The following is a 72,089-nucleotide window of genomic DNA, read 5'->3' as shown; positions in this document are numbered from 1 at the left end:
CAGTACTTACCAAGCATCTGAAAGTATATGGATGAATTATTTTGTATGTTTTTCATATTTTCAGGATATTTTTAGCTTGATTAAGATTTCAAAAGAACGATGTCGTCGTTTAAGAAATTGAGAGAAAGTATACTTGAAAAAAAATTATCTCCAGAAGAGCAGCAGATCAAGGTACTACCAGACATTAATTTGTTAGGAAATGAATACATTTCAATGATTGATTGATTTCCTTTGTTCTTTTCAGATCGGAGAAGTCAAAAAGATAATCGGTCCAATTGCTGATAAGTTCCCGACAATATGTTCGGATGCATCAGTGCTAAGGTTTCTTAAAGCAAGAAACTATAATACTATAAAGGCTGCTAGGATGTTGAGAGGCACCATTAAATGGAGGCTGGAGTTCAAGCCTGATAAGATTCGATGGGTGCAAATCAAATATTAATTTTTTTTTATCTGTTTAAATTTTGATGAGTTACTTGTTGAGATTCTTAAATTTATATCACCAGGATGATGTAGCTCGAGAAGCTTTGATCGGAAGGCTGTATAAAGCTGATTACTTGGACAAGCAAGGAAGGATTGTTTTTGTTATGAAAGCTGGAATTCAGGTAATATATATACTTGATCCTTCTTGTTTTGTAGATGTCATTGTTAATATAATTGATGATTCAATCTTTTAACTAAGACCTTAGTGATCCAATATAGAGTACAAGTGCGTCAATCGTACAGATCAAGTACCTCGTTTACTGTTTGGAGAATGCCATATTGAATATTAGTTCCTCCACACAAGAACAGATGGTTTGGCTAATTGATTTTCAAGGGTGGAGCGCATCGTGTGTATCATCAAAGGTCACCCGAGATACTGCTCAAGTCCTGCAGAATCATTACCCTGAAAGATTGGGCCTTGCAGTCTTTTACAATCCGCCAAAATTGTTCCAGTCATTTTGGACGGTACGATATCATAATATCTCCTATCTTTATTGTATGAGACTTATGTGCGTGATGAATTTCGCTTACTGATGAATGTGTGATTCTGACATTGCTTGGCTATTTTCTGAAGTTTACATTGTTGCTGCTATAAAAATGAAGATTTTACGCGTAATTTATTATGCGAAAGTGGACACAAAAATATATGCTTGATGATATATACTTCATATAAGTATCTTCTTAGTTGTATAATGTATATCTCAGTTGTAAATAATTTTTTTAAAATTTTGAGTGAATGTTAAACAATACTAGTTCCGAGCGAGCCGTGGAGGGTATGATGAGAGTTCTATGATTTATATCATTTGTATTTGACACTTTTTACTTTCTAGCATAAGAGTCCAGAGGCTATACGTGGATCTTCTGAAAAGAGTTCAAAGGGTTAGCAATGTTGTGTCCCTTAGGTCTATGAATGTAGTTTTTCGAAGGATTGGTTTTGCTATATAGAAAGGTTTAGCGGCGCAGCTTGTTGCCTGTTTACCTTTCGTTCATGTATATATTATTTTTTTATCAATCTGTTTTCTGTGTTTGATAAGTGTGCATTCTTTGGAACAGATGGTGAAACCATTTCTTGAACCAAAGACTTACAGAAAAGTGACATTTGTTTACCCTGACAACCCGAAAAGCCGAGTGATGATGGAAGAACTCTTTGACATGGACAAGCTAGAATCCTGTTTTGGTGGAAAGAATACAGCTAAAGTGAACTTTGAAGCTTATGGTCAAAATATGAGAGAAGATGACAAAAGGATGACTGCTTTCATTGATTCTGGCTGTTCAACTCCTAGCTTTTATAGCTCAGAAGTTAATGAAGCACTTCAATCAAGGAATGATTCTGAGGATGAATCATCTGGTAATGAAGCAGTTTATTCAAACTTGGAGGAAGATGATGAGGTTCATCATGACAGAAATGAATGAAGAACTGAACCAAAAGAACACTAACAGTGTCAATTATGTTATTCAAAATTTATCAAACCAATAAGCCATGTAATGTTTGGTTTTAAAGTGATTTCTGCATTCTTGCTTTTACCAATAGTTGATAGGAGTAATTGATAAAATCTACTACCTCTGCTCTAAATATATGATCTCTTTTGAGTAAATTAAGGAGATTAAGAAAGTTGATTGTGATATTAAATTTGTTGACAATTGATATTATTTTTACAATTTTATCCTTGAAGAGAGATAATGAGTTAATTAATGTTTTCTTTATAGTATTTATTACAAAATTGTACAAAAAAATGCATTATAATTAGGGGTATGTTGGTAAAGAAATAATTAATGTCGTTGAAAATTTGAAAGCAATCTTAGAGCATCCACAATGGAGATACTCATTTTTGAGTACTTAACTGGACTGGACCTCACGTGTACACATCACTTATTTATAATTTTTTAATAATAGTACCTAATAAGTATTCAATCCCTCCAACCCAAATCTCTAAAAAAAAATTTAAATGGGTCCCACCAATAACACATTCCACCAAAAACTATACATTATTATAAATGAGACCCACAAAAACAAAATAGGTATCACTTCTTATTGAAGAACCAATACCTATTAGATACTCTTAGGGGTGCTCGCGGTTCGGTTTGGATTGGTTTTGAGGCAAAAATTCATCCGATCCAAAAATAAATTCATTTGCGGTTTGGTTCGGTTTTGGATGACAAATAAAAAAAATCCGATCCAATATTATGCGGTTTAATTTGGATCGGTTTTTGGATATCCAAATTATAAATTGTAATTTTTTTTAATAAATATAAATATTATAAAAAACGCTACAAAATAATAGTTTGACATTTTTGACAAAATAAATATTAAGTTTGATGTAAAATATAACATATAATATATTGAAAATTAATATTTTGGAATGACAATTACCAATTATATTCGAAACATATAAAAAATTTAAAAAAAATAGATTAAATTAAACTAACATATAGTATTAACAAAATTTAAAATGAAAAAAAAAGGTTAATGCAATATATATTTATATTAATAAAAAGATAAATAAATATTAAAATATATGTATGCGGTTTGGTTCGGTTTGGATCGGTTTTAAGAAATCAATCTGAAATCCGATCCAGCGGTTTTCACAAAAGAACATCCAAACACATCCAAAAAAACTTCGGTTTTTTGCGGTTTTCGGTTTTTTTGGATCGATTTTCGGTTTTTATTTGGATTGGTTTGGATTTGAGCACCCCTAGATACTCTTTGTGTTTTGCTCCAATGGGGTACCTATTAGGTACTAGTACTTAAAAAAATAAGTACCCACCATTGGAGATTGAAAGGGACCCAAAAAAAATTTTCAATTGGATCTTATATTTCGGGACAAATGTAGTAATAAATAAAAAATTTAAAATAAGTACGATTTTGTCACAAAGATAATTTTTGTAATTTAAATAATCTAAAAAATTTAAAACCTATTAATTTTTTTTAATAAAAAAACCTTTTAAAATTAGAATATTTAAAATAAAATAATTATTATAAATTGCAAAATATTGTGGGAACAAAATGAATTTGTACAATACCCTAGAGTTTTGATGATAACAAGGTAAGTAAAAAAATCTATTAAAATTAGAATATTTAGGAAGGCTACATTTAATTATTTGGAGTTGTTTATTGGGGGTAATCCTAAAAGACTATACTTTTGAAAATTGGTGATTAACCTTGTCCCGTCTATCATCCTGGAAATGTCGTAACCTTTCAATGGGGTCTCTTGAATTTAGGAGTCTACAAGTCCATTTCTTGAAGATTAAAGATTGCTTCAAAACTATTTGGTTGGCGATGATTTGAATGATTTGGAAAGCTTGAAATGATTGTGTTTTTTAATCAGAAAGTTTTTGAAGCGGATTCCATGAATCATAGTATTAAACTTCAGGTTTGGTGGTGGTTTAAAGTGAATTCAAGGATTTTAATTGAAATTTTAATATATGGTACACAAACCTATTAATTTGTTTGGGGGCTACTTGTTGATGTGTTCTCTTTTAGCATTGTAGTCGACGTGCGATATTGCTGTCAACTGAGTTAAACTCAAGGGAACAAAATATATTTTTTTCTACCACATCAAATAATATGTTAAATAAAACTACAAAAATTATTCTTTGTAAGATTTAATTTTTATTTTGAATGAAAAAAAAAATTAATTTTTGTTTTTTTACATTGTCATTATTATTTTCTTTACAAGTATCTCTTACAAAATCTTTCTTTTCTACCCTAACAAAATAAATTACCGTTATAAAAAATCTACAATAATTATAACGAACAGCTAGCGTAATACATTGATAAATCATTAGGGTTTATTTATGGGTAAATAGGATTTTACCCCCCTGCAAAATAGGTCAGTTTTGGGTTACCCCCTGCAAAAAAAAAATTGTGATTACCCCCCTATAAAATGAAGATTCCATCATTTACCCCCCTCAGTCGACAACATGGATGTTGACTGGACAAAATTGATGACGTGGGATGCATGTGTGGCTTTTTATTCATTTTTTATTAAAGTTTTTGTGCCACGTAGATAAATAACTTTAATTATTAATTTTTCGAAAAGAAAAAGAAATTAAAAAAAATTGTTAATAGAATTTACTATCGTTTTTTTCTTCTTTTTTTTTAGTTTTTTTTAAATTAAAAAAATAATAATACATTAATTAATGAATTGACAATAAAAAAATAAATATAAAATAAATTAATTCCACTTGTACGTGCCACGTCATCAATTTTGTCCAGTTAGCATCCATGTTATCGACTGAGGGGGGGTAAATGATGGAATCTTCATTTTACAAGGGGGTAATCACAAAAAAAAAAATTGCAGGGGGTAACGCAAAACTGACCTATTTTGCAGGGGGGTAAAACCCTATTTACCCTTTATTTATTGTTCTAACAACTGGTGTAATACTTGGTATATATATATATATATATATATATATATATATATATATATATATATATATATATATATATATATATGTATGTATGTGAATGTGATATCAATCTTTCAACATTTACTTGAGACACAAACATACATAGTTCACCCGCGGCTAATGTATTTGTTTTTCTTTTTGCAATTGCAATGGCACATCTTCAACAATTTTCAACCAATATATTAGGGTTCTTGTGATTGATCATGATATCAATCTTCTCAATGCTATTGAGAAAGTATGTTGTCAATTCAATTACTCAGGTTTGTACACTAATACATCTTAAAATGTTATCTTGTTCCTTTCTAAATTAGTATATCAATCTTCTCAAACTTTTTGTTTTTTTGTAATGTTGTTTTCTTTTTTCCTTTTTCAGTCAAGACATGCTCCAAGGTTTCGGATGCTTTGAATCTTTTGTTGGGAAAAAAATATATTTTTGATTTGGTGCTAATTGAAGCTAAAATGGCTAATATGATATGGATTTTTGCAACATGTTACACAATAAATCAACATCCATGTTATTAGTAAGCACATATTTATAATTAATTGTACTTTATTTTTTTAATAATTATATCACTTGATTAATTAATAATTAATGTGACATTGCAATGTCATTATTATTTTCTTTACAAATATCTCTTACAAAATCTTTCTTTTCTACCCTAACAAAATAAATTACCGTTAAAAAAAAATCTACAATAGTTATTACAAACACCTGACGTAATACATTGATAAATTATTAGGGTTTATTTATTGTTCTAACAGCTGGCGTAATACTCGGAAGCTATATATATATATATATATATATATATATATATATATATATATATATATATATATATATATATATATATATATATATATATAGTGTGTGTGTGTGTGTGTGTCTGAATGTAATCTCAATCTTTTAACATTTACTTGAGACACAAACATACATAGTTCACCAGTGACTAATATATTTGTTTTTCTTTTTGCAATTGCAATGACACATCCTCAACAATTTTCAACCAATATTATGGTTCTTGTGATTGATCATGATATCAATCTTCTCAATGCTATTGAGAAAGTTTTTTTTTTTGGTACAATACTATTGAGAAAGTATGCTACCAATTCAATTACTCAGGTTTGTAAACTATTACATATTAAAATGTTACATTCTTCCTTTCTAAATTAGTATATCAATCTTCTCAAATTTTTTGTGTTGTTTTCTTTTTTCCTTTTTCAGTCAAGACATGCTCCAAAGTTTCAGATGCTTTGATCTTTTGTTGAATCTTTTGCGACATGTTACACAACAAATCAACATCCTTGTTTTTAGTAAGTACATATTTATAATTAATTGTACTTTATTTTTTATTTTTTATATAATTATATCACTTGATTAATTAATAATTAATGTGACATTGTTATTTTTATTTAGTGATGTGTGTTGATGGCTCAAGAAGTGTTGTTATGTAGGCTATTGATGATGAAGCTTGTGATTATTGGATCAAACCTTTGACTGAGAGTCTAATTATGAACATGTGGCAACATGTTGCAAAGAAACTTTGGAAGGAAAATAAAAACCTAGAATTAATGAGTGAAAAATTGTCGTTATCGAAAGATAGAAGGAGTGATCAACACTAGTGTGAAAAAAGAGAGTGTTGAAAAGAATAATGACAAACCTGAATCATCAACAAAGAACACACGTCTTAAATGATCACTTGAGTTGGAAAGAAAGTATGTTAGTATCGTGGTGGAACTCAACATTGATAGTATAATTCTTTTACAATTCTTTTTTTTTCTTTGATATATTTACTTTTTAACCCTTTCTTGACAATTATTAATTTCTTTCTTTGTAAATTTTTTCAGAGGCAACACCCAAAAAAATTCTTGCAAGGATGAATGAAATTGGATTGACAAGAGAGCATGTAGCTAGTAAATTGCAGGTATTTATATTTTTTTCTTCAACTCTTATTTTGAAACATAGATAACAATCTTGTTTTCATTAATTATAAAACCAAAACAGAAAAATTGTACACTATTTAATACAGTTGCATTTAATTTGTACCTTTGATCTATAATTTATATTGTTACATATGTTTTTTTTTATCCAATTGTTACATATGTTTGATTTTCAGAAACATAGAAAAAAATCGAAGATAGGAGAGACAAAAAAACAAAGAAAACATAACATAACTGCAAAAGCTACTACAGAATCAAAGATTTCAAATGAATCTTCAGAGTTTGATTTTCAAGCTTATGATGCTTTTACTCTTCATGTTGTTCCCAATAATTTCATGCCAACAAATTTTACTAATCAGCGCAACAATTTTCCTCATCGGCCTAACAATTTTCCTTACCAGCCCAACAATTTCATACCTCCTGAACCTATAGTTAATGCAATTCCAGTTAAGTTTTATCAAACTGATTATGAGGAAGAAACAAGTTCATCAGCTTCTATAAACCAGCAGCCGAATTGCAATGGATTTTGAGACTAATTATATTATTAATCCAACATTTATAAATACTCTTAATGCACATTTTCCAAACGCGCAAGTTCGGAATGTTTTCTTAGCCTGGCATCACCCCTCACCAAATTCTAATGATTTAACCTCTTCCAATGATCTTTGAAAATTCGATATCTTCGTGTGCAGGAGCCATAATCTATCTATGCTTCAACAAAGAATGATTGTTTCTCTTGATTTTATTTGTTAATTAGTTTCTTAAGGTGTCATGATGAGGTTGTAATCCAAAGTTATTATATTATGCTCTATACTAGTTCTTTTTTCTTGTAACTTTTAGTATTGGATCCTTATTTTCGATGGTTGTTACATAATTTTTATTTTGTTACATAATAATGATTGTCAAAGAAGACTATAAATTGATGCCTTATAGATAACATGTATAACATAAACATAGATTTTAAAAACTTCATATAGAAGCCTATATAGATGGCGGCCAGAGACATATAGTATAATTAAATGACTACTTATTTTTAAAAGTTCAAAAGAAAATAAATAAATTTTTTATTTATTTTTGTATTCATTTTTACGTCTGACTTCTGATTTTTAAATATTTCATGTACTATTTTTTTTTGTCCTCTTATTTTTACGTTTAAAACTAATAAAAATTTATAATTAATACTTTGCAAAAAAATATATTTGTCTGCATATTTCCAACAAAATTCTAAATACTTATTAACTACATCTAATTTTTTTTTTGGACAAACTACATCTAAATTTAAAAAAACATTTGCTTCCAATTTTGATTATCAAACTATAACTTAAAAAAATATCGTCGTAAGGGTCTATTACTAGTTATAATAAAAACTATTTTTGTTTTGGCTAAATTGTATTTTTGGCCCCCTAATTTTTACAAACTTTTATAACATCACTTTTGACCCCTAACTTTAGCATCTTTTGCAAAATGATAAGTCAATTGATTTTGACCAAATCAACACAGTTGCATTTAATTGTACACTATTTAATACAGTTGCATTTAATTTGTGTCTTTGATCTATAATTTATATTGTTACATATGTTTGATTTGCAGAAATATAGAAACAAATCGAAGAGAGGAGAGACAAAGAAACAAAGAAAACATAACAGAACTGCAGAAGCTACTACAGAATCAAAGATTTCAAATGAATCTTCAGAGTTTGATTTTCAAGCTTATGATGCTTCTACTCTTCATGTTGTTCCCAATAATTTCATTCCTACAAATTTTACTCATCAGCACAACAATTTTCCTCATCAGCCTAACAATTTTCCTTACCAGCCAAACAATTTAATACCTCCTGAACCTATAGTTAATGCAATTCAGCTTCTATAAACCAGCAGCCGAATTGCAATGGATTTTGAGACTAATTATATTATTAATCCAACATTTATAAATACTCTTAATGAACATTTTCCAAACGCGCAAGTTTGGAATGTTTTCTTAGCTTGACATTACCCCTCAGCAAATTCAAATGATTTAACCTCGTCCAATGATCTTTGAAAATTCGTTATCTTCGTGTGCAGGAGTCATAATCTATCTATGCTTCAACAAAGAATGATTGTTTCTCTTGATTTTATTTGTTAATTAGTTTCTTAAGGTGTCATGATGAGGTTGTAATCCAAATTTATTATATTATGCTCTATACTAGTTCTTTTTTCTTGTAACTTTTAGTATTGGATCCTTATTTTCAATGGTTGTTACATAATTTTTGTCAAAGAAGACTACAAATTGATGCCTTATAGATAACATGTATAACATAAACATAGATTTTAAAAACTTCATATAGAAGCCTATATATATGGAAGCCAGAGACATATAGTATAATTAAATGAAAAAACTACTTATTTTAAATAGTTCATAAGAAAATAAATATATTTTTTTATTTATTTATTTTTGTATTCATATTTACGTCTAACTTCTGATTTTTAAATATTTCATGTACTATTTATTTTTGTCCTCTTATTTTTACCTTTAAAACTAATCAAAATTTATAATTAACACTTTGCAAAAAAAAAATATTTGTCTGCATATTTTCAACAAAATTTTAAATACTTATTAACTACATCTAATTTTTTTTTTTTGACAAACTACATCTAATTTTAAAAAAACATTTGCTACCAATTTTAATTATCAAACTATAACTTAAAAAAATATCGTCTTAACGCTACGACTCGTGTGATAGCACGGGTCTATTACTAGTTATAATAAAAACTATTTTTGTTTTGGCTAAATTGTATTTTTAACCTCCTAAGTTTTACAAACTTTTATAACAGCAATTTTGACCCATAACTTTAGCATCTTTTGCAAAATGATAAGCCAATTGATTTTGACCAAATCAACACAGTTGCATTTAATTGTACACTATTTATTACAGTTGCATTTAATTTGTGCCTTTGATCTATAATTTATATTGTTACATATGTTTGATTTGCAGAAATATAGAAAAAAATTGAAAAGAGGGGAGACAAAGAAACAAATAAAACTGAACAGAACTGCAGAAGCTACTACAGAATCAAAGATTTCAAATGAATCTTCAGAGTTTGATTTTCAAGCTTATGATGCTTCTACTCTTCATGTTGTTCCCAATAATTTCATTCCTACAAATTTTACTCATCAGCACAACAATTTTCCTCATCAGCCTAACAATTTTCCTTACCAGCCAAACAATTTAATACCTCCTGAACCTATAGTTAATGCAATTCAGCTTCTATAAACCAGCAGCCGAATTGCAATGGATTTTGAGACTAATTATATTATTAATCCAACATTTATAAATACTCTTAATGAACATTTTCCAAACGCGCAAGTTCGGAATGTTTTCTTAGCTTGACATTACCCCTCAGCAAATTCAAATGATTTAACCTCGTCCAATGATCTTTGAAAATTCGTTATCTTCGTGTGCAGGAGTCATAATCTATCTATGCTTCAACAAAGAATGATTGTTTCTCTTGATTTTATTTGTTAATTAGTTTCTTAAGGTGTCATGATGAGGTTGTAATCCAAATTTATTATATTATGCTCTATATTAGTTCTTTTTTCTTGTAACTTTTAGTATTGGATCCTTATTTTCAATGGTTGTTACATAATTTTTATTTTGTTACATAATTTTTGTCAAAGAAGACTGCAAATTGATGCCTTATAGATAACATGTATAACATAAACATAGATTTTAAAAACTTCATATAGAAGCCTATATATATGGAAGCCAGAGACATATAGTATAATTAAATGAAAAAACTACTTATTTTAAATAGTTCATAAGAAAATAAATATATTTTTTTATTTATTTTTGTATTCATATTTACGTATAACTTATGATTTTTAAATATTTCATGTACTATTTATTTTTGTCCTCTTATTTTTACCTTTAAAACTAATCAAAATTTATAATTAACACTTTGCAAAAAAAATATATTTGTCTGCATATTTTCAACAAAATTTTAAATACTTATTAACTACATCTAATTTTTTTTTTGACAAACTACATCTAATTTTAAAAAAACATTTGCTACCAATTTTAATTATCAAACTGTAACTTAAAAAAATATCGTCTTAACGCTATGACTCGTGCGATAGCACGGGTCTATTACTAGTTATAATAAAAACTATTTTTGTTTTGGCTAAATTGTATTTTTAACCTCCTAAGTTTTACAAACTTTTATAACAGCAATTTTGACCCATAACTTTAGCATCTTTTGCAAAATGATAAGCCAATTGATTTTGACCAAATCAACACAGTTGCATTTAATTGTACACTATTTATTACAGTTGCATTTAATTTGTGCCTTTGATCTATAATTTATATTGTTACATATGTTTGATTTGCAGAAATATAGAAAAAAATTGAAAAGAGGGGAGACAAAGAAACAAATAAAACTGAACAGAACTGCAGAAGCTACTACAGAATCAAAGATTTCAAATGAATCTTCAGAGTTTGATTTTCAAGCTTATGATGCTTCTACTCTTCATGTTGTTCCCAATAATTTCATGCCAACAAATTTTACTCATCAGCACAACAATTTTACTCATCAGCCTAACAATTTTCCTTACGAACCCAACAATTTCATACGTCATGAACCTATAGTTAATGCAATTCCAATTTAGTTTTATCAAACTGATTATGAGGAAGAAACAAGTTCATCAGCTTCTATAAACCAGCAGCCGACTTGCAATGGATTTTGAGACTAATTCTATTATTAATCCTGCATTTATAAATACTCTTAATGCACATTTTTCAAACGCGCAAGTTCGGAATGTTTTCTTTGCCTGGCATCATCCCTCACCAAATTCTAATGATTTAACCTCATCCAATGATCTTTGAAAATTCGTTATCTTCGTGTGCAGGAGTCATAATCTATCTATGCTTCAACAAAGAATGATTGTTTCTCTTGATTTTATTTGTTAATTAGTTTCTTAAGGTGTCATGATGAGATCGTAATCCAAATTTATTATATTATGCTCTATACTAGTTCTTTTTTCTTGTAACTTTTAGTATTGGGTCCTTATTTTCAGTGGTTGTTACATAATTTTTATTTTGTTACATAATGTTTGTCAAAGAATACTACAAATTGATGCCTTATAGATAACATGTATAACATAAACATAGATTTTAAAAACTTCATATAGAAGCCTAGAGACATATAGTATAATTAATTGAAAAAACTACTTATTTTAAAAAGTTCATAAGAAAATAAATATATTTTTTATTTATTTTTGTATTCATTTTTACGTCTGACTTTTAATTTTTAAATATTTCATGTACTATTTTTTTGTCCTCTTATTTTTACCTTTAAAACTAATCAAAATTTATAATTAACACTTTGCAAAAAAATATATTTGTCTGCATATTTCCAACAAAATTATAAATACTTATTAACTACATCTAATTTTTCTTTTTTGACAAACTACATCTAAATTTTAAAAAAATATTTATCCTTATTTTCAGTGGTTGTTACATCATTTTTATTTTGTTACATAATGTTTGTCAAAGAAGACTACAAATTGATGCCTTATAGATAACATGTATAACATAAACATAGATTTTAAAAACTTCATATAGAAGCCTAGAGACATATAGTATAATTAATTGAAAAAACTACTTATTTTAAAAAGTTCATAAGAAAATAAATATATTTTTTATTTATTTTTGTATTCATTTTTACGTCTGACTTTTAATTTTTAAATATTTCATGTACTATTTTTTTTTGTCCTCTTATTTTTACCTTTAAAACTAATCAAAATTTATAATTAACACTTTGCAAAAAAATATATTTGTCTGCATATTTCCAACAAAATTATAAATACTTATTAACTACATCTAATTTTTCTTTTTTGACAAACTACATCTAAATTTAAAAAAATTATTTGCTTCCAATTTTGATTATCAAACTATAACTTAAAAAAATATCGTCGTAACGTTACGACTTGTGCGATAGCACGTGTCTATTGCTAGTTATAATAAAAACTATTTTTGTTTTGGCTAAATTGTATTTTTGCCCTCCTAATTTTTACAAACTTTTATAACAACACTTTTGACCCCTAACTTTAGCAGCTTTTGCAAAATGATAAGCCAATTGATTTTGATCAAATCAACGCATACGCGGCAAGTGACTCACACGCCACGTGTACGTTGACTTATCAAAATCAGTGGAGACAATATTTTTTTATAAAATGGGCTAAAATTAGGAAATCAAAGTACTAATATGAAAGTTAGAAGACGAAAACTATAATTTAATCTTTTCTTTTTTTTATAGCCTGCAAGGCTGGAATAACAAAACATATATGACATGTTTTATGGAATAAATAATAAAAAATGGCAGAAAAGGAAGCAATGATCATGACCAACCTCCATCTTTATTCATTCTTTCATAAATTATAAAAAAATGTCATAAACTAAGACATTATTGAAGTATTTTTAAGCATATAAATCCCAAAAATATATTAAAAAATGAATTTTTATAGTTCACCAAAGAATTAAAGGAGTTGAAGGTGCATTAATTATATTAAATAAATTAGGGATGTCAAAACGATCAAACCCGCCTAAGAAGGGGTGGAGCGGGGCGAGTTAACTAGTGGTGGTGGGTTGAAAATCTCACCCCACTCCTTTTCGTGGTGGATTTTGAATTGGCAGGAGTAACCTGCCAATAATTGTTTTTCTAAAAAAAAATCAATAAATTTGCAAAAATATCATACAAATTTGTAAAAAAATAAAATAAAATAAAATATCATTTAAGGATATCATACTTTATTCTAGTGAATTCATTTCCGACTATGAGTACCTGTACAATTCATTACTAAATCTAGTGAAAACATTTTTGTTTACTAAATCTAGTGAAAGTACTTGCACAATTCATTATCAGTGTGTTCTTCTTAAGGTCTCAACCTCTCTCAAGTTCAATTTTCACTAGTGTTAATTTCGGTGGGCTAATCCATAAAAAAAACTTTAAATGGGCCCTTACAAGTGGGCGGTGTAATAAGATTGTTGTGGCAAGTGTGAGTGGTTAAGTCTCACATTGGTTAGAAAAGTGGAGGTTGAACACTTTATAAGTGAGATGACCCATAAACCTAACACCTTTAAGGTTTTGGGTAAGAGTGTGGTGTCCAACTCACTTGTAGAGTTGTTCTTAAACCCAATGTAGTATTTTCGGATTAGTCGATCCTTAGGTCGGATATCGAAATTTAAAAAATAAAAACAAAAATTTATCCACGGAAACACACACATAGTAGAATAATGGTGTTTACGAATTTGGATGGTCCTTTTAATCTAATGATCCAAAATCCAAATTCCAAATCAACATCGTAGAATAATGGTGTTTAAGTCCAAGTAAAATATGAACTACATCGTTCAAATGCAAAATGGTTTGCTTCGAGCAAAAAATATTATGATTTCAAGTCCATGAACTCGAAAAAAAAAGGTGATTTTCTTAATATGGTTTGAAAAATTAAAATGTTTTTTTTAAAGTATTTCAATTTAATTGAACATTCTTAAAATTTTAAATTCTAATTTAAAAAAAAAACGGAATCAAATTACACCGGTGTAACATTTGAGTAATGTTACACCACTCACTTTAACGAATACAAGTTTTATAAAATTTACCGTTTGATTGAAAATTTATATTACATGGATCAAATTACATCGGTATAACGATTTTAGATTTAAAAGGAATGAAAAAATTGTACCAAAAAAAAGGGAGTAACGAAACATGAGTTGATACAAATGATAAGAGATTCGATCATCGACTTTTGAAATGGAAGAACTTACTCTGTGTCCCACAAATATTTTTGACATAAATTAGTAATTTTTTGACGTGTTTGAAATCTCCTACCAATATTACAAGAAAAAAATAAACAATTAAAAGAATGAAGAAAAGAAACAACCAATATTCAATGAATTTAGCGCTGTCAACGTTGCAGATCCGGAGACGCGACTATTATGAACATTTAAATTTTGTCATATAAATTGCAGACTTAATCATACACATTAAATCATTTTATGTTATTAACTCAGATATTGTGAGCTTATTCGCATATTCATCATTTTTAGTTTTTAACGAATGATTTCATTTCGATTAATGTAGTCTACTGATTTTAATGAATGAATTTTTTAGTAAAAAAAATGAAAGAAACAAAAAAACAAGCAAGGTGACTTAGGAACACTATAGTCATGAATTAAATTGAAAATTGTGAATGAAACTGTTGAATCCCTAAACCAAACCAAAATTACCATGACATGTCCCACAACATAGATCTCACGACAAGCCAACATGAGAGCATGACAGAGTAAAAGGTTTCTTTCCAGACAGCAACAATGAAAATAAGAAGAATTAGAATATAGTTTTAATAATGTGATCATTATACTATTCTATCATTTTCTCTTTCTCTTCTTTTCGTGCCGCCCCACACTCTCTTTTTTGTCAAAAACCATCAAAAGATCAAACATCCAATGTCATAACACACACATTCAGCTCCTTTTACCAATGTTTTGTCTCATAAACATACAAAAAAACAGAGGATTTTCACATACCCTTTGATTTATCTTGGTTCCACAATCATAACTGGTGAGTCATTTATCTCAAAAATTTCATTTTTTTTTCTTCATATTCGTTCACCCTTTATCTCATAATTGATTATACTGTGATCAATTCATCTTTTTTTCCATAAAAATTAAATCTTTTTTGTTTTTGTTTTCAGGGATTGGATTTATCATTGTGGGTCTGTGTGATTGATTCATTGGTGGTGAGGTAAGTTTAAGCTTAATTTATTGATAAATTTCAAAACTTTCTTATTTTAGCTTTTCTTACTTTTGATCACGGATCACTGGATCTTATTTAGGGTACCCTTTTGTTTGTTTATGGTTGATGAATCAGGTTTTAACTAGGAGAGAGTTATCAAAAGTGAGGGAGATGGGATCAATGATTGAAATTGGAATCAAAATTAGGAAAGTTGTTTTCATTTCAATCAGAGGGGTTTACAGATCAGCTTGCAATCATCCATTTCTTTTAGGTTTTTTAGGTTTCTTGCTGTTTTTGTACAGATATTTTCCTGTTCTGTTTTCTGTTTTGGTTTCTGCATCTCCTGTTTTGGTTTGCACTGCTCTTTTGCTCGGGACCCTTCTTAGTTTTGGTCAGTCAAATGTGCCTGAGTTTGAAAAGGAAGAGAGAGTTACTCGTGACATTTCGTCTTACCAAGCTGGATTTTCGGAGGGTGAAACTGTTGTTTCTGATAGAGATGAGAGCTATTTTGTGAGAGGGTATTCGGAGCATAGGAGTGACGTTGAAGAGAGTGGCATTGAAGAAGCCAGTTTGGCGGGTGAGAAAGATGATAGGACTGAGGAGGATCGTGGTTTGAGTTATGACTCTGCGTTGGATGACGAAATCTTGCAGGAAAATCAACCTGAGAATCAAGTAAAAGAGGATGTGGAAAGGGAATTCCCTAGTATTGAGTTGGGAAAGAGCACAGAAGTTCATGACGGGAACCTCGCATCTGAAGTTGTTTCAAGTGATGATGAGGAAGCTATTGAGAAACAGTATGTCATGGTTCAAAAAGATGATGATGATAATTTTGAAATTGAGAATGGGAAAGTTCCGGGAGGCGGGTATACTTCTCTTAAGGAAGGTGATGCGGATTGTTCGCCCAGTTCATCTTGGAAACATGTGGAGAAGGAGAACAGCTCTGATGAGGACAACTCTGAGGATTCAGGGTCTTCTAGGGCAGAGAGTTCTTCGCCAGATGCTTCCATGGCTGACATCATTCCGATGCTTGATGAGCTCCACCCACTTTTAGACCTAGATGCCCCACAACCTGCTCATTTATCCCGTGATGGTTCTCATGCTGCATCTGAGAAATCTCAGAAAAGTAGTGACGACGACGATGACGATGATGACAGTGTCGAATCAGATGAAGATATTGAAAACCATGGTGAAGCGGACGAGGATGGTGTTGACGAAGAGGAAGAAGAAATGGTGGGTAGCAAAGAGGATGAAAGTAAATCTGCTATCAAGTGGACAGAGGATGACCAAAAGAATCTTACAGATCTGGGAACTTTGGAGCTTGAAAGGAACCGACGATTGGAAAATCTTATTGCTAGGAGAATGGCAAGGAGATTCATGACCGAAAAGAATCTAATAGACTTAGATAGTACCGATGTTCCCAGTAATGTTGCGCCTATTTCTGTTAGACGCAACAACCCTTTTGATTTCCCTGATGAATCCTATGCGGGCATGGGATTACCACCCATTCCTGGATCCGCTCCATCAATTCTACAGCCTAGACGAAACCCTTTTGACATTCCATATGATCCAAATGAAGAAAAACCTGATCTTAAAGGGGACAGTTTTCAACAAGAGTTCACACATTATAATCAAAAAGAAGCATTTTTTCGGAGGCATGAAAGTTTCAACGTTGGACCATCATTATTTGGGATATCCAGGCAAGAGAGGCATAATATTAATTGGAAGCCTGTCTTTATATCTGAAAGGATGGCTTCGGAAGGTACAAGCTATTTCCAGAGGCAATCTAGTGATGTAAGTGATTCAAAGTTGAGTTCTGTTCCAGATACTGAATCGGCGAGTTCAGGTGATCAGGATGAGAGGAAATTCAGTGAACAAGAGTTGTCTCCAGAGACTGAATTAGTATCTAATGTGGATCACATTTCTGATGAGGCTGATCATAGAAGCCTATCCTCTGAAGAAAATGAATCCGTGGAGATGATAGAGGCTGAGGAGAGCAATGTTTGCCGTAATGAAGATGAAATAGTGCTCGGAGGGGTAGAAAATCCTTCTGCGATGGAATTTTATGCAACAAGAGAGCTTGAAATTGACGAGCAATTCCATGATGGGGAAACAAGTTTGAGAAGAGAACCAAGTGTTGAGGTGAGCAGCAGCAGCAGATCGAGCCAGTCTTATCAATCAGAAGTGATTGACGACATGCCTGGCGACGAACCCAAAAAAACTGCAAATTTGCAGCATGAAGATGGTCACCTCCCAGAATCGAGAATTTCAACCCAAACTTCAGTGGAGGAATCGAGAATTTCAACCCAATCTTCAGTGGAGGAATCAAGCTTCCGGCATATGCATAGTGAGGTGGAAGACACCCGACTAGTAGAAGTAGAACCAGTTTATGATTCTAGTCCACCGGCAGCAGAAAAGCTCATATCTTTTTCTTCTGTGTCTTCTGATTCAGCAGAAGAGTTCTCCAAGACGGCAGTGCCTACTGTTTCAGTCGATACTACTGTTGATGTAGCTGATAAAGAGTCTGAGGCACACAATGACAGACTGGAGGATAATTCTTCTGGTCACGAGAAAACTCAATCAGCCTCTTCCGAACTGCGTGTGGAAGTCAAAAATGAAACGGGGTCCGAGAAATCTGAAGATATAGATCAGCACAATGTTACCGCAGAGGAGTTACCTGCAGTTATACCAAATTTTGCTGATCAAAATGGACCGACAATAGCCGAGTTTCCTGTCAATCCAAACTTTTCTCCGGATATTGGATCAGAAAAGGGTGTAACCGGTTCAGGCTTGATTCATGAACGGGATATAGGAAACCACATACTTGCTGATTCTGAAATGCTTCATCAAGACAATGTAGAGTCTCCAGATTCAAATTATCAACTGGCTTCTGAAGATACACTGCCCAATGAAGCATCTAGATTAGATAATGAAGATATGTCTGTTTCAGTCCAAGGTGAAGATGATAATGTCTTGTTATCAAGTTCCATGGAGCAAGGTAACACCAATATCCATCAAGATTTGGACAAGAATATGGTTTCTATCACTTCTGATAACCAACATGAAACTGATGTCAAGTCTCCCTCCGACATGGAGAATCATCTGTCAAGCTCTGATAAAATGGTGGATGCACAATCTTCCAGCGATCATAATGAAAACCAGGTAGTCAAATAATTCATCCCTTGGAACTTCTTTTGCTTTATGTTTCCACATGTTTACACACACACACACACACGTTAAATGTTTGCCTAGAGAAAATTATTTTCCTATTCAATTTTAACAGATAAACATTGTAGTTTTTCCTCCTATTGATAGTATTCTTGTTTAAGTTATGAGTTTTAGATAACAGAAAGAGAAGAATACGAAAAAAAAAGAAAATATATAATTATGGGAAATATGATTAATACTAACTTGATACAGAAGGCTAAACTCTAACCTCTAATTATAATTCGAAACAAGACTCTAATAGATAGGAATTTAGGAATTTAGGAAATAAAGCATGATAATGATTGAGTAATATGGAAACTAATCCTATGAGATACTCTAAGATTAGAAACTGGTCTTAGTAGATAAACTAAGATATTCCAACAATTCTTGATACTGATGAAATCAATATGGGATCTGGCAGGCATGCTATTTATCGTACTTGCAATTAAAACTGTCACTGTCAAAACTCTTGTACTTTCAAAAACAGGTCTACTGTATAGTTCCATACAGGTCTATTTTTATCCATCATATCTCATCCAAACAATTCTTTTCATGAGTTTAATTTCTATACACTTTCGGTGTGAAATCATTTTACACGTGCATCCAATCATATGTTGCCGCATCATCTAATGAATATGATAAGTCGTGTGTTTGTAAACACGTGATTGGATGCATGTATAAAATAATTTTCCACTGACAGTGCATACAAATTAAATCCTTTTTTCTTTCCATGTTCCTTCAGATTCTCCATTATAGGGGGAGAAAAATAAAGATCTTACCCACTGACTTATATTCAGAACCTGTACCTGCATGTCCCATACATTTCCTGTGATAATGATGTCAACTTACCATTCTTTGTTTCCTTTTCTATGATACTCAAAAAACAAAAAAAAATATTCCTCCAATTTTTATTGGTTCATAGGATACTTCAGATTTTGATTTTCAACGAACCCGTATTTTTTCAAGACCTTTCTTTTTCCTGATCTTTTTTCATATTATTATCGTAAAAATCTCAAATACTATCTCCTACTGAGACTGTTAAGTGCCAATCCTTGAATTTGGTATACTAAAGAAGAATCTTCTATAAGAACTTCACTGAAAGATGAATTAAGTGCCAACCCTCCTACATCACAAACACAGGATACTTAGCTTAGCATATGACAATTTCACATGTATTGCACAAGTGGATAGATCATAGAATCGTTGCTTATAAAGAAGTAATTGTTCAAAATTGTTTTCTTTGTGATTATTTCTACATGCACATGATTGATATGAATGAATAATTTGTTTTGTCGTTTTGATATGTTTTCATCTAATGCTCATAATAGCTCTGCTGGCATTGCATTTGTTTGGTGTAAAGGGAGGTTATTGGTTTAATACTCTAAATAACCTTAAAAAACTGACATAAATTCTTTGTCACTCTGCAGAGTTCTGATGATATTAAGGTAGAACATTCACAGGATGCTGGCACTTCCAAAGATGAAATTGGAGAGTTGCATGACACCTTATTTCAAACTCCTGGTATTATCTCTTCTGTGACTTCTGAATATTTTGACACCCCTGAATTACGTTCACCAACTGGTGAAGTGGATTTGGAAATTTATAAGCGTCGTGTGGAAGTTGCGAATGAAGACCAAAATGAAGCACGCCAAAACTTAGTTCCTTCAGCAGAGGGCTTCATGTCTCCGGACTCTGAAGAACATTTCAATGAATTTGAATATGTTAATGAAATTGACGAGGAATTCTTGTCAGAATTGGATACAGTTGGGGATTTTAGTGTTGGTGATGCTGGTGTATCACATCATACTGACATTGTCCACAATGAAACTAGAGATGCTCAACTTAGTTCACTGCATGAGGATGTAAAGACAGCAGAGGTTGAGCAGGACAATGACATACCAGTTCTTGAAGAAAGATCACTTGAAGATATTGACACAGGTTTTAAGCAACTTCGAGAAGGAGATGATGTTAGTGATGTCATCCTTCCGAGTACAATTAAGGATCAGCTTGTTGGTGAAGAATCTAAAGATCATGTGGAAGTTAATGAAGCCAGATCCCTGGAATATACTGATGTTGCTTCAGGGAAAATCTTGAAAGATAATCAAGGGGAGCTGCCAGATAAATTGGATACAGAAGGTGCTTCAGTCAAAATAGAAGAAAGCAAAGTTGTCCCGGCAAAGTTGAATGAATCCTTTGATGTATCAACCAGTGTTGAAGAAGTGAGCAGATCTTCAGTTGATAAACCGGAAACTGTATCCAGTAGCAAAATCTCACAGTAGGAAATCTAGTTCTAGTTCCAGTTCGAGCTCTATCAATTCTGATTGATACCAAGAGAGGTCATTTTGAGCGAGACGAAAAAGTTGTAAGTTTTTTATTTATGTTGTTTTACGGTTTTTGTCTTTGGCAATGGGAATTTGAGTTTGTAGCCTCGGCAGCGACATGTCTTGGCTAATGGTAGTTAGGTCGGATTTCTATAATTTTGATGGATTGGTTTCTTCAAGAATGAGTTTTGGTTTTATTTCTTGAAGCTTGCAGCTTTTTGGTTAAATTTTACCCTTCGGTGTGGCCAATTTGGTATATATATAGGGTGAGAGGTTATTTTCAACAGTGTTGCCCCTTGTGTAATCCAAAAGAAAATGGATTTTTGTACATTACAATTTGATTGTAGAAATGGTGATTGAATTTGTTTCTATGTATATACCAAACAGTTGTTTCCGGGCTCTTTTACTGACTTCTTGTTTGTCATCTTTACAAAATAATAACTGCTTATATTGAACGCCAGAAAACGTAGTTATGGTCCTTAATTTTGGCCGTGCGCCTCTATTGACCAACTCAATTACTGCAGTCATATTAATTTGGACACTAATTAGTGAATGGTGATGAATTTTCTGATTTATGGTGCATATGAAGGAGTTTATATGGGTTTGGAAGAGTTTATTTACAACTTATTTAGATTTATCTAGCTCACATAAGCACTTGTGTAACATAATTTAGAAGAGCTTAGATTATGACATTCATAACCTATTGTTTAGCTTATTTTAGTAAGCTTTTCAATATATTTTTGTAAATACTAGCTTATAATAACTTATACAAGGTGCTTATATGAAAAGTATTAGTTATTTAAGCATTAGTTAATCAGTTTGCGCAAAATATCCTTAATTTGGCTTGTTTATAAAGACTTAAATTTTCTGGCTAAACCATAATATCCTTAATTTGGCTTGTTTATAAAGACTTAAATTTTCTGGCTAAACCATGTTATGTTAGTTAGACTCTCAAAGGCAGCTGATGGAACGTTGGATTGACGCCTCTTTGTAGCAAACTTTCACTGGTTTTCTGTTACCCAAATTTTGGAGTTTTAGATTATTAAAACCGATTTTTAGAGATTGAGCTCATACCAAAATCAAAATTTTCCTTAGGATTGCTTTCCATAATCTGAACCAGTTTGCATCTTTTAGAATTTAGAGTTTTCTATACAGTAAACACATCTTCACTTGTACACAAATCTTAAGAAAGAGAATCTGTTTACAACAAGCAGGGAGTTTACTCAATGGCATCCATAAAATAAAATGCCATTACAAGATGTTCTCTTTTACTAGCTCTATTTTTTGGTGTCGTTGTCTAAAAGTATGAGATACTATCTTATTAAGTATTCCTAACTTATGAGCCAATTACAAGAAAACAAGTTACTGCTTTTGTTTCTTGGTTGCTAGCCGGGAAGAAGTCGGCACCTGCATGTAAACACATACGTGAATGACACAAATAAATACAGTAATATACTAATATACACTGTTTTCTGAAAAGCATAAAGAACAAAACCTCAAATAATTCATGTAATTTCCCTTTCCCTGGATTTTTTTCTTACTAATATGCTGAGAGGAAAAATCAATCAAGTTTATGTATTAAAAATTATGGGGGGACCGAAATTTATGCCAACTCTGAAATTATGAAAAGTGTGAAGTTATCATTTTTTCACTTACCATCAAGTTAGTTCATTAGTTATATCAACTACACTGGACCAATAATGAAGGTCTCCAGTGGTCCTATAACTTTCAACATCCATCCATCATTGGATAGAATTACTAATCTCTTCCTATATCTTTTATATTATAAGCTTGTATACACAAGCAAACCTTAAACCCTAATTTATTTTTCATGTTTTCCCTCCATTTTATCTTGCAATTTTTATTAAAAAATAATACAATTTTGTCTTGACTAGGATTCGAACCCACAACGCTTCAATGTAAGGCAATATTACCAACCACTATGGCAAGTATACCAATTATGATTAAAATTATGTACAATAATTGATAAACACCATCAATTTTAAAAGTATATCATATCAAAATTATTGTTGACTATATTATTCATCACGAAATATTTTTATGTCTTTCCTGATCAATGGTTTTTTTTTACCGGATCATAAATTTAGAGAATAATTATCATGTGAGATTTGGAAAGTTATTATCACGTGTAATTTGGAAAGTTATTATCAAACTCAATTCTGCTAAATCAATTTTTTTTTTTTGCAATACAACCAAACACAACCATAGTTATGTCACTAATCACATTCATTATTTTGATTTTAACATTGCAGATTTAATATTAACCGATGACCGATTGATACAATATGCACTAGCAAACCCATTGTGATTTAAATCATGTCCACAAAGTGTTAAGCTCCATCAACTTTTATAGGAAAGATTTCATACGACAATTAAGCACCATCAATTTTCATTGCACAATTTAAACAATTAAAAACCGATAATCTCTTATCTCTTATATTATAAGCTTGCTAACATAAACTAACCCTAAACCAAATTTTTCCCCCTCTCATTTTCTCTTTCTTTTTATTGCAGCTTTATATTCAAAAAAATACAGATTTGTCTACGATGAGAATCGAACCTGCATCCCTTACTTACAATAAAACATTTCAACCGTTAAAACATGTGCTTCAATTATGAAAGAATTTAGGAATCCTAATATGTTAACTCTGTTTTCAATAAATTTGAACTGCGAAATTAATCACAATTTTTATTTATTTATGGATGTCTACTTAAGTTTATGTTCTTGATTGTGTCTTTAATTTTTTTTTAACCATTAATTATCATCAATTTCTTAACCTTTAGTTATCAACAATCTTTTATATTATAAGCTTGTATACACAAGCAAACCCTAAACCCTAATTTGTTTTTCCTGTTTTCCCTCCATTTTATCTTGCAATTTTTATTAAAAAATAATACAATGTTGTCTTGATTAGGATTCGAACCCGCAACCCTTCAATGCAAGGCAATACTTCCAACCACTATGGCAAGTATACCAATTGTGATTAAAATTATGTGCAATAATTGATAAGCATCAACAATTTTAAAAGTATATCATATCAAAATTATTGTTGATTATATTATTCACCACGAAATATTTTTATGTCTTTCCCGATCAATGATTTTTTTTCTACCGGATCATAAATTTAGAGAATAATATTATCATGTGAAATTTGGAAAGTTATTATCAAACTCAATTCTGCTAAATCAATTTTTTTTTGCAATACAATCAAACACAACCATAGTCATGTCATTAATTAATATTGATCATCTGACGTGAGAATTCCTTTTAAATTTCAACAGAGACAATTTCCTATAATGATTTCTTTTGCGATGACTATTAATAAGAGTCAGAGACAATCTTTAAAGCATGTTGGGATATATCTTTTGTTGCCGGTGTTTTCACATGGTCAGTTGTATGTTGCAATTTCAAGAGTTACTTCTTGAAAAGGATTAAAAATATTGATCATCGATGATAACAGTGAAGACACGACTAAGAATTCGAATGTGGTCTATAAGGAAGTCTTCCGTAATATAACATAATTTTCTTTGTATGAATATTTATCCAAAATTATTGTTGAACTATCGTTTAATGTTACTCAACTTTTTTCATATATCTTATGTTATCGAAATTATCGCATCTTATTTAATCATTATATATCTTACGACTAATCAGACCCGTGCAGTACGGGTCGATGTTCTAGTTTTTTTTAAAAAGTAAACAAAATGATGGGGTTCCAAAATTATTTAAACAATATATAAAATATAAAATAAGCACATAAACAAATATAGAATAATTAGTCCATGAAATTCACTATACTACTCTTATTGAAAATGCTCTTAGAATTTTTGTATTTTATTTTTTATTATTACATATTACAGTTAATTAGACCCATGCATCGCATGGGTCAAAGTTCTAGTTATTGACAAATCAATTTCAAAAAATTTGTTTATAATTGGCAGGTAATTTGGCAAACATATAAAAAGTGATAGGTTACTCAGCATCTTCATTTAATCATTTATTATTAGCAAATTGCCAATTTGTCCCAGTATTTAATGGAGTTATCTGCATTTCCTTTTTATTATCAGATCTCATAATTAACTCTTCGATTCAGAGCAAACAAGTTTTCGTATCAGAAAATAATAATTTATATTGTTCCTCATTTCAATTTTTTTCAACAATATACTTTTGATAAACACCGATAATTTAGGGTGTATGTTCCAATTCATAATCATAAATCATAATCTTGATAAATATAAAAGATTGTCTTACAGCCCTTAGTTGTTCACTGATGTATGTCATGGATCTCAGCATAGCCTCAAGTGTATCCCTTGTAACCTGAAACTTAACCTCTGTTTCGCCTAATGGAGATTTGCTATAATCATGCAGCTATAAAAGAAAACATATATTACAAGGACATCCTTTCTTACTATAACAACATTACAATGCTATACCACAGCACCACCAATAAAATTATTTCAACATTACAATACTTCTACATGCATACCTTAAGGCTGATTATTGCTACTCTATCTGCAGGGGATGAGCCACGGTTCTCCATTGTCCAAGTCATTGATTTGAGGGAAGGAAAGTTTTCCTGCGAGTTTTTATTTATTATTTAGTATAAGTTATCAAAGAAAGAAATATAAAATAGAATGAAAAACTACTTTCTGAAATATGCCAGACACACATGTTATTTGCATGTCCACATTTTAAATCTGTCCAAGAGAAATTGTCAGGCATATTTAATCAATTTTTACAACTAAGCACCATCTAGACAACCAAAGTTGATGCTCAACTAAATCTTCCCTTTCACAGCAACTTATATTAACCGAGTTTTTTTGGTTCCTTTCCAATTCCCCTTCATTTATCTTCCACATACGCTGATCGGATGGGGAAGGACTTTTGTTTAACTTAAAGACTGACCGCTAGAATGAAAAGAGGCTTGCTCAGGACTTGAGGACAAGGAATGCCGTATCCTTTCTAAAACTTCTTCCAACTTGCCTAGCACCAGATTTTTTGAAACTCTTCTAATTCAAAGCATTGTGGCAATTGATGCAGTTGAATGAAACTCGCCGTACAATACAAAATGTCAAACCATTTTCATATGACCCTTGAGCCTAATGCAATCCTATACATCTACCTCTATAATCCATACTTTAGCAAAATTCAAGTAACTACAAGAAAAAATTGGGTAATGTACTTTGGAAAATTTGATGCTGTAGCAAAAATTAACAGTGGAAGGAGAAGATATGCAGCTAATGCACATAAGAAGACGTTGCAAAATCAATGCACCTCAAGAACCAAGTTCTCAGAAGATTGGAAGCATGCAGGCAGCCCCGAGACATTAACATCAGCAACAAGTGGTGTTGGTAATCCCAAATTACCGCAGTTCATCTGGGCAAGAGAATCGCCGTCTTGACGTGGCCACAGAGATGTTGACATTGAGGAAGAAGGTGCGGAGGAAAAAGATGGGGGGACATTTGCTGTGACCTGATAAGAAACACTTGTCCTTGACAACAAATCCTGAACACATAAAAACAAGAGATAAAGATGAGAGCTGGCAAGAGAAGAATAATACTATCCAACTCCAATTATTAAGGGTCAGTTTGAATAACTCAAACTTGTCCAAAAATACTTGTAGAGAAAGAAATACCAAAAGCACCTTGCTATAGTTATGACTTTTTAAACAGTGGTTTCTCCTATAAGTTGGAATTAACTCATACATCTAGATAATTTTTTAGAAGCTCTCATTTAACTTCTCTATAAACACCATAAGTTACAAGACTTTATTTCTAAGAGAATATCCATAAACTTATTGAATTTAGATGTTTTTAAAGACAGAAACTAATCTACACTTGCCCTAAGACTAGGATGAGGTTAAGATTTAAGAATGCATAGCCAGGGCTTAAAAAGCTAAAGTCATTGCATTGTTTTTCAGCTTTTTTATTGAAATATCACCTCTAAAGAGTTATGTAGTAGTTGTTTAAGTTAGAGAAAAAAAAATCACATTCATGATTATTTTGAAAATATCCTTAAAGTAGCTTTTAAAAATATATGCAATTTTAACCGGAGTCCGTGATTGTAAATCACAATTGTAGTCACAACATCAAGGTTTTTAGTTACCTCATTACTGTAATCTATGTAGAACCGACGTTTCACATTGAAAGCGAGTAGTCTAGTGTTCAATACTGACATGAGTCACAAGACACCGACTCAAGTAGTTACATCTAATCATTTCATTTTCTCAAGTTATTACTGTATCAATTTTTGTTAGTGTTGCAACCAGTGTCTGTGTCATTATCAGCGTTCAAGTTCATAGACTAACGCAACCACAACAATGTGTGGTTGCATTAATCAAGTTTAACCGCACCGCAGTTGTATACCGTGAAAAGTCACAACGATTTAGGGCCCATTTGGATTAGTTTATTTTTGAGCTTATGCAAATAGCTTATGCAATTTTTATGTATTATTATAAGTTTGTCAAGGTAGTTTATGATAAAATAGCTTATAAAAAATACAATTTTTACTAGTGTACTTATAAAATAGCATAAAACCTAATTTATATTGCATAAATTGTTTGCATAGACTCAAAAACAAGCTAATCCAAACGGGCCCTTGAAACCTAAATAATGATTTAATTTAAATAAAATGATTTTTTTTATAATTGTAAATCCCTTATCTTTCAAGTTTTACATGAAATTTCTATAAAAGAAACTGAAAATCACATTACTATAAAAATGATAATTATAACAAAATGAATATAGTAAATGAAATGTTGAGTAGTAAGCATGAAAATAGTTACCTGTTGTGAAGATAAATCTTGCTTCCAACAATCTCGATTTTTCTGGAAAGAACGTAAAAGAATGGTTTGCAAGTGTAACGAAAGATCACGAGGAAACAATTTGAGAAGTTGATCATCGTTCAAATTTTGATAAACATATCTTCTTATAAGCCATCGAAGACACGCCAAAACCTATTTCATGTGAAATGAAATGCAACGAGTATTGAATTAACATGATTTTCATTTCATTTCAATCAATTTGAATTTGGATGAATGAAAAAGAAAAGAACACTAGAGTATAGTACAGGATCGAGTGCAGTTTGTGAAGTTGTAATTTCAGTTCTTGCTTCATTCCACCGTTATCCTCCATTTTCAATCGGAAATGGAGTTCTGTTGCTTTTTTTGTTTCTTTTCTCGGCAACGGCAAGGGTTTCTCCAGTAGAATAACAGAGGAGGTTTTAGTTCGTATATTAAAATGGGAAATTCAATGTTAGAGCACCAATAAAAATAAATTATATTAAATTATGTTGAAATTATATTAAAATTTGTACATTTAATATTATGTAAAAAGAATTATTTTTTTTTTAATAATCGTTAGTTGGTCCGGTGGTGATTGGCGCTGAACTTGGTAGAGAGGACCACAATTCGATTCCGCAACTGCGATCGGGAGCTAAAACCACTTGATGTTAGAAGAACCGACTCCCGAACCAGATTAGGCGGTGCAATGAGCCGGATACTTGTGGTGAAAACAAAACAAAAAAAATCATTTTCAACATTTTTTTATATGCTTAATAACCGCACCATTACATTACCTTTCTTTTATTCTTCTATTACTATTACTAATATATTAAAATCAATTACTACTGAAGTTTCTCGTATATATCCTTATTACTTTTAACCACGTTACATGTTTTATATCTTTTATTTTAATTTCACTAAAATAAAAATATAGAAAAAATATAGAAAGATGATATGCTTAAAAATATGAACAAATAGATTATAGATGAGAACAAAACATAACAATTTATACATAAAAATAGAAAAAAAATTAATAATAATATAATAAAGTTAATCAGTATCAAACTTATTAAATTACCCTAAATATCCCTAATAAAATTGCTAATTTTTTATTAAAAATATACATGGGACAATTATTTGTCACTAAAACATAAAAAATTGAATAAGTTTACAATAAATAATTAACACAATAATTCCATTATATTTTAACAATATTGTATACCAATTTTTTAAATATTTAATTTAAAATAATTTTTCTACATTAATATAATGACAAACTCAAATATAGAATAAAAATCAGTGGACCCGTGCGACTTTAAACATGTAAAAGTTTATGCTAGTAGTGTGTCGGTGATACTATTTTGTACTAGTATTTTTTTTATAAGAAAAAGAATTCTCCTAGATTTTTTAAAGAAGATTATAATGATAATGATTTCTAAGATTTTTATAATAAGGGCATAATAGGTAGCTCAGCTGGTTAAACTAATATAACTGAATAAGAATTGTAATATTTATATAAATAATAAACATAATGTAATATGTCACGACTTGTTGCACTTCTTTGTAGCCCAATGTAGTTGCTGTGGTCCTCAATGTGTCGAGGAATGAATAATAGTAAAAGCAAAAAGGGGAGATGACATGTGACTATAAAGTGGAAGTTTCAGTTGTAAAGACCTTTGGTAAGAAGGTTGACGTATATATTGTCGCCGTAAGTTGAACACGGTTTTGATCAACATCAACGGGTATGAATGATGTTGTGATAGTATGAGTATTTTGTCCATTGCATTTGCCTAGTTAGTGTGCTCCTTTGATGAGAAAAATGTCGATACAAATTGGGTTAAAATTTGAAAAAACATAAATGTGAGAGCGAGTTTGTAGCTTTCTTTGGTTGGTGAAGCATAATCATATGTTAGTCAATACTAGTAAAAAGAATAAGTTGCAGCTTAATGATGAGCCATGATGTAAGCATTGTGTAGATGAGAGATGTATATGTCTTGCACGTTTTGAAAAATTGCCCCGTTGGCCAATGTTATTTAGTGTAATGTTTTGAAGATTGAAGTGAGGGCTCAATTTTTCAACGTGAATTTGGAGAATGAGTTGGGGAGTGTCACACATCTATTGTGGTCAGGTTTTGGGCCATGAGTTGTCATATGTTGTGGAAATGGAGAAATGGGGAAGAACACAATAGTGAGTATAGGAGACCAATTCTTCCATGGAGGAACTGGGTGCATTATTATAGGCAAGCTATGAGTAATAGGGTGATGAACAACATGGTGCAAAAAACACAAAGTGTTACTTGCTTGGCGGAAGCCGATGAAAGATTGAGTTGTTCTTAATACAGATGGTGCTTATAAGGGTGACCAAGTTGTCGGGTGTGGAAGTCTCATTCGAGGAGAGAATGGAAATTGTTCGAAACATCTTAGGTGTCGACCTGGATCCTCTGCTGCGGGACTGCCTGCTGCAGTTCCTGCTGCGGCATCCTGACCATTGATTTAATCTATCATATGCATATAGAAAACGCCCACCGCATGTAATAACTGTTACGCTGACGAACTATGTAATAATAAGAGAATTTACGCCTATTATTATGCAGGTTTCTATTATACATTTATACCCACTTTATTATTATGATTATGATATATATTCATGTGCCGCTTTCTTTGTTTTATGTGTTCATGCAAAGCCTTCCCTACATTGGTATTTGAGGCACAAAAGCTTTATTATTGTAGGGAAGGCTTTGCAGGAACACATAAAACAAAGAAAGCGGCGCATAAATGTATATCATAATCATAATAATAAAGTGGGTATAAATGTATAATGGAAACCTGCATAATAATAGGCGTAAATTCTCTTATTATTACATGGTTCGTCAGCGTAACAGTTATTACATGCGGCGAACGTTTTCTATATGCATATGATAGATTAAATCAATGGTCAGGATGCCGCAGCATGAACTGCAGCAGACAGTCCCGCAGCAGAGGATCCAGGTCGCTTAGGTGTTGTTGCACTCCGTAGGCAGCCGAGATTTTAATATTGATAGGAGCATGGTTTTAGGGGAGTCAAGTTGCATGCGGACTTTAATATAGTGGTGCAAAACTTTGAAGAGCAACAACATGGAGAGTGTGTGTGGGTGGTTGGAGGCTAGTCCACCGTATTCAAAGTCTTTTATTTGCAAGAAAGCTAAAAAGAAAGAAAGCTTTTTTAGTTTTTATTTTATTTTATTTGCAAGAAAGCTAAAAAAAAAAGAAAAAATAAAAATAAAAACTATTCACAAGGAAAGGAATGTTCCTATTCACGAACGTCTTCTGGAAGATAAACATGAGTCAACAAGTCGGCATCTGAGGAGGCTCAAAGTTAGTGAAGAAATTTGCATATTGATTCTACTCTCTATCTTGGATCAATACAACATGAATATGATACTTAACTTAGAGACGTTTGATGGAGTCGACACAGTGTAAACTATAAAGAATCAATGTAGAAAACAAGTTCATCAATACTCATGTCTTTGACTAGCAAGATGTCTTGTATTAAAGTGAATGTTATTTGATATTTGATTGTTTTTTTTTCTTTCTTGGTTTTGACTAGGGCTGTCAAAATGGGTCGGGCTACCGGGCCGGCCCATTAGGCCTATATATTTTCACGGGTCGGGCTTCATAAATAGCGGGCCGGGTCTTATCGGGTCAGACCTTATCGGACCAGGCCTTTCATGGGCCGGCCCACGGGCTTTTGGGCCGGCCCCTTAAAGAATTTTAAAAAAAATGTAAAAAAAAAAAACAAACTGAAATTTTGATTTTGAAACAAAAAGATTTTTTTTTTTTTAAGAAGAAACAAAAAAAAAAGATATTTTGGCCCCTTAAGTTTGTTATTAGTAGGATAATTATCTTTTAAATTGAAAATAAGTTAGTTTTTATCTTTTTTAAATTTATTTTTCTATTGTAAGCTTATTTAAAGGCAAACATATTTAGAGTAAATTCAAGTTATAGTTTATCATAAAATTTTGACTAAACTCAAACGAATCCTCCATTATTTTTTTGAACTAGTCTAATCCTCCATTGTTAAATCATAAATTTCAATTGAAGGATTGTTTCCATTGTTGAAGACTTGAAGGTAAATTTCATCCTTCTCTTTATTTTTTTGTTGTTGATTCCTTACATTCCCAATTTGAAGGATTTTTTAGTTGTTGTATGATCTTTAAATTCTTTTTCGGTTTGGATGGTATCAAAAGTAATATTTTATGTGTGGATATATTGGATACTCTTTAGGTAGTTTCAATCATGGACTCATGGTTAAAAAATAGTAAATTAATAGAGAATAACATAGCCGATTGTCCGTAGAGACAACCAAAGAGCAATATTTTATAAAAAGTAGTAAATTAATTTTAAGTTAAGAGCAAATAAATAATGTTGATTTCAGAATCTAAGTAACACAACTTGCTAATTTTCTCGGTAATAATATTAATAGTACACCCTTTTGATCCTAGAAAACTGAGCTAACGGTAATAACTGTAAAAATCATGAATCCTTTTGACTATATATTATATATAGCTAGCTAGGAACATGTTTTAATTAATTTTACAAATAGCCACATTTGAATTGAACCTTTCATGCATATCAATTGTCATGTGTTGATTTATAATTTGTGCTATTTTACTTTTAAATTGATGATGCAAAACGAACTTGGGACGTGTAACTATATGTTAGTGGCATGTATGAAGTTAAGCAAGTATAGTCAAGCCTAATCCTTTAAAAAGTCAAATGTGACTCTTGCCAAAAAGATACCTAAGCTAGCTAAGTCATGTATTCAAAGTAAAGATGTTAATCTTTGGATGTAACGAATAAAGTGGACTCTAAGACGAACCGATAAAATTCAAATCTCAAGAGCATGGATTCTAATGAACCTGTTGTTTCTTTCTTGTGTATAACTTATAAGTACTTCTCGTTCTTACCTTTTATAATATAATAATCTTAATGATCAATTTATTTTTATTGTGTTTGTAATGTAGTCATGGATGATTTTGATACAACTTTCCAAGCTATTGACGAAGATGATTTGGTAATGTTAGAATCTCCTCTAGTTGCTAATACGAAAAATGTAATTGAGGGAGACTCTGTTGAAATAAAAAATAAGAAAAAAAGGGCAAGGCGATCTCCAGTTTGGAAACATTTTACAAGGATCGGTAAAGTTGATGGGGGAGAAAAATGTACATGTAATAGTTGTCATGTTATGTATACATGTGGTGGTGGCACTGGTCACTTAAAGCGCCATATTCTTGCTTGTCATAAAGTTCCAGACAATCATGATGAGGGACTCAAGTTGGATGACGAAGAAACATTATTGAAGAAGTGGCAATTTGATAATAAGGCTTACAGAGATTCACTTGCTAGAAGCATCATAAGACATGATCTTCCATTTAGCTACGTCGAGTATGATGCAGTTTTGGTTACAAATAAGATATTGAATCCTGATTTTGTTCTCATTTGTAGAAACACTGCAAAAACCGATTGCATGAGTGTGTTTTCAAGTGAAAAGGAAAGGCTAAAGAGTGTGTTAGCATCCATTCCAGGTAGAGTTTGTCTAACTTCTGATGTATGGACAGCTGTAACAACACAAGGTTATATGACTGTCACTGCTCATTATGTTGATCAAGATTGGAAGTTAAATAGTAAATTGCTTTCATTTTGTCACTTGGATAGTGCACATACAGGGGTTGAATTATCTGGAAAATTGTTTGGTGCTCTTAAGGATTGGGGAATAGATCATAAAATATTTTTACTCACATTGGACAATGCATCTTCAAATGATAGCATGATAAAAATTTTGAAACAGAGGCTTAATTTGCAAGATGCATTGTTATGTCAAAAAAAAAAATCTGCTAAAAAATAAAATAAAATTAATGGGCCGGCCCATCGGGCCATGTAGACTTTTGTTTATCGGGCCGGACATAACGGGCCGGGCCATAATGTTAACGGGCCGGGCCAGGCCCTTTAAATGTCCGGGGCCCCCCGAGCCGGGCTAGACCAGGCCGGCCCATTTGACAGCTCTAGTTTTGACAAAAGATTTTTTTTTTTGTTTACAATGAGTTGTGAATCAAACCTAAGACCTATAAAATACTACTTAAATTCCTCATGACTAGAGCTGTCAAATGGGCCGGCCTGGTCCCGCCCGGCCCGGCTCGGGGGGGCCCGGACATTTAAAGGGTCTGGCCTGGCCCCGCCCGTTATGTCCGGCCCGATAAATAAAAGCCTACATGGCCCGATGGGCCGGCCCATTAATTTTATTTTATTTTTTAGCAGATTTTTTTTTTTGACATAACAATGCATCTTGCAAATTAAGCCTCTGTTTCAAAATTTTTATCATGCTATCATTTGAAGATGCATTGTCCAATGTGAGTGAAAATATTTTATGATCTATTCCCCAATCCTTAAGAGCACCAAACAATTTTCCAGATAATTCAACCCCTGTATGTGCACTATCCAAGTGACAAAATGAAAGCAATTTACTATTTAACTTCCAATCTTGATCAACATAATGAGCAGTGACAATCATATAACCTTGTGTTGTTACAGCTGTCCATACATCAGAAGTTAGACAAACTCTACCTGGAATGGATGCTAACACACTCTTTAGCCTTTCCTTTTCACTTGAAAACACACTCATGCAATCGGTTTTTGCAGTGTTTCTACAAATGAGAACAAAATCAGGATTCAATATCTTGTTTGTAACCAAAACCGCATCATACTCGGCGTAGCTAAATGGAAGATCATGTCTTATGATGCTTCTAGCAAGTGAATCTCTGTAGGCCTTATTATCAAATTGCCACTTCTTCAATAATGTTTCTTCGTCATCCAACTTGAGTCCCTCATCATGATTGTCTGGAACTTTATGACAAGCAAGAATATGGCACTTTAAGTGACCAGTGCCACCACCACATGTATACATACCATGACAAATATTACATGTACATTTTTCTCCCCCATCAACTTTACCGATCCTTGTAAAATGTTTCCAAACTGGAGATCGCCTTGCCCTTTTTTTCTTATTTTTTATTTCAAAAGAGTCTCCCTCAATTACATTTTTCGTATTAGCAACTAGAGGAGATTCTAACATTACCAAATCATCTTCGTCAATAGCTTGGAAAGTTGTATCAAAATCATCCATGACTACATTACAAACACAATAAAAATAAATTGATCATTAAGATTATTATATTATAAAAGGTAAGAACGAGAAGTACTTATAAGTTATACACAAGAAAGAAACAACAGGTTCATTAGAATCCATGCTCTTGAGATTTGAATTTTATCGGTTCGTTTTAGAGTCCACTTTATTCGTTACATCCAAAGATTAACATCTTTACTTTGAATACATGACTTAGCTAGCTTAGGTATCTTTTTGGCAAGAGTCACATTTGACTTTTTAAAGGATTAGGCTTGACTATACTTGCTTAACTTCATACATGCCACTAACATATAGTTACACGTCCCAAGTTCGTTTTGCATCATCAATTTAAAAGTAAAAAAGCACAAATTATAAATCAACACATGACAATTGATATGCATGAAAGGTTCAATTCAAATGTGGCTATTTGTAAAATTAATTAAAACATGTTCCTAGCTAGCTATAATATATAGTCAAAAGGATTCATGATTTTTACAGTTATTACCGTTAGCTCAGTTTTCTAGGATCAAAAGGGTGTACTATTAATATTATTACCGAGAAAATTAGCAAATTGTGTTACTTAGATTCTGAAATCAACATTATTTATTTGCTCTTAACTTAAAATTAATTTACAACTTTTTATAAAATATTGCTCTTTGGTTGTCTCTACGGACAATCGGCTATGTTATTCTCTATTAATTTACTATTTTTTAACCATGAGTCCATGATTGCAACTACCTAAAGAGTATCCAATATATCCACACATAAAATATTATTTTTGATACCATCCAAACTGAAAAAGAATTTAAAGATCATACAACAACTAAAAAATCCTTCAAATTGGGAATGTAAGGAATCAACAACAAAAAAATAAAGAGAAGGATGAAATTTACCTTCAAGTCTTCAACAATGGAAACAATCCTTCAATTGAGATTTATGATTTAACAATGGAGGATTAGACTAGTTCAAAAAAATAATGGAGGATTCGTTTGAGTTTAGTCAAAATTTTATGATAAACTATAACTTGAATTTACTCTAAATATGTTTGCCTTTAAATAAGCTTACAATAGGAAAATAAATTTAAAAAAGATAAAAACTAACTTATTTTAAATTTAAAAGATAATTATCCTACTAATAACAAACTTAAGGGGTCAAAATATCTTTTTTTTGTTTCTTCTTAAAAAAAATATATCTTTTTGTTTCAAAATCAAAATATCAGTTTGTTTTTTTTATACATTTTTTTTAAAATTTTTTAAGGGGCCGACCCAAAAGCCCGTGGGCCGGCCCATGAAAAAGTCTGGTCCGATAAGGCCTGACCCGATAAGGCCCAGCCCGCTATTTATGAAGCTCGGCCCGTGAAAATATATAGGCCTAATGGGCCGGCCCGATAGCCCGACCCATTTTGACAGCCCTACTGATGACTAGACCAAAACGAGTGGATTTTATGAAAGATATTTGATTGGATCGAAATACATTAAATTGTTACGAGTATTATTTTTAATAGTTTTTTAGTTTTTATTTTTTATTTTGACCAAACATCTTTATTTTTTAATTAAAAAAACGGATATTAAAAAGAAAAAAATTCTACACCCCACTTCGGGAAAAAAAAAATTGGGAAGCTCATCTCTCTGCTACGGCGACGGAGGCCGTGCACCGTGGTGGTTCACCTTCTCCGATCCCTCCGATCACCTCGTAAGTATTTCGATCCATCGACGCACCAGTAAACTCTCCGCCTCAATTATTTTCCCTTCAATTTTTCCCCACAAACGATTTCATTTCATTTTCTTCATCGTTATTCGGAATTTGGATATTGAGCTTACAATAATCCGATACCCTAATAAGTTTAATTGCTTTCGTTTTAATAATTTCTTTTAACAACTAAATAGTATTGCATTCTGAAATGGAGATGGTGTTTTTGACATATGCAACTCTATAGTAAGGGATCAATTGAATTTAGATTTGTTGGTATTTTATTAATTTAATAATATTTTAAGCTATAGTTGTTGATGTGAGTTTTTTCTATGATTTGTTGAGTGTTGTGAGATTGAGATTGGAGGAGGTTGTTTGTGGCATCTTACTTGCAGTTTGTTGTTGAATTGATGACAAAATTGATGTTAGATGTTTTTTTAACATCTTGATTTTGATTTTTTATGTACCTAGATTTTAACTTCTGTGATCACGTAGTGAATCTCTGTTTAGTTTTTTTTGACGGCAAATCTCTGTTTAGTTATTCTTTCGACACATTGCTCATATTGGAATGGGCTGTAGCACCGACACTTCTGATCGAAGATGTGTCTTGTGTTCGACACGACACCGACACATGTGATTATGTTCAATTAATTCATTTTTTCAAATTTTTACCGGTGTGAGGTGTCAACGTGTCCTTGTCCGTGTCAGTACTTCATAAGTTGAGATGCTAAAGAAATCATCATGACAATTAGTTTGACTCTTTGTTGAAGCATCTCTCCAGGATGTCTTTCTCTTTATACAATGAGTATCTCTTAGGTAATTACTGGAACATCATGATTCTCATGCTAGAATGCTATTGTTCGGATAATCATTGGAGAGGAAGCAATTTTTCCTTTTCTTTCTAAAGGCATTTCTTGGCACTGAGGTTGATGATACCAAATGGTTTTAGAGTGGAAAGTGGGATGGATCTTCTCTGTCTTTTATACTCCCTCTAGCATGAAACAACATTTCGTATATGTATTTCAACTTCGGTTTTTCTGAATTAAAATACTAGTTTTAGAGGACTGTGCCTATTTGTTTTGATATGATGTACATCATAAACTAGAAAGCATAGAAGTTAGTCACTGTGAAAGGGTAATAATCTATTTATTTATGCAAAACAACTTTTGTTGAGTTCTTGAGTTTGCTACTAAATTAAACAGAATGCTGCTTCACTTTGTTCTACTCTTGTTCTTTCTTTAAAAAGTTACGATTACCTGGTATGCTTATGGAATTTTGTTGAAACCCTGGAGATAGAACATAATCAAAATTATATTTATTTTATGTTTTAATAAATTTGTTAGATTTTGTTTTTACTTTTCTTTATAATGTTCTAGTAATATTTTATTTCCTTCTATCCTTACTTCATGCACTTTTTTTTTTTGTAATATATCAAAACTATTGTTAAACGGATGGATGAAATGTACGAAGTTGACGGGCTTTCCTTTACGGTTGATATACTTGATTTTAATACAGTTTTGTTTCAAGCCATGGATCAAATTCCCTATTTAATTAATGTCTCATTCATGTGAATTATAGGAAAAATCCATGATATATAAACTTGTCAAAAAGCAGTATGAGCGACGACATATTTGACGGACAAATATTGGCAGAGAAGTTGTTGAAACTCAACAATTCACAACAAAGCATTGAATGTATCCATCACTAATCCTTTTTTTAAGTTGTTTCTGTTTTCATTGATAATTATCCTTTTGGTTATTTCTGCATTATCAGGATGCCAACAGCACCAACAGATCATTCATGTGAATGAAACTTTCTATGGCACGATTCATTTATTATTCAATTGTAGCAACATTTTTTGTCAATTTGATAAAGATTTTTTCCCTTCCTTCAAATTTGCTACGGTGGGATACAAATTTTTTTAAGCTACTGTTTATTGCTCTCACTCAGCATATGTCTGTTTCTACTCCCCCCACCCCCCCCACCCCAACTCCCATGTAGGCTTTTGGTCCACTATTTTAAAATTTGAATTGTTTTTCTTCTGTTCAAAATATCATTTGTCGTAGGTAGTATTTTGTATGAGAATCACCCTGGTTGTTATTTTGGTACCAGAATCGTCAATAAGATAGTTGCATTTTATAATGTTGTCAAATGAAAGTGGTATTTTACTCGATGTTCTTCATGGTCGAATAATTTTTAAAGGAGTTATATTTTTTGCTTTGAACAATGTGCAATACATTCAGCTGGTTAGATGTGATTTTATTTTATATTACTTTCTTCACATTGTTCCTCCCTCCCTCGTTTTGGTTACTTAGCAATGAAATGGGTTTTTTGCAATATGTATTTCTTAAGTACTCATTTAGCATTGTCCCGTTGGTGCATTCCTCACCAGAAGAGAGCAAAGGATATCGTTGAAATATGGGATAAATTGTTCAATGAATCCCAGAAAGAGCAGCGTGTCTCTTTTTTAAACCTGGCCAATGACATCTTGCAAAATAGCAGGCGGAAAGGTAGTGAGTTTGTCAATGAATTTTGGAAAGTTCTTCCAGCAGCTCTCAGGTGTGTTTATGAAAGTGGTGATGTACATGGAAGGAAAGCAGTGAACAGACTTGTAAGTCGTATATTTGCTTGTTATAAATTTGTTTTATCAAGTTTAATGCAACTAGTGTAGTCAATTTCTTCATGCTATGCTTATACTAATGCTTTAGCATTGTGAGTGCCTGACTTGGGTGATATCTCTTTTTCTCTGTTTCTGTTTTGGACATTTCTGCCTTTTATTAGAATAGTTCACAGCACAAAACTAGTATGATTGAAAGAAGTATAAATTTCATGGTTAACTTTTCTACGTCTCTATATTGTGCTTTGTTTTAATGATTTTATTATCGGCATAGATTACATGCGCATCATACATTAAGCAAAAGCCTTTCTTGGCATGGAAATGTTTTGCTGGAACCATTTTTTCTTGAAGTTCCATTAGTAATAATTATCATAATTCATAATATAATATTAATTTGTATTAATAATAAAAACTTCATCATCATCATAATCATGTTTATTTTATTCAACTTCTTATATTAAAATTTGAGAGAATACTGGTATAAATGTGACGCGTCACCCGTTAGTTTGTGTGAAGGTGGCACTGACATGTAGTATATAATATGATCCACCATCTTATTCTATGTGGCCTTACAACAAAAGGACCTTTTTACAAAGAAATGTGGAGCGAAAAACATCAATGAAGGAATTATTGTGTGTAGCTGAGATGGCACCAAACACTTCACTTGGGAACTCTTAATTTGAGGTTCCGGGTTCGAATATTGAGTAGGTGAACAAAAAACCAAGAATAGAACCCATAAAAAGAGCGGGGGAGGAACCTTGTAAGTTGTAACAATACCTTAGCAATATTCCCAGAATCTGTCAAAAGAGTTTACCACTTGTAACAATACCTTATGGCTGTGACATGCATTGACCTTAGTGTATCAAGAGTAGTTAGCTTCACACCCAATCTTTCATGGTGAGATGGCCTACGCCAAAGTTTGGTGTTGGACGTCCAGGCACATATCATAATTGTTGCCATCCAACTTGTCAATTGAGAGCGATGATTTGGCCAATACGAGTTTTAATGGATTTCTGTGGCTTCTATTTTTTGTGTTTTCTTGCTTGAATCACTTTTGCAGCGAACTTCATTTAGTTGGATAAGGCTTGACTGGTTTGTAGATAATTCTTTTTTATCAGCCACAGCCATATGTTAATATTGTTTGTGCTTTATGAGCTATTTTATCGTATGCCATTGGTCTTACTAATTAATTTTTTTATCCTGATATTTTCTTTTTCTTTCCTTCTGGGTGGATTTTTTTTGGGGTTGGGGTGTTTGATTGGATTGGTAACGGTCGCTTTGTTGACTTGTCCAGATTGACATATGGGAGGAGAGGAAGGTTTTTGGGTCGCGAAGTCAGGGTCTTAAGGATGAACTGATGAGTAAGAATCCCCTTCCTTGCTCTGCAAGCAATGGAAAAGGTTCCGATTCTATCAAGATAGTGAAGAGGGATGCCCACTCAGTGAGAATAGTAAGCAAGTTGCAGCGCAGTATTGTCTGATGTTGATCTGTTGCCTTGTTTTGATATGTCTGATTTTGAGGCGTGTCCTTTCTTGGTCATCTTCATTGCAGAAACTGGCTGTTGGGTGTTTGCCAGAAAAAATACTAACAGCATTTCACTCTGTTCTCGATGGACATCTTGATGAGGAAGCTGCCTTGAATAAGTGTAATGCTGGTGTACATGATGTGGTTAAACTCTTGGAAGATGTCGACAAAACATTGGCTCAAGGTAAGATGATTGCTGGAAAGACTTGATCTATTCTTCCTGTTACTTACTTGACAGATGCAAACATTTTGTTTTGATTATGGAATAGCATCGATTATATTATGGAAAATCTTTTCTAGGTTGTTTTAGTTACGTGAATTGGTGGGATGATCATCATAACTGAAACAGTAATTTTTAAATATAAAATGTTAGTCAGAAAATTATCGGAAAAGATATTCCTGGGCATGATTGATTCTCGTGAAAGGAACACGTCTATGTTTTGCTTGGTTTTTGTTCTCATGATTACTTGTGGGTATCTTACTGTTGTAAATATGTAACTGGCACCAATCAGGGATAGATATTGTTTGTACATATTTCATTTGTATATGTAATTATTGAGACAGATTATATTCCCATTTAACCTAATTTAACCTAATTATGTGTTATTAGGTTTAGACTATATAATCTAGGCTTAACTACACATTTGGTCCCTTACGTTTATTTTAGGTTTCAATTTGGTCCCTTACGTTTCTATTGTTTGCATTAGTTAGTCCTTTCTGTCAGTTTTGTCACATGTGGTAGACAGGTTGCATATGTGGACACACTGACACGTGTATACTTCAAACGGTGTTAGTGACAAAACTAACGGAAAGGACTAACTAATGCAAATGGTGGAAACGTAAGGGACCAAATTGATACTTTTTAAACGTAAGGGGCCAAATTGAAACCTAAAATAAACGTAAGGGACCAAATGTATAGTTAAGCCTATAATCTATTAGTGATTTTACTTTTCAATTTAATCACCAATGTTCAGTTTTTATCTAATTTTATTCCCTTTTTCCTATATCTCTCATACCGGGTCTCTATCATTCATTGCAATTTGCAGCCATCTTAGTTAGCCTTCATTGCTACTTTGCTTCTTCATTGTGCACGTAACTAGCTCTGTTTGCATTTGTCTGGAAACCGCCTCTATCTTCTGTGCATTCGTTGCTATCATCTGATGCATTATCCTGGCTAACCCACAGCCAGTTGTAGTGTTATCTGCTGGTCTACCTAGACACAAAACATTGGGCCCATCCGATCTTTCACTCACCCATACTGTAGCCGCCTTTCTCTGTGGCGTGTAAACCATGTGCCGCCTTCCCATACCTTGTTCTCAATGTCGTTTGGACAGACTTCTTCTTTTAGGCATGTCTGATATATCAACTCACTTGAAGCAGTCATAAGCGGAACACAAAGAGAAGCTGAAAATTTAACTTTCCTCCACAAATTTAGGGACAAAAGACACCTTTAAAGATTGAAGTTTTCCATTCCTAAAGGTGCACCAAAGAACGGCATAAATTACTCAGCCAAAAAAATAAAGTCTCCCTGGTTCTTTTACAATTCTTTATATTAGACCATCTAAAACTGCACTAGAGTAGTGGAACATACTCATTGCTTAGTGATAACTGTGAAAAGATTGTTCCAAAGAAAAGTTTCTCACTTACCGTGCAGAAATAAGTTTACTACTGTCTCTAAGCTAGATTTGCACATAATAACTTGCCAGTAGAGGAGTGATGCCTACATATAAGAACAAACAAAAGAACTCCGAGTCCTCATTGTTACCATCTTAATTAATTCTTAACAAGTGAAAATTCCAGCTTCTCGTTCACTATATTTTTCCCCATCATTTTCCATGATTTGTATCACGCTACCCTGGCAGATATTAAAGCTCAGCTATCTACAACCTGCATACTTCAGTTTTGGTATACCTTCCGGATGTGCTAACATTTAAAGCTGTATGGTTGTAGGCCCAAAGCAACAGACACAGCTAAAATGAACTATCAAGATTCACGAGTCAAGACTTGTTAACTGGTGTTGGACTACGTTTGGATAAAGCAGTAGCATGGATTGCATAACAGCTGGCTGTGACGAGATACTTTTTTATCCTTTAATGTATGTTGCCTTCGTTTTATCTGCCTGACCTTTAGGAGTTGGGGTTTGTCTGCTTTTGTCGTGGATGGACCACTCTTGAGCCAAACTGGGTGATGTAGAAGCACACGTCTCATATGGGCTGGTGTAAAATATTGAATTCCCATTTAAAGTAGACTACCTGATAGTGTGGTTTTTTGGAGCATCAATCAGTGATTTTAAACTGTTATTCTCTCGAGGAATTGACAGTGGGAAGCAATGGATTATGATTATGGATTTGCTCCTGGGTGTGTTGTCAATGTCATTATTCCCAACCAAAAGCTACTTGCACTCCCCTTATTTTTAGGGCATTTGAAGACATGCATGGCCAATTCCTCTTGCTAACTCTTCTCTATTTCGACCAATGCAGCATAATTTTTATCTATTTCTATTGCCATAGCTAAGTAATTAATGAATGATTTTAGTGACATTTGTTACTCTGACATTGGTTGGATTGACATCAGGGAACCAGCTGGGATCCACTTTGGTGAATGACTTGCAAGAGCGGGAAAAGGAGCTTAAGCAATATATGGAGCAACTCGAAAATGCCGATGCTGCCAGGACTTCTTTGCTTTCTCAGCTTAAAGATGCACTGCAGGAACAAGTACAGTTTTTTTTTTTTTTTTTTCTTTCTTGGAAATGAAGTACAGTTGTTTCTACAAATATACTTGTTAAAAAGATGAAATTGCTAACTGTGTACTAATCTAAAACTTTTCAGGAATCAAAGCAAGAGCTTGTTCGTGCTCAGTTACTAGTAAGTAGAATCTCTGTCCCTGTTCTCTCTCCATTGATGTAATATTGTTCCTTTTTCATAATTATAACGTGATTAAGGGTTTCGTGCCTCTTACTATGGTATGATTATCCTTAAAAATGCCATCTTGATTGACTAGTACAACAGTGCATGCTTTTTTCACCCTTCCAATTATCTTGCTTTTCTTCCGAACATTTTGCTCACAAAGCTGCAAAAAGGTGAAGCAATTTTTTGCCCAAAATAAGTGTGTTCCAGAAATGAGAATGTTAAGATGAACAAGTAGTCACAAAAAACATGGTATGATCAGGAATACAATCATTAGAGAGAAAATTTGGGTAGCTCCATCCCATCCTAGAAAGTATTATCTTAGGTGGTTTGAAATGGATTCGCTTGTAGCATACCATATTTCAATGGATTGGCGTCATGTAATGAGGAAACCATAGAAACATTAGTAAGGAAGGTTGATTAGATAGAGGACAGACCAGTAATTAAAGCTTGATACAAACTAAATAACTAAGAAATTTAGAGGTAGATGGTCTATTTGTAAACTAATTCGTGTATCTAATTCTACTTGTTGAAATAATTGGATGTTGTGTTTTTTGTTTTGTCAATTTAATTTCGCTTACCACTAAATATAAAAAATGTTTGTTAGAATATATGAAAGATATCATATCTTTGATATTGTATTAGAATATATTATATTATCTCCTATGGTCAATTTATAATCTTACAGTATTTCCTAGGGTGAGTTTGCATATTATTCGGTTATCATCATGGTTCCCCCCCCCACCCGATTTCCCTATTTATTTAGGATTGCGAGTCTTGTATCAAGTTAGTATCAAACTATTGTCAATAATATTCAAAGTTTTTATTTTTTCTCTTCTCCTTTAATTAAAACCCTATAACTTAAACATGATACTAATCTATTATCTAGACTCTAGAGCCTAGTTGAGGATCCATGCTTTGCCACACCACTACTTTGCTGCTAAGTTCCCAAAATTTTGGGAATGTAATATTATATTCTGTAGAAAATAATAAGTGAATACTGTTGTGTGTTATTCCTCAGCTCAAGGCTGGTTTAAATAGGAAGAGTACAAACATAAAAGGAAATAATAGATAAGCTTAGAATCTTCTAGAAATAACAAACTAGGAAACTAAATATTTTCCAACACCCCCCCTCAAGTTGGTGCATAGATATCTATCATGCCCAACTTGCCGATCAAATGCTCAAAGGTGGGTCTTGCTAAGCTTTTGGTCAAGATATCTGCAGTTTGCTGACTCGAAGTTACAAAAGGTAGACATATGATTCCGGCATCCAACTTCTCTTTTATGAAATGTCGGTCGATCTCAATATGCTTGGTTCTGTCATGTTGAACTGGGTTATGAGCTATGCTAATAGCGGCTTTACTGTCAGAGTATAATTTCAATGGAAGCTCAATTTTCATCTTAAGCTCTTCTAGGACTCTGTGGATCCATAATCCTTCACAAATACCTTGAGTCATAGCTATAAACTCAGCTTCTGCACTACTTCTTGCTACAACTCCTTGTTTCTTGCTCCTCCATGTCACAAGATTACCCCAAACATAGGTACAATATCCGGAGGTTGATCTTCTGTAAGTGACTGAACCTGCCCAATCAACATTGGTAAAGATAGACACATTTCTTTCACTTGTCTTCTTAAACAATAATCCCTTTCCCGGATTTGCTTTTCAATATCGCAGTATCCTATAGACTGCCTCAAGATGTTCCTCAAAAGGAGAATGCATAAACTGACTTACTACACTAACCGAGAAAGCAATGTCAGGTCAGTGTGTGACAAATAAATCAGTTTCCCAACCAATCTCTGGTACCTTCCAGTATCAACAGGAACACTACCTTCTTCCCAAAGTTTTGCATTAGGATCCATGGGAGTATCTGCTGGTCGACATCCACTCATTCTTGTTTCTTTCAATAAATCTAGAATGTATTTTTGCTGGGAAACTACAATACCATCTTTTGATCGAGCAACCTCCATACCAAGAAAATATCTCATGGATCCCAAGTCCTTGATTTCAAAGTCTAATGCTAATTTCTCTTTTACTCTTGCCATTTCAACTATATCATCTCCAGTAAGGATGATATCATCAACATAAACAATTAGGACAACAATTTTTCCATCTTGGGAGAACTTTGTGAACAAGGTGTGGTCAGCTTGTCCTTGAATGTACCCTTGTTTCTTCATGGAATAAGTGAACTTTTCAAACCAAGCTCTAGGAGACTGCTTTAATCCATACAAAGACTTATTTAGTTTGCATACATTTGATCCAAACTTGTCTTCAAAGCCAGGAGGAATGTCCATATATACTTCTTCTTCTAAATCACCATTGAGAAAAGCATTCTTAACATCCAACTGATGTAGGGGCCAATCTAAGTTAGCAGCCAGAGACAAGAGAATTCTGACAGTGTTCAATTTTGCAACAGGAGCAAAAGTCTTTGAGTAGTCTATACCATAGGTTTGAGTAAAACCCTTAGCCACCAATCGAGCCTTGTACCTTTCGATTGACCCATCTGAATTATACTTCACAGTAAACACCCATTTGCATCCAATCGTCTTCTTGCCATCCGGTAGTGTCATAACACTCCAGGTTTTGTTCTTTTCAAGAGCTTTCATCTCCTCAAGTACAGCTTCCCTCCACTTTGGAACTTCTAGAGCAACCTGCACATTTTTTGGAATCACTACACTAGACAATTTTGAGGTAAAGGCAAAAAAAGACGAAGACAAATTTGAATATGATATAAAATTGGACAATGAGTATTTAGTGCAAGATCTAACAGGTTTTCTAACAGCCACAGGATCATCGATATCAGGATACAAAATACGACTCTTAGAAACAGAGATAGACTTACCTTTTCTTTTTTTAGGAAGTTGATCATCCCCCGGTTCAGATTCATGACAATGTTGAGATGTGAACTCATCACTTTCTTTGTGATTCTTTCTCACAAAAACCTTTCCTTTCCAAGTCTTGTTTCCTGCTTCAAACCTATTATCTTTATATGACTCATTATTTTGTGGCATTTCAATTAGATCATCATTATCATTGTTTTCAAGATTCTCATTGTTTTCTTCTTGAGAAAATGTAGGCTCGGATTCACCAAGCTCACTACTCATAACAGGAGTATGATTAGATAAAGAATCATGACCATTTTTCGTTGGTGCAGAAGTATAAGTCTTAGAACTTTGTGATACCGGCAAAGATAAATTATTAAAAAAACTCATGTCCTCAGTTTGAAACGAGTTAAAAAAACTCATGTCCTCAGTTTGAGACGAATCTTTATTTAAATTTCCCGCTGAAGATGCATGTCAAAAAAAGGTTTGTTTTCAAAGAATGTAACATCCATGGTGACAAACATTTTCTGGTTTTTTGGATCAAAACATTTATATCCCTTCTGGGTTGGAGAATACCCAACAAAAACACATTTTATAGCACGCGGTTCGAGTTTGCTAATATTCTTATGTTCATGAACAAATGCAGTGCAACCAAAGATTTTTAAGGTCAAATCGTTTGAAACACGATCATTAGGAAAACATTCTTTGAAAATATGAATTGGAGTTTTAAAATTAAGAACTTTGGAGGGCACTCTGTTAATAAAGTATGCAGCAGTTAAAACTGCTTCACCCCACAAATAATTTGGTACTTTACTTGCGAAAAGTAAAGCTCTAGCCACCTTCAACAAGTGCCTATTTTTTCTTTCTGCAACTCCATTTTGTTGGGGAGTGTTAGGACATGAACTTTGATGCACAATTCCATTTTCACGAAAAAAATCACTCAACATTGTGTTAAAATATTCTTTGCCGTTATCACTTCTAAACACTTGAATATTTGTTTGAAATTGATTTTGCACCATCTTAACAAAATCTTTTACGGCCTGACAAACGTCAGATTTCCCCTTTAACAAGTACACCCAACAAACTCTTGAGTGATCATCTATAAATGTGATAAACCATTTTTTATGAGAAAGTGTACTCGTTCGGTTAAGGCCCCAAACATCACTGTGAATAACAGAAAAAGGTTTTGATGGTTTGTAGGGCTGTAATGGAAAATGAGAACGATGATGTTTTGCAAATTCACATGCTTCACATTTAAACAAAGATAAATCCTTATTACGAAATAACTCAGGAAATAAGTGTTTTAAATAAGGAAAACTAGGATGATCTAATCGTGAATGCCATAACATAACATCATCATTATTATTATTCAGAACTAAAAAAGATTCAAAGCATGAACTTATTGGTTTGGAAGGTAGTTGTGATTCAGGTTCAATGTCGAAGTAGTAGAGTCCTCCACTCTCCTTAGCACTACCAATCATCTTCCCCGAGTTCAAATCCTGAAAAACGCAATGAGTACGGAAAAAATTAGTTTGACAATTTCTATCTTGGGCTAATTTACTGACAGACATGAGACTACAAGATAGATTTGGGACATGAAGAACATCTTTAAGGGTTAGACTTGGAGACAACACAACCGAACTTTTACCCGCAATGGCTGAAAAGGATCCATCCGCAATTTTTATTTTATGGTTACCTGCACATGGACTGTAAGAAGAAAACAGAGTAGAATCACCTGTCATGCGATCACTTGCACCCGAATCTACTATCCAAGCACGACTGGGACTGACACTAAAAAGGGCAGAAGTACCTTTGGGGGCAACAGAGCCAGAAATAGTGTTAGATTCAAGAATTTTGTACAGTCTGTCTAGTTGTTCCATCGTGAATGAAAGCTGAATTGAAGAAGGCTGATGCTCTTGATCAGAATTACTGGCTTGGAATGTATGACCCTCACCTCCACCTTTGTTCTTCTGATTTGAAGATCGCGGAAGACCATGTAATTTCCAACATTGAAAAATAGTATGTCCCAAACAATGACAATATTTGCATTCATGACGGTATTTGAAAGTGGATGATCGGCGTCGAGAATAAAAAAAACGTCATAATTAATAATCTTAGCCAAGTAGTACCGGAAGGAGCAAAGGAAAAGTAGCGCGGTGAACAGTACTCGTGAACAGTAATCACGTAATGAACAGTGCTACTGGTGAAACAGTGCCATGTAATGAACAGTGCGCATGAACAGTGCCACCAATGAACAATATCAGCGAATGAACAGTGCGCATGAACAGTATCACGGTGAACAGTGCCGCACACAAAATTAGTTGTCGTGGTTAGATTGTAAACACGACGGCGGCTAGGGTTTTGCGGAAGCGAGACCCCCAAAATCGGGAGCTCTCGATACCATGTAGAAAATAATAAGTGAATACTGTTGTGTGTTATTCCTCAGCTCAAGGCTGGTCTAAATAGGAAGAGTACAAACATAAAAGGAAATAATAGATAAGCTTAGAATCTTCTAGAAATAACAAACTAGGAAACTAAATATTTTCCAACATATTCAAAATATTTTTATTGAACCCTCTTCTTTCTCTTGTTTGTTTCAACCAGTTTCCGCCTTCTGCTGCCGTGACCTCCTTTCTTTTGGAGTGGTTATGGCTTTTCAGTCCTCCTCAACCACGGCTTTTTATGGCAAGAAAGCTTATCATGATGACAACCTCCCCTTTTGGTTCTGTTGTAACTACGAGAGACGATTCGACGTTGTTACAACTGCTCATGCACCTTTTGGTTCTGTAGTCTTTATAAGGCTTGGACGACTTGCATTTGCCCACACTCTAGATGTCCCCAAAATTTTAAAGGTGCATGAGCATTGTTCAATAAGATCTGAGCTGCATCAATCAACATTACGACGATGTTTCCGCTCCGCGAAACCATTTTGTTGCAGTGTGTGTGGACAACTAGACTGATGGATAATACCTTGAGAAACCACAAAAGAGTTGAACTACGAGGTATTTTAGGAGGTAACTAGTTAGACGTAGCAAACGTGAAGCTTGACCAATACCAGTAACTTTTAGAACCATTAGCAAGAGTGATGCTGTTCTCACTGCTTGTTATTTGATCAACCACATGTCAGCCTCACTATTAGATAACGAGATTCCACACTCACTTTTGTTTCCTAGGAACTCTATATATTCCATCCCTCTTTGAGTGCTGATTATTCTCTATTTATTAGGATAGGTTTAGTTTCCTTCTTTTATGATTCTCTTGTATATAAGTTTGGACCTCATTGTTAAATACAAGCTAATCATTCTATGTTATTCAACTTGGTATCAGAGCAATAGGTAAATCAACAGAAGGATCAGGTGAAACCGCAATCCTCACCTCTTGACTAGTCCTGAAGTTGAGGGTGTGTTGAGATCTTATGTTAGACTAGATATATGGCCAAAGTAGTTGCTATAAGAGTTGGGCAATCCTCGCCTCTCGAGCTAGCTTTTGGGGTTGAGTTAGGCTCAAGCCAAAAATCTAAGAGTCATAAAACTGAAAGCACAGCCCTTCAGGCAGTGAATAAGACATCCTCATTGCCAACACCTAATCAGATTAGTCAAAGCAATCTGATTTACAAGCCAATTATATCCTTCCTGAAATCTGGTCTCTCAACAGTTTTGGAAAGAGCTGCCCACATGAACTGGTGTCAAGGTGGGTCATATCCCTTAAAAAAAAATATTTGATGAATAAACATATTGATAGATGTTGAGATTAGGTAAAGAAAATAGTTTTTATTTTTTTAGATTTTAATGTAAAAAAATAGACATTTGAAAGAAAATATAAAACATTGAAGATTTGAGATGAAAAGAAATGTAAAAGTTTATAACTAATTATTTTTAGAGTTATTTGAGGGAAAATTAAAGAATTTTAATATAAAAAGGAAAACTTTAAAATGTTAAATATTGACGAAGCCAAAGGTCACAAGGAAGGTAGTGGATATTAACTTAGTAAGAGATGTCCTTATTCTTAACAGTAATGACATGTATCATTATGCAGGAGTTGATAGGTATGAAGATAGGAGAACTGATTTGTCCCTGAAAATTATTTGATGGTTAAATACTTAAATTTATTGAGTTTTACATCTGTATCTATTGATTCTATATGTTACTCATAAATTGATGGTTTTATTATTGTGAAGGTTGTACGAGGCCAGATTGAGAAAACAGCTGGTATCAGGAAGTGGCTTGACCAAACAACACAATCCATGCGGCCATCAGTTCAACCAAACAACACCACTTCTCAACCTGATTTTACGCAATCTTCTGCATCATTTTCACCTTTTCGAACTTCTGAAGAAGATAACAAGAAGGCAGCAGCAGCAGCTGTTGCTGCTAAGCTCGCTGCCTCTGCATCATCTGCTCAGATGCTTGCATCTGCTTTTTCTTCTCTAGTAGCTGAAGAAGCTGCCTCCATGAATAGTAGCTTAAATTCCAAGGCATTTACATCAGGATTACCTGTTTTCAACCCAGAGAAAAGGCCCAGAATTGAAAAATCATCACCTGTTTCTGATGTTAACAGTTCCGATACAGCGAGCTCTTCCTTTTTCACCACTTTACAACAGCCATCATTAACAAATCCACAGTTTGTCCCGTCAGCCAACTTGCAAACCATGCCTCAAGTCAACCAATTACAAGCTGCATTTGCTTCAGCACCCCTTCCCCCTCAGTATGTCCAATCAACTGGTTTCATGGATGGAACAATTCCTTACGGATATGTATCAAATAACCTACCACCTCCACCTCATTTTCCTCCAAATGCTGCACCTAGCTCTCAACCAGCACAGCAGCAACAGCAGTCATCGCCGGGAGGATTTTACAGGCCACCTGGCATTGGATTTTATGGGCAAAGCCACCCGTCACCGCCACCACCAGTTCATAGGCAGTGAGCTCTGTTCAAAGAAAATCAGCCAACATTGCGGCAAAATCTTTATACCTTGTTCCTCTAGGAAATTACTGTAGGCTGAGGTTTTTCTTTGATACTGTATAATGATGTAAATGATTAGATATTATAAATTTGGCTAGAGTTCATTTGTATCCTTAAATACCCCTTGTTTTTTTGCCTACTGCCTAAATGCTAGGTGGGCAGGCTTTTGACTTCATAGAGTCACTTGAGATCTTCATCAGTGTTAACTAATAACTACTGTTTGAAAGAAAGTACCTTGAGTATATATATCGTATTCATTGAATCAAAAAGTTTTTATCGGCAGAAATCAAGTTTAGCTCGCCGTTGTTTAAAACACCTACACACTTTGTGCACTAACCACTTGTGCTAGATTTCGCGGTGAGTCAGTGCTATTGTGATTGGTTGAACTGCTTCAATCACACACACACAGGCACAGACACATACAGAGAGTCAAATGATTGAATTTTATGGGGATACTCAGATGAAGTCATTTGAGAGTCAAATGTCTCTGGTTACCTTAAATAAAATATAGAAAATGCTAAAGTGTATCTTATTGTGTTTAAAGAAGCAAGTACAGTTTAATAATGCCTCATTATTCAAGTAGCATATTCTTCTTCAGACTTGCCTTTGGCCTTCGTAGTTACATAATTCATCCAACCATGAATAACGATGTTTCACCTATAAATCATCCACAGATTTGGAAGAGAAAAAAGTGAACTCAAATTTGTTTGTTGGTATTGACACTTACGAAATAACTTTGATTAGCAATAATAAAATCAAATATAAAACAAATAAGAAAACCTATTTTTATACATAAAAGGAGCTCTAATAAAGTAAAGTTTAACTAAGAATTATTCGACCTAGAGATAAGTAAAGTCTAACTAAGAGTAAAATTGAACAATTAGTCAATAGATGAAGTTCATTAACCACTTGAACTCAATATTTTAGTTTAGATGTTACTATGTTAGTTGTATAGTATTTTCTCCTTTGACCAACATTTTGAATTCCAATCATTTATTTCCTACTACTCCTTTAACTATTTGCTCAAATAAGTTGAATCTGGTATATTCATAATCAAATTGATCTAAATAAAATAACAAATCGTCTAAAAAGTAATAATTGAAAACCGAGTATTAATGGATTTTTTGACACAAAATAATTTTTTACCTTAAAATCGACCCAAACTACATTACAGAAATTCCTAATTGATTTGTTGATTTAACCAAAATAAAGATTTGAGTTTAAGTTGAGTTAATACATGCTAAGCAATTTTTTTTTCTTTTTAAACTACTCCTTCATAATTTGGAGGTATTTACCCATCAACGAGAAGAAGTCACGTAAGTAGATTTGCATGTGGTACCATAAATAACTTATAACTAACTTTTATTTCACATACAAAATTACTTATGTGGTTTGTTTTCATTGGTTGATGGGTAAATACTCTCAAATTATGAAGGAGTAGAATAGACCTCACCATTTTTTTGGGTACAAATCACAATTAATAATATGCAACCTTATTAAAGTTAAATATTTTTTATGAAAATTTATGACTTAAATCTTTATCATTTCAGTTCAAAATATTATAATCTATATTTGGCACTTCTATGAAAGAATTCTTTTGCTAGTTTTTTGCATTGCTTGTAATAATGGAAAATATTATCAATCTTATCTTAGTAGGATTTTTTTTATCAAAGCCTTATCTTATCTTAGTAGGATAAAAGCTCAAATAAATGGATTTACATCTCATTACATTCCATTTCTTAAAATATACTATTATTTGATAATTATAATTATAATGCCATGTAAATTACAGTTAGACCCCTTGACCAATTTTTTTTTTTTTTACAGTTAGACAGTTAGTTGTGAAGTTATTTATTTAGAAAAAAAGTGACACAAAATAAAATAGCACACACCAAATTATTAGAGTATTTGAGCTGTTTTGTTCCAGCACGTTACTCTGTCTTTATTGACACGTCACCTTCATCTTTTTATTCTTTATTTAAGGTTCTTTTTCCTTATCAAGCACGAAAAGTAACAACACTATTGTAATTTCAATTTGGTTTTAATTTCTTTTTTATTTATAAAACCCTCCAAATTTCTTTTGTTACTTTCAATTTTTTCAGACAGAGATTCGTTTCAGTTCTTGAAATTCAGGTAATTGTTAACAACCCATTAATTCTTTTGATTCGAATTTCGGTTTATTCGGTTTGGTTTCAGTTGAGAGGAAAATATTGGGATAAATTTATGATCTTTAGATTAGGGTTTATGTGGTGGTTTTTGCTGTAGAATTATTTATTTTTCATTTGCGTTATTGTTGCTTTGACCCTTTTGAAATTCAGTTATGTTGATTCATATATTGTGTTGCTATTCATTGAGTTGTTGAGTAATTTAAGAGGGCACTTTTAGCTTATCAGAAGAAAAAAAAAAGAGGGCACTTTTATTTTATCTTGTGTAAGAGAAATTGGAGGGAGTAACCGTATGGTTTGGTGTTTATCAAAATTGAAATGGCGTTTGTTATGAACATAATGAATTTTTGTTTGAGGGAATTGATGATGATGTTCATGAGCTTGATGATTTTGGGATCTTATAAATTGTATTTTTTGGACTTGTAGGCTGACCTATAGTGAAAGTAAAGAATAGTTTTGATGTCTTCAAAAACATTGAGGAGAAGACTCCATCACGGGGACGTTGATGGGAAAAGGCAGGAGCATTTTGATGCTTCGGGATTAGATTCTTTGAATGAACCCTTGTTGGGGGGTGATGATTATATTGAGAATAATAAGGTGAGAAACTGTTATTTTTATTTGGGATTAGGGGGTTAAGTTCATGTGTTTTTATGTGATTTTACATTCAATGATGTTATATTTTTTCTGTTATAAAGATACATACACTTGAAGATTTGTGGGATGATGAGAGAAAGAAGGCGCAAATTCATTGGACATTTGTATTTTCGAACCTCATTGCGCAATGGGCACAGTGGTTAGGTATGTGTACGATTGATTTGGCTTGCCATAAATTTATGCTTGACAGTATTAATAATAATTGAGAAGTTGTTTCATTTTGTTATCTAGCGAAAAGCAATATTAGACAGGTAATTGTAGATCCCTTTGTAAGTGCTTTTTGAGCCCTAAGGTCTTCCCTGCCTTGGATTGGGGCACCATCTCTTCAACCCAAATTTTTATTATAAAAATAGAAGCAATATTAGACTGTTTCACAGTTCGTACGTTCTATGTTAGGTGACTGTGGACATATTTTCCATTTTTCCATTAGTGATATTTATGGAGCGATAAAATCCTACTACAATGGATTTGTCACTCTTGCAAACAAGGAAATTTGACGATCTTTCTTTCCCTCTGAATCTGAAATCTTATGTTGTTTAGAGTGGTGGCAAAAAGAATCACTCAGACTTGCATGACCGAGCACTTCTTTTGGAGTTTATATATGTATCTTATGATTCTTGGCAAAATTTGATTCAAGAATTCACAATTTAGTAACCATGTTTGCTCTGTTTGGAGTTTGTTTGTTGTTTTCGTAAATACATGAGTTTACTATCAAAGAGTTTGCTTATATTATTTATTCATTTTCATTTATGGAGTTTGGGAAAAATAGGGACTGATACTAAAATAGTGAAAATCAAGGTCTTCTGCATGTTTTATCTACCTTTTCCTCATTGTTGACTGGTATACAAATAAGAAGCAAATGTAAATGGCATGATTTTAGTCTTGCCTTTGCAGCGAACATTGTAATAGGGTCTGGATCTCTTCTTGGTCGTTTTTTATCTCTTCCTTCTCATGCTCTTTACTTGCAAAGCAATAGCATGCTGCCTCAACCTCTTAGCCCTGTGCAGGTATGTATAATGATATCTTATTTCTTTTTTTAACTCTCAGTAACCTGCTACATATGGTTATGTCATATTTATTCATATTTCTTTCTTTCTCAGGAAGAAAGACTAAGAAACTTACGGCAACGACTTGAACTCCCCTTTGATGGTTCTAAAACAGAGCACCAAGTATGTATTTAATGGACTTTTCCCCTAATCATCTTACTGGCTTTTGTCTCTACATACACATCCTGTATTCTGTTTGTTCAATCCTGTTGTCGTTTTCATATGCGCCTCTTGATACCATTTTGTTATAGTGATGTTCTATTTTTCTCTGCAATCTACGTCCATGCTTTGATAAAAATATGACATTTTAAATCTGGAATCTGGGCATGTTAACTGCTCAAATTGCAAATACTTGTTTATGGGGACTGATAAGCAATTTATAATTTGAATTTCCTTTCACGAATGAATTAAAATGCGTCCAAGAAAATTGTCTATACATGTCTATACAGTGCATATTTCCTTTGTTGTTGCAGGACGCTCTTTTACAATTGTGGAAATTGGCTTATCCTGACAGGGAGCTTCCTCCACTTAAGTCAGATCTTTGGAAGGAAATGGGATGGCAAGGTTCAGACCCATCAACAGATTTTAGGTGCGTGATCAAATGCTATATGTTTCATTTTTTTAATTAAAAAAACTACCTCCAAAACAAAAAAAAAAAACTATGACGAATATTTGCCTAATCATCATGACATTTTAATGCAAGTGACTAGCAGAAAAGACCAAAATAAATGCAACTCATGGAATGTATAAGTCATTTCGTAGAATGAACGGAACAGTGTTTATATATAAATCATTTTGTATGAAAAATACTGTGTTTTGTACTCTCGTTTTTCAAATAAAAGTTTCATCAAACTTAGGAACTTTACCAGTAGTCAATTCTACCTGTTTTTGGGATTATGGAGGAGCTCATATGAACTATCTAACCATGGTTTGCAGGGGTGGAGGATTTATATCATTAGAGAACCTCATCTTTTTTGCACAAAAGTATCCAGTAAGTTTCTTCTACCTTTGCATTTATATTCTACGTAATGTGCTAAATAATTAAGTGGTGTGTTTTTAACTAGTCTGGCACATTTCTACTTGGCAATGTCATAGGTTTCATTCCAGCGATTATTGCTTAAACAAGATGGAGTCAGAGCAGAGTGGGAATACCCATTTGCAGTAGCTGGAATCAATATTTCATTTATGTTGGTGCAGATGTTGGATCTTCACGCAGGTAACATAAATTCTCTTGAGAAGAAATTTAGTGGCTGTAAAAATGACTATGCCCGATTGAAAATAGAGTTTTGATTGAAGGCGTATCCGGTGTCCGAAACGTGTCGGTGACAGACACCGCCATGACACTGACACATGTGAACTCAATTAATTCATTTTTAAAAATTATTATTGGTGTAGACATATCAGTGTCACGTCTGTGTCTATGTCGGCGCTTCATAATTTAACAGTTATTGTGAAATCTTGTCATATTGTGCCACATTCATAGATTATGTTTTGATTTCTGCTGCAAACTACAACCATGTCCCAGTGTATGTTTGCCTCAAAGGAACTGTATAAATAGTAAATAGATTGGGGTCAAACGTATGTTTACAGTTTTCAACTATAACCCATTATATAACAAGAGCAACTAAGTCTTATCTCAGTAGCTGGGGGACTGGAACCTAAGATACCCTTAATATTATTGTCGAGGTTTCCTTATTTGTAGAAAGTGTTGATATTTCTTCAATACTCACCTCATCTTTCATGTGAAATCATCTGATGATGAACTGTTCTCCTTGCAGTTTATCCATCTTCTCTGTCAGGAATCTGTTTTCTACGGCTGCTTGAGGAGGATGAAACAGCATTTGATATTCTTTTTTGCATCGCATTTCAAATGATGGATGCTCAGTGGCTAGCAAAGCGTGCTACATATATGGAATTTAACGTAATACATCATTAAATCGTGTTTGTTGATTTTTCAATTAATTTATTATTATTCTGTGACAATGTTCTTATTGCTTTAAAATATTGCTTTTTCTTCAGGAAGTTTTGAAGTCAACAAGAACACAGTTAGAGCGCGAGCTTGCTCTAGAAGACATCTCCAGTATAAAAGATTTACCTGCTCACAACATGTTGAGATGATTAGTGCTCATTTTTAGTTTAACATTTCTGTAGTTAGAGAATGTTACCTCAAATGTTTTTAAAGTATTTTACCTGAATAAACAATCACTTTCAAAGAAATATCTAGTCCTGACTTAGTTATCTTGATAGGAATGATGAGGGAATAGGTCAGTCCTTATACAATCAATTCTTTCTGGCCCAGCTAATATCCTTGATTTCTACCTCTATCCCTCAGGATTCATTGGTTGCAAAACCATAAACATAATCTGATAAATGCATATCCTTACACCTCAAGAATAAATCTTTTGAACAAACTTTTATTCTAGCTATAAGTGCTATGGAATTGGTATTCAAAATTATGTAAAAGGTAAAAAAAGAAAATAAATCAAGCATGCAAACCTATGAAGCACCGACACCTCTATGATCAGGCGTGTCGTTGTGTCCGTGTCGGAGTCCGTGCTACATAGATGCAAACTTATTTTTTGAAGTATATCCCTATTACTTAATATAAGTTATTCACACGGAAAGTGACTCAACACGGAAATATTACTCTGGACAACGTCCTGATTGTTGATGATGGGCAGTTTGGCTTGTGTGTCAAACTGTCAAATTTCGAGTTTTGTCGTTTAACTTCGAAACTTCGCTAAAATCGTAAAGGAACGAAATTAAAATACGAAGTTTTGGAAGAAACAGAAAACTCTAGAGTTCAGACATCCAAATTCCCATTATACAACTTATTATTTTTTATATGGCCCACTAAAAATTAATAAAAAAATGGTTTCAATATTGTTTAAACAATCCTAGTTCCCACAATTTTTTAGCGAGCGATATAAATAATAGAGCAAGGAAAATTGTCCCAACTTTCTCTGACCCGAGCACTACAAACCCTGTTATGGGGGTCTTTTGGAACATGGTAAGATGTCCATGTCCAATTCCAATTCTAGATACAATTGGCTATGACGTGGAATTGGCTCTTACTATCCCTAAGGTGAAGGGTGAATTCCACTAGTGGTTAAAAGTGTTTTTTGGAACATGGTAAGATGTCCATGTCCAATTCCAATTCTAGATACAATTGGCTATGACGTGGAATTGGCTCTTACTGGCCCTAAGGTGAAGGGTGAAGGTGGTTCAATCGAATATTGTTGTTTTGGCCTTTTGGGGATAACCTTAAGTTAGACGGTAATGATGAATTTTTCCGAGCGAATTTGACCTCTGCTGCTTTCGATTTAACTGATATTTCTGGTAAGGTAAACTGTTTTATTCATGATAGCATGATGATTATTGTTATTTATCTCATTCATGATAGCATGATCATTACTGTTTTTACTCTGTATTAAGATGTTTCAAAGGATGCCAAAATGAAAGGATTTGTTACTATTTTGATGTGGTGTCATATAGTATCCATCGTAGCCACGATGACGTTCAAATTCGCCTCATCGTGGCCACGATGGATCTTATCGTGGTACGATGAAATATTTGCTTTAGATATTCTTTGTTGTTAAACCGCCTTTCATCGTGTTGCAATCAATCTCATCGTGGGTACGATAGTTTGTGCGTTTTTTCGGCCATGGTTGCTTGTCATCGTGGCCACGATGTAACCCATCGTAGCCACGATGGATTCCATAATTTGATTTTTGCTTCAACACGAAAGTTGTAGCCCTTTGTCTTATCTTTCCAACGCATGGTCATGGTCCTCGATCTGACAATCGTAGCTCAAGTTATAACATTTTTAGTACGATGTGGTATTTCTTCATCATTCTACGATGGTCATCCATCGTAAGTACGATGACTTCTTCAATTTCTTCCTTTTCTGCCCTTTTTGTGCATTTCCACTTTTCTTCATTATTGGTTAAGTAACTTCGTAACTTTAGGTATTTGCTTGCATTTGGTCTTTAATTGCTACTAAATCTATTCTAAAATAGTACTAAAAACATCTTATAATTGACTGTCATCAGGCTCCCCCGAATTTTATTTCCTGGTTCCACCACTGGATAGAATCCTACGAAATAAAATTATTATTCTGGAGCCCAAGGGAGGAAATTTTGTCTGCACTACGGTTGCCTTCTTTTATATGAGAAACAATGAAGCGCATGTTCTTAGTTAACTCAACACAATTCAACCACCTATTTTTTAATCTCCAAGGAACAAGACCATGGTTCTTGAATGCATGAATAACTAATTTTGAGTCTGTTTCCAGCTAAAGAGATAACCAACCAACTCAACTCTACAAAATTACCGGCTTGTAACACGGGGATTGTCTCTACTTATAACTCTTGGAACTTCTTAACACCCCCTTCTCTCATGTCTAGTACTATTGACCTCTCGCGTCCAATATTGTTGGGCTTAAGCCCAATAGTGTTGGATGTGAGAGGTTGTGTTACGAAATCTCGCATCGAATGTTACATAGCATAAACATAAATTTATAAGTAAAGACAATTCTCACTTTACAAACCGATTTTATTGGGTTGAGTGCGTTTGATTTGCCAAAAAAACAGGGGACTTGATAGGATAATTTTTGTTGTACTCTATTTGATTTGAAATTGGTTATGAGACTGGACAAATTAGGTAGCAAGGGATAGGACAAAAATAAGATTTTTTGTCCCTCACTAAACCACGGGACAACTTTTTGTCCACAGTACAACTATAAAAAATACGAAAATACCCATTTTATTTTTTAATATAAAAATATTGTCGTCCTATATCTTTCCGGTACAGGTTTGTCCTGTCCTGTATTATCTTGTTATGTCATGTACTGTTCTGTCAAGTCCTTATTGTTTTACGAATCAAACGCACCTGTTCTTTAAGAAAATGGCCTACCCTTCTTTGGTAATAAGAAATAGAAACACATTGTTTTACCATTTTATCTTATGCTTGATATATATATATATTATCTTAATAAATCCCAATCACTAACATTTATATTACTTCATTTCCTTTCCTTTAAACTGATATACATTATTAATACATGTATAGTTTTTTTTTTTTTTGTTAATGTCAAGTTTCGAACCAAGTAACTCTAGATTGCAAAGTGACTCCTAACTAAGGGCTACCTGGGAAAAAGGCTTAATATATGTATAGTGATTATTTTGTACATATATTGCGTTAATCTAGTGGCCAATGCTAGGGTGGGAGACCATGACATGTCTCTCACCGGTGCACCATATGATATGTGGATTGGATTGAATGTGTACATGATATTATGGTGTACTGTCAGTATTATATTATTTATATTTTTTTGAAAAAAAAAAGTTTTAAATTTTTCTGGAAAAAAGTTTTCTATCTTTTTTTCGGGCACAAAATTTTCGATTTTTTCTTTTGGAAAAAAAGTTCCTGATTTTTGGGGGAAAAAATTTCGATTTCACATAAAAGCAATTCCAGAGTTTTTCTGGGAAAAAAATTTTCCGTTCTTTTTTCGGGAAAAAAGTTTCGGATATTTTTCAAAAAAAAAAAGTTTTTGTTTTTTTATGGAAAAAGTTCAGATTTTTCCCAAAAAAAGTTTCCGATTTTTTGGGAAAAATAGTTTCGAAATGTTCACCTAAAAATTATTGTCGATACAAAAAAGAGTAAAAAAATAGAAAATATTTGAAACTTTTTTTCCGAATAAAATATTGGATCTTTTTCAGAAAAAAAATCGGAAACTTTATTTTCGGAAAATATCCGAAACTTTTTTTTTTGAAAAAAGAACGAAAACTTTTTTGTTCAGCAAAGACTCCGGAATTGTTTTTTTCTAAAATCGAAACTTTTTTCCTTAAAAATTTGGAACTTTTTTTTCGAAAAAAAAAACCGAATTTTTTTTTCCAAAAAAAAATAGAAAAATTTTATCCGGAAAAATTGAAAACTTTTTTTTTCAAAAAAATTAATAAATAACATAATACTAACAGTACACCATAATATCATGTACACATTCAATCCAATCCACATATCATATGGTGCACCGGTGAGAGACATGTCATGGTCTCCCACCCTAGCATTGGCCTAATCTAGTTACCAACTAATTATTTATATATAAATGAATCATAGTAGCACATATACCAATAACTGCTACAGCAGCAATGCATCATAACAAATAAAATTGCATTTATAATTCGTAAGCTCGAACTTTTTGTTATTCTTTTTATTTGTTTATGTGGACCCTTTTTTTACTTTTCCTTGAAATCATTTTTATTACTTATGCATGATCACTCACGGTGATTATTGACTCTAATAATGTTTTAATCCACCAAAAAGGTGAATGAACCAAGCACAACAAACAAAAAAAGAACATAAATTAAGACCGGACAGAACAACACAGAATAAACTTTTGGGATATTGAACATTTTTTTGTCTTATACGATATTTTGTTAATAAAATGGTATTTTGACATTTTAGACAACTTGTACTGCGGACAAAAAGTTGTGCTGTGGTTTAGTGAGGTACAAAAAATTCTGTTTTTGTCCAGTCTATTGCTTCCCAGTTTGTCCAGTTCCTGAAACAGTTTTACAATTAAACACAGTACAACTACAGTTGTCCTGTCCAGTCCCTTATTTTTTAGCGAATCAAACGGACCCTTAATGATCTTCATGACATTGCACAATTTTAGTAGTGGGACATCTTAATCATACTAGTATAACTTACCCGTGCTATCGCCCGGGTTAATGTTCTATGAAAAATATAGATCATTTTTTTTCACACATGAAAAATATGGATTATTAAAATTTTAATATTGTGATTTTTTTAATTATTTGTAAAATTAATTTTATATGTAATGTAATAGTTTATTTAAATATGATAAAAGATCCAAATTTTAGAGATTTTAAGGAGAAATGGCATAATGGAGAGTGATACTCCACTCCCCGTTTCAAACTCACATGTTCATATATTTGTTCTTTTATTTTCATAAAAAAAAGGTCATTATGCAAAAACTAATCTAACGGTTAATATACTTGTTCTTAATCGTCATCTCTCTCCTTTAGACATTTGTTTTCTTCAGGAGTATTTTATCTCATGTCCCCGTGTGAAAAAATTTCACATTTGAGAAGCAAAATGGGCCGATTTTAATATTATTTATTTAAAAGTAATGAACAGTGGAATTGTTTGTCATAAATATTTTTTTAATTGAATTTGAAGACCATAAAAATTATTATATTCAGCTGACAATTATACCTAATTAGTATATGCAGTTGGCAATCTTCCTTTCATAAAAAAAAATTTAAAAACAATTGCTTTGGTACAAAAATAATTTTTTTTTGACGAAATTGGTACAAAAATAATTATTAGAGTAAATTTATGATTTTCGGTCAACAAAAATAATGACTATATAATTGCTTGCTATATATAGCACTTCAAAAACAATTCCTTTTGTAATAATGCAAAAAAAAAAAAATCATATAAAGCATTTAATTCATTTATGGCCAAAAATATGGGAGAAAAATGCATTTAGGAACGCCATGTGTACTGAATCCTTCTATCAAACCCTCCCAAATAATAATAATATTAATAATAATAATAATAATAGATAGATAGATAGATAATAGATAATGGAGAATGATTTGAATTTATTTTTTGGTAACAAATGATTTGAAATTTTGAATTCACATTAATTGAGAGATCGTGTATTAATGATTTTGAATTACTACTTGATTTGATTTAGTTGAAATCATTTGATTGATTTGTGGAATTGAATTTTTTTTTAATGTTTATTTATTTTACGGCGAAAGCAACCTGTATGCATGTATTAATAATAATAATAATATGTTAACATTATTTCTCTAAAAAATATATATTTGAAGTTTATATTGACGGTTGTTATTTTTTTTATTTTATTTTGTGTCTTTCAAGTGTGTTTAATAATATGAAATGAGTTTTTTTTCTAAAAAAATAAAATGGATTGGTAAAAAAATAAATAATAAGAATTCATAATGATTGTAAAAGAGAATTGGTAATGTTGTTAAAAAAAATTAAAACGTATTCGATTGTTTCATTTTGAATAATTATTTGTAAATTAGCATTAAATTTTGATTCAGAAAAACACTAAAGAAAAAATATTCCTTATATGAGTACCGCACATAAATTCTATTGAAGATGCTCTCTAAATTGCCATATAGAAAAAATGTTCTCAATTGTTGCCACATAGATTATGATGAATGAGAGGATGCCACATTGGATTAATAAAAATTAAAATTCATAAGAAAGTGACACGCAGATTTGTTTCCTTGAGAAAAAACTCTTAAACATATAAATAATAGATAGATTCACAAAAATAAAGATCTCCTTTTTTTTAAAAAAAAGAAGTATAAAATAAAAATTGCAATAGAAAAATATACAATAATGATGAACTTAATACTATTGAAAAAATACATCATTTTATTAATTTGTTAATAGATTCATCAAGTAAATACATCATTGATATTCCAACTTGTATCCAAGACATCATTGATATTGATAAAGTGCTATAAGCAAGATTTTATAAAAAAATAAAACAACAGTTGTTAAAACAGACTCCGAGCTCTCAATTCAGTCCATTTTGTGAGAATGTGATGCATTTCGTCTTGCCTCTCAATTATTTCCCTGTCACGAAAATAAATAGGATTAATAAATAAAAAGATGACCAAAAGAAAATAATCTAAAAGGTAAAACAAACAATATATTAAAAATATAAGAAATATCGAACAAAGAAGAAAAAATAAAGAAATTTAAAAAGGTGACAATATACAGAAAAAATAGTGATTATCGAGAGAGATGAATAAGAGATAATGAAGATTGAAAAATTGTGAGTTTTAGAGTTCAGACAAATGTTATATATATATAGTAAAAAAAAATGGACAAATGAGTAATTTTGTCTTTAATATGAAATTAAATTCATTAAAGTCAAATATATTGATTCCATTTTTAATTTTAAAAATATATTAGTAAATTAGTAAATTAGTAAATAAGACATATTCCATTATATTATAAATAAATTAAATAAATTAATGCACATGAATATAACACACATATTCCAATTTTTTTAAATAATAATAAAATATTAATTATATTATGTGACTCTATATAATTATAAAATTATGAAAATATATAATTTTTTTTTAGTGTGTGTGTGTGTGTGTGTGACCTTAGTATTTTGATACATGACCATTTAGAAAAAATTTTGTGAGAGAATAATTTGGAGACCATAAAGATTTAATATTTTTTTAATTAAATTTGAAGACCATAAAAATTATTATATCCAGCTGACAATTATACCTAATTATTATATGCAGTTGGCAATCTTTCTTTCATAAAAAAAAATTTAAAAACAATTGCTTTGGTACAAAAATAAATTTTTTTTTGACGAAATTGGTACAAAAATAATTATTAAAGTAAATTTATGATTTTCGGTCAACAAAAATAATGACTATATAATTGCTTGTTATATATAGCACTTCAAAAACAATATTTATTTAAATGGATTGTCCAACCAAGAATCAGAAAGTAAAATGTTAACATGATTTTGATTCAGAAAAACACTAAAGATTCTAAGTAAAATTATTTCCTTTTAAAATTATTTTTAATAGGTGCATTAAATTCGATTTATAAACAATAATTGAAAAATGATTGAATTTCCAAATTAGCCAAAGATTCTAAGTAAAATGATATCATCGTTTATTGGAGAAATTGCTAAGGCCTTCATAGTTAGCCACATAGGAATTGGAGAAATATTAGAATGTCACATAAGACATGGATCATGAAAATGGTGCCACATAGGAATAAGACCATGAGAGAGAAACTCCTAAATACATAAAGGTGAATTCTTCGGTACACATATTATGTGGATGTGTACCGGTACACTGCTGATGTGGTTAACAAGTAATATAGTAATTAATGCAGATTTGTCAACAAAAAAAAAATAATGCAGATTTTGTTTCTTTATTAAGTTTTTTATATTAAACACTACTTTTTAATATTGGCAAATGTATCCTTCCACAATAAATCAAATCATGCATCATATCTTTCAACTTATATATGATTTTCAACAAGTTCAAATATTTTAATATTATTCTAATATCTTATAAATAATATTAATTTAGTATTTTGTATTTTCTTAAAAATTAAAATATAATTTTAATTGACTTAATACTTTATTTATTTTATTTATTTATTTATTTTTTTTTAGAGCCTCATTAAAAACCTTTACTAGAAAAAACCCGGTGGGAAAAAAATTCTAGTGAAGGAAAAAGAGTACAACATCCTTTGTGTTTGAGCTGCCTCATTAAAAACCTTACCAGGAAAACCCAATGGGACAAAACCATGGTTAAGGGAAAAAGAGTGCAGAACACAATTATATCTCCCCCTCATGAAGACAATTATATATGAGACGAATAAGAGGAATTAATCTTCAATATAGTTGATCAGAAGCTTTACTTGATGATGACTTTGTAGAAAGACTTGATTCTTCTTCTTTAATATAATCTTCTCTGAATTAGCTGTTGATGTAGTATTATCTTCTTCAAATTTCTTGTATGTGTGTAGAATCACAAACCTCGATAAAATCACATTTTGAACTTCTTTGATGTAGTGCTCAAACTTCCACATAATTGGATGATATTGTTGTATCTCTAAGATACAAATTATATACTTGACTTTGTTCCAATATCTTCGAGTTAATTAATATTGACACAAATAAAATACATACAAAATTAGCAAAATGTAATAGTGTTCTCAACGGAACTAAAATATGGTACTTCAAGACCAATTCAAGTAACTGATCATTTTCTTGAGACATAATGATCTTTGTTCACATCAAGTGACTACAAATTATATTTGTTAATATCAAATATATTTCATTTCAAACTTTTCTTTAATAAATAGATTTCAAGAACTCTTCGAGAGTTTATGTCATCATATAACAAATTCATTTCCAAAGTGACTTATTCATTTCATTAAGTCATCTCTTCGATAGTTTGAAATGTATGTCTCGTGGAAATTAAATTCTTCATGGAGTTTTATATAATCCACGCTAACAAGTGACATATAAACATAGCGTAACACATTTTTCAAATAAATTGAATCTTCCATGTGTTAACAACCTTAATCAAGTAAGAGAAGAATTTTGATTTCAGTTCAGGTGAATATTTCTCTTCACAATCAATAGAAAACTTTTACCAATATGCTTGAATAAAAAAATCAAGCTTTTAATGTTTGTATTGCAACATTTTCTATTCACAAGAAAATTAATTCATATCTCATCATGTTTTACATCTTCAGGTGTATGGACTGCTGGTCCAAAAATCTTCACTTTGCAAAGTGACTTTAATTACGTAGCAATTGCGTTTTCATTTAGACAATCATTGTCTATAATTCTCAATAGAATTTAGTTCATGATCCTCATTAACTCTTTTCACAAATAGCGCTATATTATATATAAAAATATCATCAACGTTGACTTCCTTTCGGTTCCATCATATTCCATTCATGACATAATTTTCATTCATGACATAATTCGTCAAGATCTCTTTATTATCATAAATTTCAGGTACCTGAGAAGTTTTTCTTGAACTTAAAACTCAAATATGTCAAATACTCTTTTGAAGTTTTCATATCCTCACTTGGGTCATCTTTCTTTTTAGCTTCTTTTCTTATTTGAGGATTTTTATCGTTGGAACCGACTGATCTACCACACTTCAGGGTGGTTAATACTGATTTGCAAAATAAGATTGTCCAACAGGGACATCCATTTTGTTTGGAGCATTAGCAGCTAATAGTTGATTTCATAAATTTTGCAAATGATTTATATTTTGAACATTTGATTCAAACTATGAGGATCAATGTGAGATAATAACATTAATTTATTTCAAGTGATTCATTTGAACTTCTGGTTCATATTTTTCAGCTGCTTATTCTCCCCCCTAATATTGGGAAAATTTATTCATCACTTGAAAATCAGCCTACAGGGCTGTGAATAATTCTCCAATTTTTGGCTCAAGATGATTTATAATAGATGGAGATTCATATCAAATACATTTTCCCAATATTCTTTAAGAACCGTTTAAATGCATTCTATTGTAGCAATTGCACATACACAACACATCCAAAAATGCTTAATGGGAATCATGTTTATAAACAAAGTTCAAATTGTAAATTAGGGGAGAACTTATAATAACTAGTTGGCTTGATGCGAATTAGTATCTCAATATACATATTTGAATGTTCCCAAAATATAAATTAGAAGTTATGATCTCATAAGTATCAGTCATGTAATTAACTTTAGACGTCTAAAGAATGGATCTTAAGTCCATTTTTTTGTATGAACATACTACCGGATGTTTCATAGTAATTTCAATTGACATACGATACTTATCACATATTTTCTAAGAATTTAGAAAATGAGATCTTAGCAAAACTATTTGAGAAAATAATCTCACAAACTTCTGGTTGTGAGTAAATATGCATGTGACCAATTTAGTTGATGCATCAATTCAAGTCACAAAATGTCTAAATGGTCCAGATTCTCAAATTATCAATTTCTTTTGGGAATTAGTAACCAATAAAAATTATTAGAATGAAGGAACTTCGGGCCCTTCAATATATATTTATAGTTTTTTTTTTTCGCATCATAATAAATCCGGGATGACCCAACCGGTATTGCCAACAATAAATTTAATATAATTTGTAAACTTCTGGTTTACAATAATTTGTACTTCAATTGCACTATTATATATAAAAGTGCAGTATAAACTTCTGGTTTATAACTTTTTCATTACACTTAATTTATCCAAAATATGTGTAGTAAATTAGTAATATATAGAGATATTCAACATCTCTTCATTTCTTGTTTCCATATTGATATTCATATATGAATGACAAGAAGATTATACTTATGCAATCAATTGGTCTGCAAATCAACATCTCCCTTATTATTGGGCTGAATTGTTACTATTGTTATTTATGTCCGTTTAAAAACGTTTCATCATATTAGCGAGTGAGTGCCTTTACCAATCATTGGTACATTTATATAAATGAGCTCCAAGCAAACTTCAGGTTGCCACTCGAATTCTTCCTTACAAATGGAGTCAATAAATTTTGATGACTTTACAAGTCATCTCAAATAGCCACAAATCAACGGCAAACCAATATATAATAATAAAAAAACTCTTATAATAAATCAATGTAAGGATAATTTAATACTAATTGTCTTTATAGTTCCTCAAAATAATAATTTCAATAACAGTTTGCAAGTGAGTATTCAAATAACAAGACAATATAAAATTTACAAAATATTTACAAATATTCATATAAATAACATTTGGTGTAATAACTAACAAAATTGAGCCTAAAATAAATTTCCAAATAGAACACTTTAACAAAATAATTAACATTAGTGTTACAACTTTTAAAGTAAAAGAGAGTTTCTCATAAAATATTTTAGGCTCAAATTGTCAGATTATATAGTTTAAAATTATATATGATTCTCAATTCTCACATTCAATCAACACCAAATATTTAAAAATTTCACAAAATAAATTCAAATCCCATAAACCAAGGATATGATATTAATATTAAACAAATATTCTTGAATTGAATATATATATAAAATATTCCAGGTATAAATTATAATTAAATTTATTTCCAAAAGAAAAAAGATATGATTAAGGTATGAATTATAATTTTATTTTCAAAAGAAAAAAAAAATATCAATTAAATTGATTTATTATGGAAGAAAAATATTTTCTTAATAAGACACAATTCATACCTTAAGCATTGTAGTAGCAGAATTAATTCATAATAACACATAGTACAAAGTTATCATATAAAATAAAATAAATAAAGTATTAAGTCATGCACACCTTTTATTTTAGTAACATTCAAACTTAGTATATGAAAGTAACAGGAAACATCACAATTGTCAAAAATAATGTAAATAAATAATACCTTAATTCATGATTTAAAAGGTCAAGTTGATTTCATCTTGCAAAAAACCCAAAAGTAATAGGTAGTATCACAATTACAAAAATTTGGCTAATAGAAATCACAAAAGAAATTAAACGATATGATATTTCAATTGATATTTGAAAATTTGTCAAATCAACTAATTTTATTTTCAAAACAAATCATTTTCAAATGAATCAATCATAATACTTCCTTAACAGATAATGTAATAAATTGAAAACAATAAAAGAAAGAAATAAAAGGCATTCAATTGTTTTCAATGAGATTGATTGACCAAATTAACATATGAATGACATATGAAAAATCAATATGAAGATTTGTCTTAATTTATAATTTAGAAATAAAAGGCATTCAATGTTATATTTGGAAATAGTATTAAATATGAAGATTTGTCTTAATTTAGAATTTTTAACGGAAAAATCAATACGGCCATTGACCTTGTTTTTAAGGTTATATTACTGCAGGCTGTAAAAACAAACGGTGCGATTCATGCTACATGTTTTCTGTGAAATTTACTTAGCAATTGAATTTTACAATTTTATTCATTGAGTTCTTCAGGAACTATATAATAAATCACTATCAATTTACAATCCTTCAAGGATGTAGGAATATTGAATTCATCTAGAATTCATTGAAGAGAAAAAAAGTTGTTTTATTAGTTCTTCAGGAACTATATAACACATAAAAGTATTTTGATGTGCAATCCATTAGGGATGCATGGTGATGAATGGTGATATTTCGTAAGTTCTTCAAGAACAAAATTAATTGTTTTCTAAGTTCTTCGGGAACTAAGATTATGAATTCTTTGGGAATTCATGTATTAAATGTCTAAGTTCTTCAGGAACTAAGAATAGGTTCTTTAGGAACCAAGATTATGAATTCTTCGGGAATTCATGTATTAACTTTCTAGGTTCTTCAGGAACCAAGATTATGAATTCTTAAATATGTTTATGTTCTTTTGGATGATCAAAGTGTCGATGTTTCACCATACAGGTGTCGGTCACGAAGCATAGTGATGCTTCACCAGACTATTGTCGGTCACGAAACTCAAACAATATCAAACATCCAAAATACATATTATAAATAAATAAATAATTGATCAACATTTTATGTAATATTAATGATCAAAGTGTTATGCTTCACCATACAAATGTCGGATATCACGAAGCGTAAACAACATTGAATCAATTAAATACATAAAGAAATGATGCTTATTTATTTAATTTTAATTATTATTATTTGATCTTTATAGGTATACAAGGTTCAAACGATTCATAATCATATAATAATCAAAAATAAAAACTACTTGTGATTTCATAGAATAAGAATTGCGTACCTCAGTTGGTTAGAGCATCGTGCTGATAACGTGTTATAAACTAATGTAAATAAGAACAATAGTATAGATGAAGAAGAGAAGAGAGAAAGAATAGAGATTGTATTCACCATTAGGATTAGGGTTACAATATAGTGATACATAATATCTATATATAGGTAAACATATTGGGCCAATTACATGGGCCAGGACATCCACTAATAATATTCATAACATTAATAACTTTTTTAATTATTCAAACAAAAAAAAAACTTTTAAAATCATTAATATGATTGATCCAACTACGATTTTAATATTTCATTTTTTTTAATATTATTAGTTTATAAAGATAAATATTCATTTACCACCTAATCATTAGTGCATATAATTATTAAAAAATATTTATTTTTTAGTAAAAAAAACTTTAATTTTTTAATATGTTTATATATTTTATTGTAATATTTTTAATTTTTAGTGATTCGTTATATTTTCCAGGGTTAAATAAGTTTGTTATCGATACAAAATTACTAAATTTATTTTTTGTCTTCATAAGAAAATGTCATGTTTTGATCCCCACAAAATGTTTATGCATGCAATTTTGGTCATGTTGTAAAGTTAAAGTTAATGTATATTTCTGATGATTTTGCAAATATGTATAGCGCATTATAAAAAGTTTGTCCAAAAGTAAGGAGCACAAAATTTGATTTCTAGGTCAAAATATCCGTTACTTTTATCTTGATATTTTGATTTAGAAAATTCATATTTAATTCGTCTCATATTAAAAAATACTAAAGTTTTGTAAATGAACTTTTGATATTGTTCGACATGCTTGGTTGTCGAAATTTAAATTCATAAGTTATTGTCAATCAAGTGATATTAAACGACTTGAATGATAAAAATTGAATTACTTAATAAAGTAAGTATAATTAGTTAAGTTTGCTTATGAACTATGTTTTAAGTTGAAGGGTTTGATCTAAAATTTTTTATTTCTGTTGACACAATAGTCATTTCATTTGAACTAAGTTTTTTTAAGTCATAGTTAATCTAACTAGTTGAGGTTGAATTGTTTGATTTTAGAATTTGAATTCTTAAGTGTTTCTCATTCCCACTTGGTCAAGTTGAATAGTGAGATTGAGAATGTTTGATCTCCTTAGTTCCTTTCAGTCTAATTGGTTGTGACTTAACAATCATTTCATAATAACTAGGTTTTTGGTGTAATAATTCGTCCAACAATATGAGATTGAACTGTTAGCTAGAATATTGAAATTCAACTTTTTAAGTGTTTATCATTTCAATTAGGTCAAGTTGAATAA

At 31.8% G+C, this 72,089-nt stretch overlaps 6 protein-coding genes across 8 annotated transcripts in view; 5 read left to right on the top strand and 1 right to left on the bottom strand.

Moving 5' to 3' along the window:
- Nucleotides 1–2,139, top strand: part of LOC123889243 (phosphatidylinositol transfer protein 3-like) — a 2,805-nt gene extending 666 nt beyond the window's left edge. For both annotated transcript variants that reach the window (XM_045938492.1, XM_045938494.1), the window contains exons 2-6: nucleotides 65–171; nucleotides 245–421; nucleotides 504–602; nucleotides 700–945; nucleotides 1,534–2,139. In XM_045938492.1, coding sequence (XP_045794448.1) covers nucleotides 100–171; nucleotides 245–421; nucleotides 504–602; nucleotides 700–945; nucleotides 1,534–1,893 — 954 coding nt within the window. In that variant the 5' untranslated portion in view covers nucleotides 65–99 and the 3' untranslated portion in view covers nucleotides 1,894–2,139. The remainder of the gene's footprint in view (nucleotides 1–64; nucleotides 172–244; nucleotides 422–503; nucleotides 603–699; nucleotides 946–1,533) is intronic.
- Nucleotides 2,140–15,028: 12,889 nt separating this feature from the next.
- LOC123888102 lies at nucleotides 15,029–21,522 on the top strand. Of its 2 annotated transcripts, XM_045937068.1 has the most exons (4): nucleotides 15,029–15,422; nucleotides 15,556–15,605; nucleotides 15,732–18,755; nucleotides 20,228–21,522. In XM_045937068.1, exons 3-4 carry the CDS (start codon nucleotides 15,768–15,770, stop codon nucleotides 21,077–21,079), a joined length of 3,840 nt encoding a protein of 1,279 aa, XP_045793024.1. In that variant the 5' UTR covers nucleotides 15,029–15,422; nucleotides 15,556–15,605; nucleotides 15,732–15,767; the 3' UTR covers nucleotides 21,080–21,522. The 2 variants fall into 2 exon arrangements, with proteins under 2 accessions (XP_045793024.1, XP_045793025.1); XM_045937069.1 differs by having other exon boundaries at nucleotides 15,129–15,422; nucleotides 15,556–18,755.
- A 667-nt stretch (nucleotides 21,523–22,189) lies between these two features.
- Nucleotides 22,190–30,412, bottom strand: LOC123891763 (protein FAR1-RELATED SEQUENCE 3-like). Its single transcript, XM_045941660.1, has 6 exons — nucleotides 30,356–30,412; nucleotides 27,928–28,098; nucleotides 26,418–26,648; nucleotides 25,630–25,719; nucleotides 25,395–25,511; nucleotides 22,190–22,528 (listed from the first exon to the last, which is right to left on the bottom strand). Exons 1-6 carry the CDS (start codon nucleotides 30,410–30,412, stop codon nucleotides 22,484–22,486), a joined length of 711 nt encoding a protein of 236 aa, XP_045797616.1. The 3' UTR covers nucleotides 22,190–22,483.
- A 2,516-nt stretch (nucleotides 30,413–32,928) lies between these two features.
- Nucleotides 32,929–33,679, top strand: LOC123891762 (zinc finger BED domain-containing protein DAYSLEEPER-like). The gene is made up of 2 exons (XM_045941658.1): nucleotides 32,929–33,535; nucleotides 33,618–33,679. The coding sequence occupies exons 1-2, from the start codon at nucleotides 32,929–32,931 to the stop codon at nucleotides 33,677–33,679; spliced, it is 669 nt and encodes a 222-aa protein (XP_045797614.1).
- A 2,946-nt stretch (nucleotides 33,680–36,625) lies between these two features.
- Nucleotides 36,626–51,870, top strand: LOC123888957 (regulation of nuclear pre-mRNA domain-containing protein 2-like). Its single transcript, XM_045938125.1, has 8 exons — nucleotides 36,626–36,774; nucleotides 38,350–38,465; nucleotides 39,135–39,382; nucleotides 40,683–40,838; nucleotides 40,940–41,096; nucleotides 43,487–43,626; nucleotides 43,741–43,776; nucleotides 50,817–51,870. Exons 2-8 carry the CDS (start codon nucleotides 38,387–38,389, stop codon nucleotides 51,561–51,563), a joined length of 1,563 nt encoding a protein of 520 aa, XP_045794081.1. The 5' UTR covers nucleotides 36,626–36,774; nucleotides 38,350–38,386; the 3' UTR covers nucleotides 51,564–51,870.
- A 1,711-nt stretch (nucleotides 51,871–53,581) lies between these two features.
- LOC123892452 (ELMO domain-containing protein A) lies at nucleotides 53,582–57,683 on the top strand. Its single transcript, XM_045942233.1, has 10 exons — nucleotides 53,582–53,734; nucleotides 54,193–54,363; nucleotides 54,462–54,564; nucleotides 55,315–55,427; nucleotides 55,521–55,589; nucleotides 55,940–56,055; nucleotides 56,403–56,457; nucleotides 56,562–56,682; nucleotides 57,245–57,387; nucleotides 57,486–57,683. The coding sequence occupies exons 2-10, from the start codon at nucleotides 54,226–54,228 to the stop codon at nucleotides 57,582–57,584; spliced, it is 957 nt and encodes a 318-aa protein (XP_045798189.1). The 5' UTR covers nucleotides 53,582–53,734; nucleotides 54,193–54,225; the 3' UTR covers nucleotides 57,585–57,683.
- Nucleotides 57,684–72,089: the final 14,406 nt, after the last annotated feature.

This window comes from Trifolium pratense, linkage group LG6, assembly GCF_020283565.1.
Source record: "Trifolium pratense cultivar HEN17-A07 linkage group LG6, ARS_RC_1.1, whole genome shotgun sequence".
NCBI lineage: Eukaryota > Viridiplantae > Streptophyta > Magnoliopsida > Fabales > Fabaceae > Trifolium > Trifolium pratense.
This window is presented reverse-complemented; position numbering and strand designations above follow the sequence as displayed.

Excerpts from the sequence above, each read along its gene's own strand:
- LOC123888957 (XM_045938125.1), top strand. The coding sequence starts at position 38,387 with ATGAGCGACGACATATTTGACGGACAAATATTGGCAGAGAAGTTGTTG. Across the intron at positions 40,839-40,939 it reads ATGCCCACTCAGTGAGAATA|AAACTGGCTGTTGGGTGTTT; the intron begins GTAAGCAAGTTG and ends TCTTCATTGCAG. Across the intron at positions 41,097-43,486 it reads CGACAAAACATTGGCTCAAG|GGAACCAGCTGGGATCCACT; the intron begins GTAAGATGATTG and ends GATTGACATCAG.
- LOC123892452 (XM_045942233.1), top strand. The coding sequence starts at position 54,226 with ATGTCTTCAAAAACATTGAGGAGAAGACTCCATCACGGGGACGTTGAT. Across the intron at positions 54,565-55,314 it reads GCAATGGGCACAGTGGTTAG|CGAACATTGTAATAGGGTCT; the intron begins GTATGTGTACGA and ends TTGCCTTTGCAG. Across the intron at positions 56,056-56,402 it reads GACCCATCAACAGATTTTAG|GGGTGGAGGATTTATATCAT; the intron begins GTGCGTGATCAA and ends CATGGTTTGCAG.
- LOC123891763 (XM_045941660.1), bottom strand. The coding sequence starts at position 30,412 with ATGGTCAGGATGCCGCAGCAGGAACTGCAGCAGGCAGTCCCGCAGCAG. Across the intron at positions 26,649-27,927 it reads AAGATTTATCTTCACAACAG|GATTTGTTGTCAAGGACAAG; the intron begins GTAACTATTTTC and ends TTATGTGTTCAG. Across the intron at positions 25,512-25,629 it reads TAGCAATAATCAGCCTTAAG|CTGCATGATTATAGCAAATC; the intron begins GTATGCATGTAG and ends TTTCTTTTATAG.
- LOC123891762 (XM_045941658.1), top strand. The coding sequence starts at position 32,929 with ATGGATGATTTTGATACAACTTTCCAAGCTATTGACGAAGATGATTTG. Across the intron at positions 33,536-33,617 it reads GACAGCTGTAACAACACAAG|TGCACATACAGGGGTTGAAT; the intron begins GTTATATGACTG and ends TCACTTGGATAG.
- LOC123888102 (XM_045937069.1), top strand. The coding sequence starts at position 15,723 with ATGAATCAGGTTTTAACTAGGAGAGAGTTATCAAAAGTGAGGGAGATG. Across the intron at positions 18,756-20,227 it reads GCGATCATAATGAAAACCAG|AGTTCTGATGATATTAAGGT; the intron begins GTAGTCAAATAA and ends GTCACTCTGCAG.